The following is a 60,948-nucleotide window of genomic DNA, read 5'->3' as shown; positions in this document are numbered from 1 at the left end:
TCTCTCTCTCTCTCTCTCTCTCTCTCTCTCTCTCTTGCAAGCGTGCCAAACATACCCTGCTCATTGGCGAATGATGATCCACGCATTTCTAGACCACTTATTGCTCGAGTGACATTGGTGTTTAAAAATTCAAGCTTGTACAAAAACTTGGCCAGGTGTAGGTGAGTTAATGATTGACATGGTCAATTTTTCATTAACTAGAAGAGGTTTCAATTGATCTAAATGGGATTAAAATATGAAAATTCTCAAGCTTGTACTAAAAACATTTATGAGAATCACTAGGCAGACCGTAGCGTTGGGATCAATGGTGACGATCAATTCTATGATCCCACAAGTGATATTTATGTGCAATCAAGACCATTGATCTTGCAGAACAGAACATCACGAGGCGACCTACATGATCTTGGTCCTATGAAAACCCCATGTGTAAGGTAAAGAAATGCAAAAATCAACAGTTTAAGGAACTAGGATAATCCAATCAAAGTATTTTCAATGGCATTTGGATGGACCTGTGGCCAAATTTGATCACATAGATGTGGCACAAGCAGGGCACATAGAGTAGGATAGAAATGAGACTAACAAGTACCATCGTTTTTCCAATTTTAAACAACTATCCATACGTTGTTTGTCAAGTGGCTCGTATGGGAAGTGGATCAAGACGGTCCTAAATCATGTCACCAAAAGAAATGTTAGTTTTATCAGTGTGCATATACCATTGGACAAGAAAACCGTCTGTAGAGACTTTGCTGGATTTTGAATCCAAATTGAAGTTTCAAATAATTAGGGGCTGATGGATTGAACGGAATGTACAACCACTAACACCCAATCTGGATTCATAAATACCTACATCCAAACGATTACAAAGGGACCCACTCCACTCATAAAAGGGGTAATTATGTGAAGAAACAGGAATTAATTTCTCTTCTTTCTCCCATTGAAGAAGATATACAAGAGAATTCTTTCCGCACCCAGGAGATCTCTTCTTTCCTCTTTCACCAGCTTGGTTCTACTGGAGAGAAAGATGGTCAAAGGTCTTTGTTGACACTATGACCTTCTTTCTCCACTATTCACCACTTCTACGAGAAAATTCAATTCAAACCTTGGTAACCTCGTTCCATTTCTTATCATCTTGTTGGTTTATTACTTGGTGGTGCAAGAATCTGACTTGATTGTCAAAGTGGTCGTCCGAGACCAAACCCGCAGGGGCTGAGGGACATATAGCATGTGGGGGGTATCCCCTATGCCTTGGAAGAAAGATCCCCCTGTTAATTCAGATAAGACAGAACTTGGTCACTTTCAGTGCGTGGAGGATCTCTCACATTTGGAGAGAGGGAAATGCGACCTCCTATCCAAAAGAAGTTATCCTTGGAAAGGATATCACATCCTTATTCTCCTTGCCCACGCATCCTTGCTCCAGGCTATCCAGGATGATAGAGATGGCATCTCATTTCAAAGGCAATAACCTGTCTCCTTGTGTTCATTCTATTGTATCTCTCATGTAGTTCCTTTTTTCTGTTTTCGGTTTGATCCTTTGGGGAGCATGTTTCCCTTTGGCTGGCCCTCATGCCCCCTTCGTGTTGTTAAAGTGCTTTTTTCTTTAATGGATTCTGGTAGGGGTCCTGCCTAACCCCAGCTTACCCATCAATATATATATATATATATATATATATATATATATATATATATATATATATATAGAGAGAGAGAGAGAGAGAGAGAGAGAGAGAGGAAAGTGTCTCTAGTCTCTCCCCTAGATAAGCTTATCTACTCCTCCCTTTAAAAAAACACAGTGGGCCCATGCTATTTGGATGATCCAAAGCATTCATTTGATAGGTCCTAACATAGATAGGGTGTGCCCAAAAAATCAGCACCAAAGGGTCATCCTAGAACTTCGTTTTGTGGGGCCTTGTGGTACCCAGAATGGACACATATAAACGTCCACGTTTATATGCGTCCATTTTGGACACGATGTGCCCCACAAAATGAAGTTCTAGGATGACCATTTGGTGCTGATTTTTTGGGCACACCCTATCTATGTTAGGACCTATCAAATGAATGCTTTGGATCATCCAAACAGCGTGGGCCCACTGTGTTTTTTTAAAGGGAGGAGTAGATAAGCTTATCTAGGGGAGAGACTAGAGACACTTTCCTCATATATATATATATATATATATATATATATATATATATGAGGAATAAGATTGTGCAGTCGACCGCACAAGGGCCCCAAACTTATGTGGGCCCACATTGTTAGGATGATCCAAAGCATTCATTTGAAAGGCCCTTACATAGATAGGGTGTGTACAAAAAATCAGCTCCATAGGATCATTATAACCCATCCAAAAGTGGAGGGCAAAATGGACAGACACCGTTTGCCACAAATCTGCCCATTTTTGGGCCCCACTTTTGGAGGGGTTAGGATGATCCAATGGAGCTGATTTTTTGTACACACCCTATCTATGATGGGGCCTTGCAAATGAATGGTTTTGATAAGCACAAAAAATGTGGGACCCATGTGTTTGGGCCCTCGACCGCACCTATGCGTAGGTGCGCTCGACTGCACACTCCTTATAGAGAGAGAGAGAGAGAGAGAGAGAGAGAGAGAGAGAGAGGTTCCTACGCACATGTGCAGATAAGTCATCTACACACTAGCTTAAAATACAGTGGAGGCCCACATTGTTTGGGTGATCCAAACCATTCATTTGATTGGCCCTCATATAGATAGGGTGTCCACAAAAAATCAGCTCCATAGGATCATCCTAACCCTTCGAACGGTAGAGGCAAAACATGGACAGATTTGTGAAGGTTTATACACGTCCATTTTACCTCCACAAATCGTAGGGTTGGGATTATCCTATGGAGCTGATTTTTTGTGGACACCCTATCTATGTGAGGACCAATCAAATGGATGGTTTGGATCACCCAAACAATATGCCCTCTACTGTATTCTAAGCTAGTGCGTAGATAACTTATCTACACATATGTGTAGGAAAACGGTTCCTACACATATGTGTAGATAAGTTATCTACACACTAGCTTAGATAGGGTGTCCACAAAAAATCAGATCCATAGGATCATCCTAACCATTCGAACTGTGGAGGCAAAAAATGGACTAATTTGTGAAGGTTTAAAGACATCCATTTTACCTCCACAAATCGTAGGGTTGGGCCCCCACTGTATTTTAAGCTAGTGTGTAAAGAACTCTCTACACATATGTGTAGGAACCATTTTCTATATATATATATATATATATATATATATATATATATATATATATATATATATATGAGAACATTTCCTACACACTTGTGTAGGTAAGTTACCTAAGTTACCTACACACTAGCTTAAAATACAGTGGGGGCCCACATTGTTTGGGTGATCCAAACCATTCATTTGAATGATCCTCACATAGATAGGGTGTCCACAAAAAATCAGATCCATAGGATCATCCTAACCATTCAAACGATGGAGGCAAAAAATGGACTAATTTGTGAAGGTTTATACACGTCCATTTTACCTCCACAAATCGTAGGGTTGGGATGATCCTATGGATCTGATTTTTTGTGGACATCCTATCTATGTGAGGACCATTCAAATGAATTGTTTGGATCACCCAAACAATGTGGGCCCCCACTGTATTTTAAGCTAGTGTGTAGGTAACTTACTTACACAAGTGTGTAGAAAATGTTCTCTCTCTCTCTCTCTCTCTCTCTCTATATATATATATATATATATATATATATATATATATATATATATATATATAACCATGGCCCCCATGACTTGCATAATTCATTTTATATTGCATGCATGCTTTATGAAGTTTAGTGGCCATGCCGTTTGGATACGCGAATTTTAGAATCCGGGTTTTTAGTTTGAAAATAGTGTGAAAGAGGGTTAGAGACAAGAGAAGAAGAGGACCAGCCGTCGTTTTGACTCATTTTTTACTTCTCTCCCTTCTTCCCATAGCAAGAGAGTAGCAGATCCTCCCATATTTCCAGGTTTTAGAAATCATAGGATGTATGAGAGATTTTTAAAACCTGATTTTCTTGCTTAAAATCAAAGAAACACTGCCAGGACAGCATCCGGCAGCTTTATTCACACCCTCTTTTGCACTGTTTTCAAACTAAAAATCTGGATTCTAAAATCTGCGTATCCAAACGGCCCCTTAGAGTTCAAAGAATACGAAACCCAGCTTAAAAGTCTCAGCCCAATCCTCTATTTGGAACTTCAATTTGGATTCAAAATCCAAAAGACTTTACCAACTACACATCTAGCAGCGGCTTTATAACCGTCGGTAATCCATGGTACAACCAGTACGAATGGTATATGTAATTCTAATGGCAGTTTTGACAGCTAGTAAAAACCAACCTTTTTGTGGTGTGGGGTTCTTCTTAACAACACTATTTTAGAGATATGATCTATCTACACAGTAACGTAGCTTGTAATTACGAGGATAAAGTCATTTTAGGAATAGCCAAGGTTTTAAATTTCGGACCGAAATTGGTTTCGTTGGAGACAAAAACAGAAATTGGGTAAAGTCGAAACGTTACAAAATTTCGATCGAAATTTCTTAACGTCTCCAAAAAAATAAATTCTTTATTCATTTTTTAATATTATCTCGAAATTTCGGGGATTTCGTCGAAATTTGATAAAGGATAAAATATTAATTTATTTAATTTCGATTGATTTCGCCAACCGAAACGCATGCCGAAACCGAAATTTAAAACCTTGGGAATAGCTTACCCCACTCCCAATGTTTAGATTACTGAAAAATTGTTAACAATGGGAGGGGTGTTGGGGAGCAAATAAAGTGGGTGCAGATATTAGTTCTCCACGATTTAAGATATGCTCTATCCATACAATCGCTGTATCTCATTCATCAACTTTACTTCTCACCGCCCTCCTTCAATTAAAAAAAAGAAAAAACGTTTAAGTATGCTTAAGATGTCAATTAACTACATGTCACGGTGCAATTGGACTTACTTTTCTACTCTTAAAGTAATAAGAATATCATATATTGACTTAATAAAAATTAAATAAAATCACCATCATGTATGTGTGTGGGGGACTTTTGTAACTTGTTTGTTCCTTCTTGTCTTAGACAAATAGACAATGACCCAACGAAAATGAAACATAAAATAAAAATTCTAAACAAAATAACAAAGGTAAAAGAAGAATAATCCTAGATAGGAACCAAAATATCTAGGGCGCTGATATTTCCCACCCCCCCCCCCCCCCCCCCCCCCCCCCCATGTAGGCTATCCCCACCTCTTCACGGCTGGCTAACGTTAAACGTTAGGATTTAACGTATATGTCACTTTCCCACCATTTGATCGGGGTTTCTCTCTTTCTCTCTCTCTCTCTCTCTCCACACACACAACAGCAACAGTTGGTGGGCACAACATAGGATGATCCAATCCGTCCATGGTTTGGATAATCCTATGGAGTTGGTCGTACAGTAACATTAAGGCCCAATCGTAGGCCCCACCGATATTTTTTCAAATTGAAGCGTACCGTCCACAACATAGGATGATCCAAGCCGTCCATGGTTTGGATCATCCTATGGTGTGGTTCGTACCAATTTTTGAAAATGCAGTGTACCGTCCGGACCATAGGATGATCCGAGCCGTCCATTTGATGGGCCACAATATAAATAGTTTGTGCCCCAAAAATCATTTCCGTAGGATGATCACAACCCTACAATCTATAGAGGTTGCATAAGATGTAGTTTCTATTTAGATTGGAGGGCTAGGATCAGCCTATGGAAATAATATTTTGGGACGCAACCTATTTACGTTTATGGCCTATCAAATGGACGGTTTGGATTATCCTATGGTGTGGTCGTTGTTCAAAAATGGGCCCACCATTCCACCAACGGTTTCTGTTGGACCCACCAACTGTTCCTGTTGTGTGTGTGTGTGGAGAGAGAGAGAGAGAGAGAGGTCAAATGGTGGGAAAAAGTTAGCCAGCCGTCGGGGGGGGGGGGGGGGGGGGGGGGTGAATATCAGCGCCCAATATCCTATTATTAAAAGGGATTTGCTAGAGTCCATCGCAAGAGGCCCAGTCAAGGGCGCTTCATTGGTTCCACGTCACACCTACTGCATTTATCATTATTTTAATTTTGCATTTTTCAGTGCCGTTAGAAATGCAGTTGTGTGATGTGGATCCAACAAGGCACACTTGCAGCTGGGTCTTTTGCAAGGGCCCTTCAATTTAGCATTCCTAGTATAAATAAATAAGGAAAGTGATATATTCTCCGCTATAGTATATTAACTACTCTTTTACACCAGACGGGGTGGGGGCTGTCCCAGGTAAAAAAAAGGTAGGCGCGAGGGGGACTATAAGGGGTTACACCATATAAAATCTTAAAGTAGAGTCAGTCAATTTTTTAACTTTTATTTATGTTACTTTAGATTGACGACTAAGATTAGTTGCTTAGGTCTTCAATTAGTGATTATGATTTCTTTTTTCTTATAAATAGATGTTATCATAAAGTATTGATGGACTTCTTTGAATCATTGAATGAAAATTGACCTCTAGGCATTTGGGTTGCTATAATTAGCCCTTGCATAAGTATTTTCCGGTTTCACTTTGGGAAACTCGACTATTTGAGAAGCACCTTTCCTTTGGGAATGCAGTCATTTTCTTTGTAGAATTTTTTTCCTCTCAAGGACTTTTGTTCACCGCACCTCACATTCATATCCATTTACACAGACTCTCCAAATCATCCCAACCGTCTAATCTATGGACTCCACTGTGGAATTTGTTAACAGTCCAAAAGCAAGCTATTGATCATTCAAGTGGTGGTTTATTAAGGTGATGCGGATGAGAAAGATCAAGAACATACAACGTGGAAAAAGTCTCATATTCATCCACTTCTATTTTCGTCATTTTATTTGTAGTCTTCTTTTCAGGCATCAAATCTTGTTTGATTGGCCTCAATTTGGTAAAATTAGGAAGGTTTTTCGATTACCTATCTAACAAGCACAAGATCATGCGATTTGGATGTGATTTTAATAAGTTATGGCTGATTTACGTGCATGGTATGTGTCTATTATGGAAATTTTATTTTATTGTTATTTTATTTAAGTTTTTTGTTTTTATTAAAGTAACGTTAGATGGACAATTAAGATTAGTTGCTTAGGTCTTAAGTTATCTTTTATGGTTTCATTTACTTATAAATATATGTTATTAAAGCATTGTAAGGGACTTTTTGAATTATTGAATAAAACTTGGCCTTTAGGCTTCTAAGTTCCTTGAGAACTTTTTAACTTTTTCCAGTTTCACTATGAGAAACTCGACTTTGACGGGACCGAAGTAAATTCCATCCTTTTCGACGGTGATCGGAGTATCTATTCCCTACGACGGATATCGAAAGGCCCCTTTATTGTTTACTTAATCTTTCGCTTTGCTGCATGTATCATAAGGGCTCACTTTTTTTCAAGGGATTTCTTAGATGAATGATGAACTACGAGAATTGATATTGACACCTACAAATTTAGGCACTTCGCACCCAGTCAGTCTGCCATATTTGGTTTGGCTTTACTCTTCTTCTTTTTTTTGTTTGTTGAAACAGCGATTTGTATAAAACAAAAAGGAAGCACCCGAGAAGGGCCAGCCCAGAGAACAAAAACAGGAAGAAGAGACAGGAAAGAAGAAAAAAGGCAACAAAAATTACAACATCATACTTAGGGGCCGGGGAAGATGATCGAACCAGAGAATGCTCTCCCCACCTACACCCTGCTTGGCTAACACGTCCATCTCTTCGTTTTCCGACCTCCAAACATGTTTAAAGACAATAGCAGATCCCGCTACAAAATCCTCAATTTCATCAAATAAAGCCAAAAATCTCCAAGGAGGAATTGCTCCGCCCTTCAACCACCATATCACATTCAATGAATCCCCTTCAACAATAATATGGTCCAATACTTCCCTACTCAACTTCTTGATCCCATAATAAGCCGCTTTGACTTCCACCTCCGAAGAATCACACACACACCAATAGGGCCAGAAAAAGCCCATAATACCTCACCAAACTCATCACGACAAAGGCCCCCCACCCCCGCCAGACTCGGGTTTCCAAAACAAGCACCGTCAAAGTTGATTTTCAACATTCCTAGCATAGGGCTCCCATCTTTGGACTATGTTAATTGGCCTCTCACTACTAGAACACACTTCCCTCCAACCTTCCCAAAGATCAAAATCCGATCAAAACGAAAGGATGGAAGACATCTAACCCACGATATGACCAAGGCTATAATCCGTATATACAAATAATAAGGTGATTTGGCCATACCCTCAAATACCCTAGTGTTTCTTTCCTTCCAAGCCACCCACCATGTAGCTAGCAAACACACATTCCACAACAATCTCCCTTTCTTTTTCCACAGCACAAAACCCCATAGTTGCAATAGACTCTGAATAGTTCTAGGGAAGACCCGAGTGAACCCAAACCTCAGAAAGATACATCTCCATATGATCCTAGCGAAAGAGCAGTGTATGAAAAAATGATCCACAGAAAGAGAGCAGTGATCAATTAGCCACATCCCACGGTTTCTCAAGAAGTTAATACTTTGTATCCTTACTAACTCGAGGTGGGTAATGAAATTTCCATACCTTTGCTGAAAATGCAGGAACAGAAGGGGGCATCAGACCATTATAGAAGGATTTGACAAAAAAAATTCCGGATGATTCCACTGTCAATATTCTTTTGTCCTCACCCCCACTTTTTACATAGCACTTATTAAAGAGACGTCGAAGCCGAGATTCATCCTCTCGTTCCCAATAAAAAAAGATTCTTCTAAAGGCAGTACACCATATCAACTTACCACCGCCACTATCAAAACATTCATAAACTAAGACTTCTTTATTAACAGCCACCGTATACAGCCTAGGCAACAAAATCCTTAACTGCTCCTCTTCACTCGGGGTGTTCATTCGGTTTAAACCGAACCGAAATCACCGAAAATAACCGAACTGAATTATTTCGGTTAATGAAAAAAGATAACCGGAACCGAACCGAATTATTTGATAACTGAACTTGAACCAAAACCGAAAAATGAATTCGATTGTTCGGTTAGTTTGGTTATAACCGAATTATATGAGTGTAAAACTATCGATTTTAAAATGGAAGTAGATGTGGGGAAAATAGGTTGCAGATGACTGATTTGGGTAAGAAATACAGGTTATATAGACTCACTGGAAATAGGGGTGTCATCTTTGTGGTGGTTTCTCTCCACCGGTGCCTTTATGGACGATGGTTTGGACTCACCGGCATGACTTCCGGCATCCTCGGATCGGGTGGGAGGTGTGCGAATAGTGGCACCTTCATTGGTTTTTCATAAGTAAAACAATCATACCTAACCCTCCCTTCCTGGTTTTTCGTAAGGAAGAAGACAGTGGGAGATTAGATAAGAAGAGGGAAAAGTTTAGATGGGTTTGCAGAGAGCATTTAATATCTCTCTGTCATACCTACTCTAAGTGGTCTTTTCTCTTTCTTGAAAATAGCAAAAGGTCAAATATCATTCCTTTATGTCATGTCAGGTCTTTTCCCTTTACTTGTGTTGGGAGGAGTACACCCCTAAGGGACCAACTAGATAACATTATAATATTGTATTATTATACTATTTTAGGGGTGAAAACGAAAGGCCAAACAGCCCAAACCAATGAGTTTTGGTATTACTTTTACACTATGTTCGGTTAACTTAATTAGTTTGAACTAAAAACCGAACTAGAAACCAATATCCGAAATTTCTATGATCCCATAACCGAAACCGAACCGTTTTATATATTAACCGACCGAATTCGGTTCGGTCAGTTACTTCGGTTTAAACCGATTAATGAATAGCCCTACTCTTCACACCACACATCACTCCAAAACTTAATTCTATTGCCACCATAGACCCTGAACCTCACCTTTTGATTGAAGGAGCAAGCTAGTTTCAAGATGTCTCTCCACGCAGTCAACCCATTTTTCTTATATTGATCATTTGATTCCCACCCACTCGGAATACAGCCATACTTACTACAAATCTCCTTTGCCCATAAATTGGACTGCTCTTCCCCAAATCTCCACAACCATTTCCTCAATAAAGCATGGGTAAACTCCCTAAACCTCGTAATGCCCAAACCTCCAATCTTTATAGGCACACATACATCCATCCAGTTTACCAAAGAGATGCCTTTCTCTCCTCATTCCCACCCGACAAAAATGTACGCTGGATCTTTTCAATACGCAAGGCAACACTAACCCGGACACATGAAAAGAGACATAAATAATATAGGCAAATTGGCCAATACTGCCTTAATCAATACCTCCCCTAGACACAATATTTCTCTTCCAAGTATCCAACCTTTTCTCAATCTTCTCAATGATCGGTTCCCAAAAAGTTTTATCAGGTTTACTAACTCCCAAAGGCAAACCAAAATAAGAAGCGGGAAGATAATCAAGATCACGCCTAAAATTTCGGCTATCTCTAAAGCCACAATCGAGGGAATGTTTAGGGCATACATTCTAGACTTATGAAAGTTGATCTTTGACCAGAGATAAGTTCGTAACATCTTAGAGTAGCTTTCAAATTGAGCACTTGATCCTTGTTAGCTTCACAAAATAGAAGGGTGTCATCCGCAAATTGTAAGTGAGACACCTCCACATTTTCACCCCCTATTTTAAAACCCTTAAACATCTCCAGGCTACTACCTTTAGCCTACAATCTACTAAGAATTTCTACCATAATTACAAACAAGAAAGGGGATAACGGATCCCCTTGCCTGAGACCACGGGAGGATTTGAAAAAACCTTTGGGAGACCCGTTGATCAGAACCGAGAGCCACGCCGAAGATATACACACCCAAATCCATTGGCGCCATCTTCCCCCAAACCCCATCTTAGCGAGTAGCAGATCTAAACACTCTCACTCCACCCTATCATATGCTTTTTCCATGTCCAATTTACACAGGATCCGTTAACTCTTTCAATGAAAAATGAATGCAACTCCAGTGGGCAGTTTATATTTATATATATTGTTTGATTCTGATATGAGGAATTAATTAGTAGCCTTAACCTTGTATTCGTAAAGCTTTGACTTCAATGGAAAAGCAAAGAGAAAAATATATATAGTATTTCCTTCTCCTTGTTGAAACAAATTAAAGCAACTAATATACACATCATCCGGAAAAATATGCATTAAATACATATATAGAAGTTCTCAAGCTCATTCGACATAAGGGTCACACCACCATGATAAACCAGTTATGATCAAACCTAAAATTGAACACTCAATCTTCCATTGTTTACAAAATCATTGCTCGGAGACAGCTCAAAATGGTTCATTTTTCGGTGATCATATCTGTTTGACAAGAAGAAACTTTCATAGGCTTTTGTATTTCTTAAGGTGATCATATCTGTTTGACAAGAAGAAACTTTCATAGGCTTTTGAATTTCTTAAGGCGTCGACCTCGGCGGTAAAAATTGCATGAACGGGTCTATGATCAGATAGTCTAGATTCGCCTCGACTGTATTGATTTTGCTTTAACCCCTTTCCGTTCCAAATAATGCGATCGCACCTGCAAAACCCGTCCTCCTTGGTAAATTATAACCATAAAATGTCTTAGGTTTTTTAATTTTATTTTATTTTTTATGTACACCTAGATTTCAATTTGACCCTTTTTAGATTGCAATGCGCGAATTGTACTTAATCTAAAGAGACCCAGATTGAAATTTGTGTACATGGAAACTCATCCTTAAGAAATTACAGCTAACAATAACTTACCATGCGGGAGCACGCTTCTTTTCGCCCTTTCTACCTTGATCACACCCATAATACTTGTCTAACTTTGGATAATATTTATATGTGGGAGCGAATTCTATGATCCCCTCCTGCCATCCCTCGAATACTCGCCCCTCCGAGATCTCGGTTTTGAGCTTCATTTTCATGGAGATTCAGGATCAAGTAGGGAATAAAATCATCACAAGAAAAAGCTGAACTCTTTTACCTGATCATTTTCTAATAAGGTGTTCCAATCCTTTTTATCTACTAGGAATCGGGTCATGGCCTCTGGCATGGAGATTCGGTAGTTCAAGTCGCCTAGCCAAATTATCCGACTGCATGGGGTCAGACATAGTTAATTAGCAAGATCTACAAAGATGTTTAGAGTTTATAAAATGTTATTAAATATAGAACCCATGATTCAGATTTGAGATTAGTTTAGTGGTTGACATGATTATTTGGTCATTGATCTAAAGGTATTTTCAATTACCATAATACAAGCTTTGGGTGGTTTATACATTTGATAATCTAGAGTTTAGTTGGTTAACGTAGAAGGTATTCTTTTTAAAGTGGTTCAACTGCCCACTAATCATGGTCTTTGACATGTTGATGCTAATCACTAATCAATTTTATGATTAAATAATAAAAAGGGATTTGCTAGGCAATTTTGGGGAAAACTATTCTGCGGCTTACTTTTACAGGAGAAAAAAAGCCACACTGAATCATTTTTTAGCAGATTTTGTTTTATTCATTTAATTCACCTAAGATTCTGATGTGGCTGCCGTCTGCTCCAAAAGTGAGCCCCAAAATGGCTTTCCGACAAAATTGCCTAGCAAATCCCTAATAAAAATGTTTATGATTTTAAAATAGTCCATGAGAGGGAGAATGATTTTGGGTGGGTTCTATTTTCAATTACCACCCAATTTTGAGAGAGAGAGAGAGATTTCGGGTGCGTTCAATTTTCAATTAATAAATGATATACTAGCTCATGATCTAGAAAATAAAAGAATTATTTTTAATATTATTAATTCTTTAAATAACACATACTAAGGTCATTAGCAGTACACCTGAATCAATTATCTTGGGTGATATGAAATTAATAAATGATATACTAGCCAAGGTTTAAAATTTCGGTTTCGGTACTGGTTTCGGGCCTTGAAATTTCGAAATTTCGGTCGAAATCTGGTACAAAAGCCGAAAACAATATTTTATTCATTATTAAATTTCGGCCGAAATTACCGAAATTTTGGTGAAATATTAAATTAATATTAAAAAAAACAGAGTTTTTGTGTCCAATTTTGGAAAAACCGAAATTTCGACCGAAATAAATGACCATTTCGGTTTTGGGTTGGTTTCGGTATCGGTTCGGATTTCGGTTGAAATTTAAAACCATGATACTAGCTCATGATCTAGAAAATAAAAGCATTATTTTTAATATTATTAATTCATTAAATAACAAATAAACCCAGCTCTTAGGGGTCATGTCAAAGAAAAAGAGACAATAATAAATGAATAATTTGAACCAATCTAATTTACATACTCATGATCTAGAATCTTTCGCGGGAAATGAAGAGAAGGGCCACGAGGGAAGCTGGTCCTAGACAATATTTCCTCAACATCTGAATTTCTATGCATCTCATCCCCTTCTTTCCCTCCCGAAGCTAAATGACAACATACAAAGCAGAAGCTCGTTCCATGCAAGCAAAATCTAATGGATACCGAACCCTGCATGGAAAAAATTCCCATAGAAATTAATAAAAAAATAATTTCATAACATGGATCAACTAAGCCCTATCCTGTGGTTGTTTAAGAATACGAAAGAGGAATCTCATGAAAGTACCATGGAATATGGAATAAGGTTTGATCCTAATTATGGGGTTTTCATAAATATCCCATTCCAAAATCGAAAGTTTGAAACAACTGAGCCTTTTTCAGAGATCGGAATGTGTGTAGGGAAATGATATCAGCACTGCCATGTTTTGATATTTCAGCAAAAGTTTCTTGTCTTTCAGTACTTAAAGGGGATGTCAAAAGGTTATTACAGTTGCCAAAAAGCTCTCACTATCCAATTCAGAAGAAAAGAAAAGCTAGGACATGCAACTATAAAAACATGGTTGTGCTAATATCATTTCCATATATATATATATATATATATATATATATATATATATATATATATATATATATAGAGAGAGAGAGAGAGAGAGAGAGAGAGAAGGGTTCCCTAACGTTAGCAGCTAGCGGGGGAGAGAGAGAGAGAGAGGAGAGGGTTCCCTGCTAACGTTAGCAGGAACCCTTTCCTCATATATATAATTCTTTTCTACTAAGCTTTTTAAGGCAAAAATGTGACACACCTTATTTCCTAGGCAACCCATGATCCCAGAACCAACACAAGAGACATTTTGATTCCGAATGTATGGAAAAAGGTCGGCTCGCGCCCAAACGGAGATGAAAATTCCAACCATCTGCTTACTGATGATGCATTTGAATGGGATGCTGTCCCTTGAATCACTATCTTTGACTGGATAAACCTTCTGTCTTTCTCTTTCTCCTACCTTGAGTTCTTGGTTCTTCTTTGAGTTGAGTATGGTCCTGTTTAGAGCTGCTCTAATCAACGAATTCCATTTCATGGAAATTCTAGTACTTTCTGGGCCTAGAACATTTCTCGCGCTAAGCGGTACCGTCTCTTGGAACCTTAATCCAAAATAAAAGTATGGATTATCTTAGAAAATTTGTTTTAGATATTTAAAACCTTATAATCCAAAATAAAAGTATGGATCATATATATTAGAAAACTTGTTTAAGATATATAATTTTATATATTTTTTTGGCTTTATGAAGTGAAATAATTACCCAAGAACATAGAAATCACAAGGGTTCTCGCATGGGTCAGGCCAATCTTCAATCTTCAAATCATCTGTTGGTGCAATGCCTCCCACATTCCATGTTCTAACAAATAACCTTACCACAGAAAAAATCAAAACCAAAACCCCAAAGTGAGAAATTGAGCATATCTCATCAACTTTTTTGTTCTTAGGATGCAATAAGATTTAAAAGTTCAAAAATCTAATGGAGACCCAAATCTTAGAAATGGGTTTTGAAGAAGAAAAAAATGCAACATAGATTATGTTTAGAAACTCACTTGTATTTGAGGGTGTCTTTTTTATAATTGCAAGCCTGAGGAACTTGAGTCAAGATTTCGGTGCTTCCACAGTTAGCTGCCCATCGATAGCTTCCCAAACTCTTTCCAAGCTTATTAGCTACTAACTTAGGCCATTTGATCTTCAAATAATATAAACTTGTGTTAGTCATTTATTCTTATCAACAAGATTTAAACCAATCTAGCAACAAAACCCAAAGTTTTCAAGAAAGAAAAGTGGTGTTTTTCTTTGTTTGGTTGATGAAAGACATCATGGAAGCAAGACTCTTCCCTGGGAGCCTTCGATTCCCGCTTCGATTCCCATTTCGATTCCCGCTCTGGCAACCTTGAGTAAGATTTTTTCCTGGGAGCCTTCGATTCCCGTTTTGATTCCCGCTTTCGATTCCCGATCTGGCAACCTTGGATGAAACTAAGCAATAATAAGGAGAATTTAAGCATTAGAGAGAGGAAGAGGGGTGCTTACTTCTCCATGCTTTCCTTGCATGGTGCTTGGAGAAAGTTTTGGAGAGTTGTTTTTGGTAGGAGAAGAAAGGTGGAAATACAAGCCAAAAAAAATATATGAAATGGGATGAAGAGAGGGTTTTGTGAGGGACAAAATATATGGTTTGGCAACTTGCAGGAAGAGAAGCTCTAAACGTGACGTTGAGGATGATGCATTGGCTACTCAATTGGTGGGGGTTATTTTCAAAGAAAAATAATTGGCCAGGGAAAGACTCAAAGACAGAGAACTAGAAACAGAGCTACAGTCTAGAACGTTCCCTCTAGGATTTTTATTTTCATGGCTGAACATTTATTTAAGGTGTAAAGCAGGTGGGTGGGCCCGACCCTGAAAAGCATGTAACAAGTGTCCATGCAAGTTGCATTTTAAGAATTCTCTTTGTTGAGTTTGGGTTGTAGAAATCAAACCACAAAGACAAGAAGACTGTCAATACAAGGGCCTTTGAATTTACACCATGATTGAGTGTATAGCCGGCCAATTATACGAGTATATGTAGGAATCTAGCAAACATAACATCACATCTGATGGCAAAGTGTTGAATAAATTCTGTCATGGATTACTAAGCACATGTTGAGAAAGGGCAGTTCCTACTATTTTGTGTTGTGACACTTCTTGAGATGCTACTTCTTAGGGTATATTTCAGCTGAATCATAGGCAAAACATGAATGATTAATAGTTGTGGATACCCAGATTGAAAAGGAAATGATTTTCCACTAATCTTAAGCAGTTCAAATTAATCATAGCCAGTGCTTATAGCCTTATATAAAGCAATTGAAGAAAAACACAGAGAAAGGTAACCCTAATCTATCTTAACTACCTAGTTGCATAATCCAACACCTTAATTTCCAGACAGTCAGATCTGATATATTCAACACAGCTGACAAAGATCAAGTCCATCATTCCGAAATACGGTAATTGAATCTATACTAGACCATACCGCAACAATGGATTGCTCTATCGACATCATCCAACATCAGATCGATGGACGATATTATTCATTCATTTTAGATCAAGCTGGGTCATCTGATCAAGTCTAACACAATAGTCAAATCGGAACTATTATATCGAAATGTAGAATAGTGAAATCTCTCTGGATTTGGTTCATGAGATTTGTAGAAATCTGAGAAATACCTTCTTAAATAGGATCAAACACAATTTGCAGTAAACACCAAAAAGAATGTGAGAAACACAATCACACAATGCAAGGAGACAAGAATTACGTGGTTCGGCAGTGTGCCTATGTCCACGGGAGAAGGATTTCACTATTTTGGTTTATGGTTACAGAATTATCCTTCTTCTTGGTCAAGGAAACTCAAAGGAAACCTCTCACCCATGACTCTAATATGTGGCTTATATATCAATGCCACTACATCAAGAAAATTATTGAAATACCCTTTAGCGCAAAACCGTAAATTAAATTTTCCTTCCGAGGCATTGCTCCATGCAACCCCAACGAGCTGACTGTGCAACTTAACCTGTTGTACGTCGCGCATATTAGCCCGTCAAGGTCCTGTATAATGCCAGACTACAAGGCCATCTACATTGCAAAATTAAGTGTTTAAATAATATTACTTTCTGTATTCTCCATATTTCCTAAAAAATGGTACGAGAGTAACATTGGACCATATCGACTCATATAAAAATTTAGAAGGTATTTTCCTTATATTTTTTGTATGTAAGGGACTTTGATTTAAAAAAAAAGTGGCATTTCAACGGATTAAAGGAAGTTGAGTGGTGAAGATCTTTGGCTTTGAATCATTATTATGTTCAATAGTCAAATAAGGTGTGTTAACCGCTAAATATTTGAATATCCTTCACTTTGAAGGAATATTAGGCTTCCTAATAGTAGATTATTTTGTTATTAGTAAATCTAACGGTAATGGTTTGTAGTTATGATTAACAACAAAAAAGAACACAAGCGAATAAAATAAAAAGATTCCTACAAGAATATGACATATTATTAAATAATATTGCTGTCGATTAAAATTAATTAGCAGCATGGGATGTGGGGTTAATGACAAGATGGTAATGCCAAAGTTTATTGTATATGGCAAAACCGAAGTATTAAGTATTAAGAGTTTTTACACGGTGCCCGACCGTGAAATCACATGAGGGTGGTACCGCCCTTGATATTTGATCCAACAGCAGCCCGGCCAGTCTTTAAGAGGCTGCTGTTGAATCAAACATCAGTGTTGACATACCGCCCACACAGGACTTGACGGTCGGGGCACCATATAATTTCTTCGACTATTGACTCTGACATAATGATTATACTTCAACACTGACCGTCATGTGCCCCCCTCTTTTTGGGTTGTCCGTACACATGGATTTTTAGTATCAATGAGTTGCTGGGTTTTGAATCCAGGACCTGTCATGAGGCAATAGCTCTATAACATATGAAACAACCAATTTGAAGCTTAAACGGTTAGAGTTGGTGTAATTTAATCATTTATACTTCAACAATATTAACCATTTTTCAGGCATTTCCATACATTTGTTTGTCTTTTCCTAAAATTAACTTCAAGTTCAGAAAATGGAAACGAAAAGAATGAAAATGTAGTCATATTTAGGAAAAGACAAACAAAAGAGGAGGGAATTTGGAGTGCAACTCGGGTCAATTTTGGGGAATTCGGGTTGAGCTTTTACCTTAAAAGAGTGGAAATATCATTTCCATTGCATATACGATTATTTTCAAGTAAGATTATAGCCATACAACATTATATGCAAATAATTTGTGAAGGTAAAGACATTGAGTTAGTGATTGATGATAAAATGGCTTTAGGGTGTGTTAGAGTAAGAAAGATCTCACCATTGGATTATTTGCTAAATTGGGAAGGTATGTTAGATTAGGCAACTAGGTTTTCATTGGGCATAATAAGATCATATCTTCCAAGATTTGTTTTGGATTTATTCGGGCAGCTTCTTAAATCGTATCATTTATCTCTTGCATGTTTATCTCTTAAGTGCTTTATAGATGAACCCACCGTGTTTAATCGTAATCAAGAAAAGATTAGTGGATTCCCTTGATTTTATCATGGTATCACAGCAGGTCGTTTGGATCTCTCACTGATCACAATACAAGTGATCTCGTTCAGCGGCGTCGACCCGGCAAGTGACTCTTTTTTTTGTTCTCACTTTTTTATTCTCAGCCGTTGTTGTCGACTATCATCACCATATGAACCTCCCTTGCAAAGATAACAGAGAGCTCTTTGAAGCTTTTCATCAAGCTTTGAAGTGGCAATAGAGAACTATGCCGGCCACCATTGATCTCAAATCCTCATTTCTAAGAGGTTAAGTATCCAAAACTGACCTAAAGACTCGCCCATTTAGGCTTGAATCCAATCCATATCATTGAAGCACTTCACGGCTCATTTTTTAATGCGACACATTCATCAACAATAGGTGGCAATCATCTACAGCAATATCGGCAACATACATCAATGGGACAATGTGCATTGAAATTGGCAAATTTTTACATTCCTTTTTGGGATATATATTGCAATCAAATGTGTATCGACTTCCAATCCATATACGTTTGAGGGGGCATGTTAGAATATGATAGATCCAACCGATGGATTGGGTGTAGCTCTCTCACCATTGGATCATCTTGGTGGTAGATTGGGCAAGTAGATTAGAAGAGGTAACCCATAGAGATTAGGAAAATACATTGGATTAGGAGTGTTTCCTTAATTATCTCTTTCCATGTTTATCATAAGGGAGATGATAAATGTGCCCCTTTTCATTACTTGAGACACCCAGCTATGGTGATCTATGACTGCAAAGGGGCTGATGTACTTCACATTTGAAGGAGTGAACATACCTGATTGCCACGTACAATGCAGCTGGGTGTCCCAAGTGATGAAAATGGGCGCATTTATCATTTCCCTTTTCATAACCGTCTTTCTATGTTTATCACGTAAGTGCTCTATATAAGCATTGATTAATTATCTTAGTGTAAACAAAAATTTATCATGGTGGAAACAAGGGGCATTAGGATTTTAAATTTACCAACAGAAGTTTAATCTGTCCAACTCAGTCTACATACAAACCATCCACTTGACCTTTTAATATTGCTCTACTCATGGGAAACTAGCTTTTAATTTTTCATTGATGACCTCTCATTTGCATCCATTGAAAGAGCCAAGGACAAGGATTGGAAGCAATAGATTTCATTTTCTTAATGGTAAGCAGGTAATATAAAACGTAATTACTATAATACTAAACCAAATTTAGTATTTTCCTAGTGTTTACATTTTATAAGTCTTTGCAAAGCCCGGATGATGCAGTGCCAACATGGCAGCCATATCATGCCTAGGTGGTTTTGGTGGAGTTCCAAGGTGCAGTCCCTCATTAATGTTGCTGGCCCGTTTTGAACCTGATTTTTGAACTTGTAAATAGAAGAATTATGGAAAGTGGTAAACTACAAAGTTGTAGGTCTCTTTGAGATCTTTCCAACAAGTATTTTTGCTTGAAAATTGGACAAGAGGGTAAAAAGTTATGGTAGTTTTTGTGGACTATGTCTGTGGGTTCCCAAAACAGTCAAAGTTAGTGAGTTCCAATGCAATTAATGTTATCTTAGTCCCTAAGCTAGCTAGTGGAGGAGCTTGAACGAAGTTGCTTTGGTTTTCTTTTATTTAAAGAGTTAGAAACCATCTTTAGGGGGGATTTTTTATGTTGATAAACTTATGTAATTGATGAAATATCAATTGGGTTGAGCATTGCTCCCATTTTCTTCTTCTTCTCTTGTTGTGTTCTTGATTTCTAATTTCTCTTCTTCTTCCCTCTTAAACACCCGCATTATCTGGTATCAGAGCCAACGTTACTCTCTTGGGCTAGCTTCGATTTGATTTTCATGGCGGCACGAAGAGGTAGAGGAAAGCGTGGTAACCAAATGATGGAAGATTTGAGAGATGAAATAGATGATGAACTTCAAGCACTTCGAAGTCGAGAAACTTACCATGCGACTTGAACGCCAAGAGACTCGTAGTGAGCATGGTGGATCAAGCCGTGGAGGTTCTAGTGATGAATCCGATGTGAATCCCTTCGCCAATACTCGTGAAGATGCTAGGTTGGGAAGGTTCTATCGTGATTTCGACACCGTCAAGATTGACTTGCCGGAGTTCCATGGTCGTCTACAACCCGAAGAGTTTCTTGAATGGCTTAGTGCCATTGAGAAGTTCTTTGATTACAAGGAGACACCCGAAAGCCAATGTGTGAAGCTTGTGGCTACAGGCTTCGTGAGTACGCTTCAACATGGTGGGATAAGGTTCAAGAGATGAGAGTCCGTAAAGGAAAGCGTAAGATCTTTTCTTGGGAGAAAATGAAGTCAAGGCTTACGGAGAAATTTCTTCCATTGGATTTTTCCCAAATTATCTTTTCTCAATTCAACAACCTACGCCAAAAATTCAAGAGTGTGTTGGACTACACCGAAGAATTCTACAAACTCATGGCTCGTAATGATATTCAAGAGGGTGAAGATCAACTTATGGCAATGTATGTTGATGGTTTGAAGTTTTCCAGTGATGAGGTGGAAATGCATCGATCATTGAGCGTCAATGATGCTTATCAACTAGCCTTGAAGGTGGAGGCTAAGCTTTCTCGTCGTGGTGCTAAAAAGTATGTGGATGTTCGTAGTTTCTATCCTTCTTCTAAAGGTGAATCTTCACATGGTGGAGGTACAAAGTCAAGGTCTGAATATTTCAACAAAAATTCTACAAAATCAGCCTCTACACATCAAGTTGGAAATCAGCACAATCGTCTCAATAATTCAAATGCTTGTTTCAAGTGTGGTCAAGTTGGCCATCTTTTCAAAGATTGTCCAAAGAGGCAAGTAGTTGCCTTCGGTGATGAAGAAAATGATGATAATTTTGTTGATGATTCAAATCAGCCCATATATGATGAGGATCTTATTGACTATTCAAATCAGCCCATATATGATGAGGATCTTATTGACTATTCAAATCAACCCATATATGATGAGGAAGATGGCATACAAAATGAAGAAATCGAACCCGAAGGAGAAAGTTTGGTGATCCAAAGAGCACTTGCTACACCAAAGGTTGAATCAGATGATGATTGGCTTCGTTCCGATATTTTCAAGACTCGATGCGAATCTCATGACAAGGTTTGCTCAATTGTGATCGATGGTGGGAGTTGTGAGAACATCGCATCTCATAAAATGGTGAACAAGCACAAGCTCAAAACCGAACAACATCCAAAGCTGTATCGGATTGCATGGTTCAAGAAAGGATATGCGAGTAACTTTTTTATTTCCAAGAACGAATTTAATCAATTGACCAATAATAATGGTAAATTCAATGCTCTACTTGTTGTTGAAACTAACGAGGAGTACAAGGAACTTCAACGGAAATTCAATGAATTCATCAGCAAAGAAATTGGATCCGATTATATATTAGGTGAACCGATGGATATTGAAGTGATGGGTGAAGGGAAAAATATTATATCGATTTTTTCATCCAATTACATTGATCAATTTTTATTTGATCTTACATTGAAGCTCACAGTTTATATTTATATATTCAAACATGTTCAAAATCTAGACAAATTATCACTTCTTCATGGAGATTATGAAGCGGAGTTTGATCTTGGGAAGTTTCAATTGATGATCATTCTTCGATACTTCAAGGTTCGAGAGCGAGTTTTCTTGAACCAAAGAAGTTTATCAAATTTCAAGATCGTGTGGATGCCCCTTTTCAAGTGCTTAAGAAAATTGGGGATAATGCATTCAAGGTTGAGCTCCCTCCAAATATCAATACTCACCCAACTTTAATGTTAAATACTTGACAACTTATCATGGAGAGCTTGATGAGAACTCGTGGGCGAGTTTTTTCTCACCCGGAGTTAATGATGCAGTGCCAACATGGTAGCCATGTCATGCCTAGGTGGTTTTGGTGGAGTTTCAAGGGGCAGTCCCTCATTAATGTTGCTCGCCCGTTTTGAACCTGATTTTTGAGCTTGTAAATGGAAGAATTATGGAAAGTGGTAAACTACAAAGTTGTAGGTCTCTTTGAGAACTTTTCAACAAGTATTTGTGCTTGAAAATTGGACAAGAGAGTAAAAAGTTATGGCAGTTTTTGTAGACTGTGTCTGTGGGTTCCCAAAACAGTCAAAGTTAGTGAGTTCCAATGCAATTAATGTTATGTTAGTCCCTAAGCTAGCTAGTGGAAGAGCTTGAACGAATTTGCTTTGGTTTTCTTTTATTTAAAGAGTTAGAAATCATCTTTAGGGGGGATTTTTGATGTTGATAAACTTATGTAATTGATGAAATATCAATTAGGTTGAGCATTGCTCCCATTTTCTTCTTCTTCTCTTGTTGTGTTCTTGATTTCTACTTTTTTCTACTTCTTCCCTCTTAAGCACCTGCATTACCGGATACCACTTGTCTAGAAAATCCCGTTTATCCCTGCATTATAAATTCGTGAATAATTCACATATATTCCATATACATAAGCAATTATCAAGATCTTTATGTTCTTGATTCTGCAGTTGTTAAAACTGGGGATCACGAGTTAAAAGAAGGATCGGATTTTGGATCCACAAACCTAAGCCGGTGACAGTCCCCACATGTGATGACTATGAGTCTATGATATTGGATTGGAACAGTTGCAAACTATATTTAGGCCTTGTTCGTTTCAGATTATGTAATGGGTCCGCCGTTACAGAGTTCATAGAACATGGAGAGGGCATAGTTGGTTGTGGTTCACCGCCAGAAAACACTCGAGTTATGACTACAGATTGTTCGCCCTAAACCTTGGACTAAAATTTAAATGTAATTTTGAATCCAATAATAGGTTTTGGGCTTACAATCAGTTGTCATAATCTGAAACGAACAAGGCCTTAGATTACTAAAGCCTTGTTCATTTTAGATTGTGACAAGTGATTGTGTGCCCCAGTTTAATTTTGAGTCCAATAATCGGTTTGGGGCCCACAATCAGTTGTTACAATCTAAAACAGGGCCTTAGGCTTTGTTCAATTTGGATTTTGAGAATCAATTTTGAGTCCAAAACTGATTACTGGACCCAAAATATAAACAAAATTTATAACCACTCTTCTAAACTAGAGCTATATGCAGTTATTTTCAGGAAAAGACAAACAAAAGGAGGTAGAAATGCTAGAAGAAACATAAAGATACGTGTGAATGGATATGATTTAGAAGAGAGACCATGAACTTGGAAAAGCATCCAAGCTGCCCAAAGCTTTCTCATATCTTCATCTTTCTACTTTTCATACATTGCAAACGTATGCCTCTACTTATTTTAGTTTTTCTCTTGCAAATGGATTCAAAAATCTCAGATATCAATAAGAACCACAAAAGCAAAACAGATATCTCTGATTGATAGTGACCCTATCAGCAACTTGGATTACTAAATAAAACTAGTGGCTATATGCATGTATCTCTATTATAAAGCCGAATGCTCTCTCTCTCTCTCAGTTGAATGTCCTTTATCAAATGTGTTGAAGTATAAATGATTAAATAACACCAACTCTAACAGCTTAAGCTTTTGGATTAACTGGTTGTTTCACAAAATGATCTCCTAAAAATTTCTCAATCTCTTAATTGAAGTTAACATACATAAAAGTTCTCACACATTTTTACCAAAATCATGCATATTCAGCATTTAAATTTAACTTAACACTCCTACCATTCAAAATATTCACGTAAAAATGGATCATTTTTACTCAAAATTCTCAATCCAAAAGCATGAGAATACTGCGAAATTGAAGAAGATTAATATTTCTGGTTCGAGCAATAAGAAGGGAATACATTTTCTTTCTTGCACTTACCAAGCAAGTCGATCTCACATCATAACATGTAGCTAGGAGCATGTTTCTTTGAAAACTGATTTTAGAAATTCAATGGCCCGATAAGAATAGGCAACATTGTCATGGGAAATTTTTGTGTGTGCATAGGGGTGTAAACGAGCCGAGCTTGGCCAGGCTCGGCTCGGCTCGTTAAGCTCAAAAGCTCGGCTCGGTCAGGCTCGCGAGCCTTACCGAGCTGGGGTTATATTATGTTCACACCCATCATCTTCCCTGGACAGCCCTATCTAGTGTAATTTGACTACTTTTTTTACACTATGGGGGATGGTCCAAGTAACAAATGGGGTTCCAAAAATGAAGTGACATATTTTGCCTCCCCCCTTTCACTCCCTGGACAACCCTTTTAGTGTATATATTAATATATAATATATATATTTAAATATATTAAATTCTTAACGAGCCGAGCCTGGCGAGCCGGCTCGGCTCGGCTCTTTAAGGATTCGAGCCGAGCTCGAGCGAGCTTCCGAGCCCGAGCCAAAATTGACACCCTTATGTGTGCATATGCCACTAGGCAAAAGACAAATTGCATGGATTTTTTTCTTCTTTTGGAGCATGAATAAGGACAAAAACATGCACAAATTTGTAGTAGATGTCGGCATTTCTATGGCATTATTCTAAATAATACTAGTGCCATGAAGAAGGAACTTTTTGTGTTACTCTAGAGTAATCTACATTTTTTAGGTTAATCATCCCATAATCAAATGCATATTGAGTATAAAAAGATGGTTTAAGTGAGTGCTTTCTAACTTAATATATGTTCTTGAAAGGGCTTAAAAATCTTTTAAAATAAACCTCTACGTAGTACATTTTTCGCAAGCGTTGAATCTATGTCCTTTCACACTCAACCCACTTGTATAGATTATGATGATGAAACTGGGAGTAAAACAATCTCTACCTTCCAATCAGCACATACACCTGTTCAATCCAGACCATCCAATCTATTTGGGTCATCTCTTAAATGGGCCCTAGCATAGAAAATAAATTTGTTTTTTACACCAACTTACGGTGTATATTATAAGTTGCTACCAGACTAAGGGTCTACAGCTTAGGCCCCACATTTCCACCATTTTTCTTTTTAGAGAACTTTTGATATGGGCACCTTACAATTAAGACAATGAATGCCTTTTATGCTCAGGTTAAACCAAAAAAAAAAAAAACATTGTGCTGGTGTGTTCAGTGATTTCAGGCAGCATGTCGCACATATATGTTTCTTGTGTGTAGATGTCCCATTCCTCTGTTTATTTTATGCATGAAACCAAGAAAATTATAGGAAGGACGGTATCTTCTTCTGGTTTAACACATAAAATCTGATATTATTCTGTCATCAAAGAAGAAATTAGTGTTGCATTACAGTAATCTATGCTATTTAAAAGCTTAATCTATTTTATAATCAAGTTGGTTTGTTCCCAACAAATGAGACATGTCTCAATCAATCATCCTAACATATAAATAATGTTCAGGAAGATTTTTATATGTGAGGATTGATAATTGAATATCATTGAAAAAGTAAGGTCAGAGTAATTTTGAACATAGTTTAATGGTAAAAAATGAGTTCCCTATAAATATGTTTGCATATAAGATTATTTATCATTATTTGCGAATGATATAATATCTTCTTTGAGAGGAAATAATCTCATTAGCAATAATGGTTCTAATGGCTTTATATGGTATAGTTAATGCCCTCCAAAGAGGCCTCAATGTCCCATTCATGGTTTAAAATTTCGGTTTCGGTACCGGTTTCGGACCTTGGAATTTCAAATTTTCGGTCGACATTTGGTACCACAAACAAAATGGTATTTTACTCAATATTAAAATTACCGAAATTTCGGTAAAATATTAAAATAATATTAATAAAGGTTTTTTTGGTTTAAATTTCAGGCAAAATCGAAATTTCGGCCGAAATAAATTACCATTTCGGTGTCGGTCTCCACCGAAATAATAACAGATTTCTATCATAGCAAAGAGTTAGAAAAACTAAAAATGTACTGATTTACCAAATTAGTCCAATCTTGCAAGTAAAAATGAAGATTTTTCAGAGGTAAAACTTTTGTAAAAAGTAGTTCCAGAGGAGCTCCTCCCCTTCACAAACTCACTTGACACCATCAAACCATGGATCATAAATTAATTAACCATATATTTCCATGTAAATGTCTTCCAGACAGGCTCCATGTTACAATAAGAAAGTCACCGCAAATTTTCGCACCACAATGGGAAATAACAGCAATAAATTGAGTTCTACAACATTCGCCGATGACTTCGGCAAGCAATTGTCAATTGGCAATCGAGGCTAAAATGCTCGAGCAACTTTCAAAAGGCGATCCAGACTAAATTGCTTGGAGCCATTTTTATGACGAAGTTAAAATAGCTACCTTAGAATTCAACCAGTCAATTATGTCTTTTGCAATGGCTTCCCGCTCTGGTTCAAAGAGGAGATCATGTAAGAATCCTTCGTACAATTTGATGGATTTGTCTGTGGATGATGCTTCTTTGTACAACTTTTGAGTAGCTTCAGGGTCAGTTACAGTATCAGAAGTGCCATGAAGAACTAGAAATGGAATGCTTATTTTACTGAGGTTTTGTTGCAAGTAGGACGAAACACGTAAAATCTCAGAGCCCGTCCTGATTCTAATTGAACCGGTGTAGACGAGAGGATCCGAATACTTGGCCACAAGTGCATCCGGGTCACGAGAAACAGGCAATCCTTGCTTATTTGCTGCACTGAATTGGTATTTTGGTAATAAAAAGGAGAAGATTGGTGCGAGTACCTGCCGATCAAAGTGAATAACAGAACAAAACAATAAGAGTCAAGGTCGTCTAACAAAAAAATGCTAAGAATATGTCATTTCTAACAGCATTTATAAAACTTTCCATGCATTGAATGACTGAAAGTACATTTGAACTAAAAAATAGAAACCTAAAAACAAATGACAGATATAATGTTGAAAGTTTCCTTCTTAATGCTAGTGATGAGATTTTTCCTTCATTGTTGACACTTGATCAACAGAAGTTGTCTTTTCTGCTATTCTTATCACAGCCACCAAATCATATGTTGAGATTTTGGAGAAAAAAGAAAAGAAAATCCATGGAAGGGTATGGTTGTTGCATGGACATAGTGGCCATTTTGGAGAAATATTTATATATTTGCCATGTGTAACACATGACATTCTGTATATTGATATAAATTTGAAATAATGTTCTATAAGGGATTAGTGTCCTTACCCCAAAGATTGGATGAGATGGCTGAACTCGAATTGCAGGCGATGTCAATACCATGCCTTGTATAAGGGCTTTGATTTTCTGGTCCAGTACTGCCTTCAAATATACATGAAAAAAGAGAAAACTTCGAATAAATGCTTGGGTTGCAAGAAGGATGCTGATTTTAGTTGCAGACTAGCATAAAATACGTCCAGGAGGTTACCTTCAAAATAATAGCTCCACCGGTGGAGTGTCCAAAGAAAAAACATGGAAACCCAGGATTTTCTTCTAACACCTTCTCAAGAAATGCTTTCTGTTAATAAGATAACAAAAAGTAAGGAGAGAGGATTTGGTTGATGACTGTGGATTCTCGACATTTACATACTTTATGTGAAAGAACATACCGTATCACTGACAGCATCATCAAGAGAAGGAACATAGGCATGCAGCCCATCACTTCCGCCATGTCCTGAGAGAAAAAACTATCTTACAAAATAAGGTAAAGAACAAAATCAAAAGAAAACATGCATAATCTAGATCTTAAAACTGAAAAGATGGGATGCTACTAATCATTTGAAACTTTAACATGACACATTTAATTTATGTAATTCAACTACATAAAAATAAAAAATAAAATCAGCCAGATGGAAACATAAACTATTGCTGCAAATCAAGCTATATATTTTTGTCCTATACAAGAAGTAATTAGAAAATTCTATCAGGTACTTGAACCAGAACTAGAAAATTCAGATCATAGTACGCCTTTTAATCCTGAAAAACCTAGGATAAACTGAAATAACCTTTTTTTGGTTGGTAAAATAATGGTAATAAGTAGAGTTGGGAAAAAAAAATTACTCTTGAGGATTAACTGAAGCAATGCATATCGTGAGCAGGACAACTAACAGAAGTTATTTATTGGATACACGATCCCTATAACTTCATTTACCGTCTTTAATCTCAGCTGCTAGAAATAGCATATAAATTCAATTTTGCAAAGAAATTTGGTTATCTGTGCAAGCTTTTTTGTTTTTTGTTTCGTTACACACTACATAGAGAGAATATCCTTTCCACGTGGAAGGGTGAAAACCATCAATTTACACCATTTCATGGCTCAAACTTTCTCTTCAATCTTGGATTACATGCCATGGTTTTGTTTCTGCTTCCCCAGCATATCTCAACAGTATTCACCAAAATAACAAAGAATACCATCAATTTGCACCATTACATGATTCAACTTCTCTTCAATCTTGGATTACACGCCATAATTACATACCAGACATGGAGGACACCAAGGAAATGAGACATGAAGAAAAAAAACAATAATAACAAAATTTTCACTGAGAAACAATTAATCATATGTAAAAAGTTCTGATTAACATATTCAGGCAAGCCAACCAAGGGACAACTCACAGCCCATCATAAGAGGCCAGGCTGTGGTGCTTTAAAGTTGCTGAGAACTTACCAATCCAATCCATTCCGTACACTTTATACCCATTAGCATTTAATTGCTTTGCAAAATGATCATATCTCCCACTGTAGCACATAAAACAAATATTTTAGGCTATACTTCACGTTTTACGAACTCAACCTGAATGATATAATAAATTATATATCTACCTGTGCTCATTAAGGCCATGTAAAAGAACCACAAGTCCCCTGCACAATATAGGCAAAACAAATTGTAAGTAACCATAACTTTCCAATGAGAAATATGACAAAATTGATGAACAAGTAGAGGGGAAGATGATGAGGATCCAATTCCAATCTCCTTTGCTCCGGGCTGGGTTGCTGAAAGGAGCTATGCTTGTTCAGGTTTTATACCATAGTATAGATAAATATAGATAAATACACATATAAATATAGGATTTGCTAGGTAATTTTGTGGAAAGCGATTTTGCGGCTGACTTTTGCAGGAGAGAACAGCCAACTCAGATGAATTAAATGAATAAGACAAAATCTTCCAAAAAGCGAGCCTGTATGGCTGTTCTCTCATGCAAAAGTCAGCCGCAAAAAGGCTTTCTGTGAAATTTCCAAGAAAATCCCTATATATACAGAAGAAATTAGTTCATCAACCAAATACAGTTGCATTGGCATGAGGAAGGAGACCCGCCAAATAATAACAAATACAACTCAACAAAGAAGCCTAATCTGAACAAGAGCTCCCAAGCCTAACTCTTAAGACTAGAATTATGAAGTGCGCTCTTAGTTGCACATGTGGGAGCAGGTACAAGTTCTGATGCAGGAGTGATTAAATTTTTTTCAAAAAACCAGGTCTGAAGGAGTATTTTAACTTGTAAGTTCAAAAAGCCAGGTCTGCCTTGGAAACATCCGTGTGTATACATATTAAGGAATTTAAAATTAACATCTATGTTTATTAGGAACAATAAACTTATATAAGTAAAATTCATAAAATGACAAAAAAACTGGTTATACTGATATTTTAGCAGGAAAAGGAGGTTGACGACACGAACGTGTGAATCCAGCATGGATAATATACTCCGACCAACTGAATACAGAGGGGAATGTTACAAACAGTTCATGAAATCTTCTTAGGTTTGCTGTAATTTCACCACATTCAACAGAATGATGATAATATCGTATTAATTAAAAGGTGCTTACTTATGGCACTGCGACCCCATTATGTTACAAATGCACAGCACGGGTACATCAAGGGTATTATCTATACCAGAAAAATAAAAAGTACCAGAAAATTCATCCCCATGTGTAACATAGGCTGCTGCCGTATGCTCATATCCGCTAAGGCATAGGGTTTAATCCCAGAAAGGTGCTAGTTTGAAAGTTCATCTGTTGTCAAAATTTATTTGAGCAAATGCATGTCAGAAAGAAATTAATTCTAGTTCATCTGTTGTCACAATTTATTTGAGCAAATGCATGCCAGAAAGTAATTAGTTCTGTATACGTGAGCAATTATCAATGTCAATAAAGATGCATCAACTAATGGAACAGAAATGAGAAGTGGCATGCTTCTAGAGTATAACTGAATGGAATAATGTTGACAGTTCACAGTCCCACACATCGACACTCGATAAGAAGATGAGAATTCTGATTGCTTTTGACAGCCTTGTTGAACTGAAGGATAGAGGTGAAATTTACTCTCCAGTGTTCACAAGACCAAAAGACCTGGTGCTTCTCAATGACATCAATTTTATCACCTGTTTATATGACTTCAGATATAAATTTCTCAAAAGTGAAAACTATCATTTTCAATAGGTGTACTTAGTGCATTCCTTAGTCTTCTAAAACACACAGTCAAAGGAAATCATGATTCATGAACAATTTTTATTTTTTTTTGAGTTGTAATTCATTCATAAACAATGTGAAGATTGCAAACTGAAAGATGTTGTTATGGATGGATTTGCCAGGATTTTTTTTTATTTTTTTTTGGAGGGGGGGGGGGTAGGTAAGCTGGGATCGAACCTGCGACAGACCAACCCAGATTTTCCTAGAAATTTGATACGTGTTAAGAGTGTATTTTGGTCCATCTAGAAGAACTAATGAGGGAATTTGGCTTCAACATAATGTTATAGTTTCTTATCTCATACACAGCAAGTTCAATTCTTATTGATGAATACATTTGGGTTATTTCTGATTACCAGATCCATTGTCTCATGATCTCTCCAGATTAGCAGATTTTTTTTTTGAATGCCTCTCCAGATTAGTAGGTGAGGCATTGCTATTAAACATGATCTAGGATTTATGTTATTTTTTTGCCTGATTAACATGATTTTTGTTTCCGAAGACAGTAACTAAACTCTGTCAATTTGTTAAGTGTGAAGGAAAAGAACAAGCAGGTTATGGTTCACATGAAAAGGTGTTGTTATCGTTAGAGAACCGATAGGAACAATGAACTAACTTGGAAGCACCTATGACCATTCTGAATATGCACCACAGAAAAAAATGAGATCTCTATCTAACTCTTCAAATCAACTTCTAGAAAATCTATTAGATGTCTCAAAATCTATTAGATGTCTCAAAATCTATTAGATGTTTCTTCTTTTCTTTTTCTTTTTTTGAAACGGTATTAGATGTCTCTTCTCGAAGGCGCTAATCACCTCAAAGAGCATCAATGCTGTGATATTTAAATTCAAACAATCTCCTGCGATAATGCTTTGCCATAATCTAAAAGGCTATGATTGGTGGACACGGACACGAGTGTCTCCTGTCGACACGGACACGGAGTGTCGGACACGGCGTGTCGGACACGGCAAATCCCCAAACTTTAGAAATGGGGACACGGCTAAAATAGGAAGTACATGTAATCATGATTAGTGGATATGGATTCGTGTGTCTAGTTTCGACATGGATACGAGTTGTCTAAATGAGGTAAACACAATATTCAATAAAAAAGCAGAATGTCACACTCAAAAACATGTCCACACACCCACATTAAGTCTAACAATTCCAGGAATACAAGTAAAAGTGTCCAAAGGAGTGTCGACACGTGTGGACACGCGTGTCGTGTCGGACACGGCAGGACACGTGAGTCGGCAATAAATTAGAAGTGTCGGCCAAATCATAGCTAAAAGGCAATTCAATTCTTCTCTCTCATCATCCAAATGAAGAGCCTCGGTATAGACAGCTAGGTACAACTCCAGCTCCTAAAAGCTCACCCAGTCATCGATCAACCAGCACTTCACGATATAGTCGATTCTCAATCTAGTGAGTCCACTCTCTCGTAGTAGCTTCCAAGCCACTGCATTAGTAACATACATTACATAACCTGTTAAGAATGGCACATGCCATCCACATATGGGAGGGCGACGAACTTCACATAAGACAAGACCACAGACCACGAACTTCCCCTAAGATGAGTCCGAACTTCTCCTAAGATGAGTTCACTGACCACCATTCGAGTAATGAGTTCTAGAAGTAGAGAAGTCCAACCAGCCTCAATCTCCCAAAGTCAGCTTACGCACATCACTATACACCGATCAGCTATTCCAGTTTGCATGTTCTTCTTAACCCTCTTTTCTTCATCTCATATGAACTTCCCAATGTGTGGTGGGATTCCATGATTACAATACCTGAAACAGGTCGATTCAGTGTTAAGTTAGACGGAAGTGGTAAGGTGCAAGTCTTCGTGGTTGTGAACCCGCTGTATCAGGCCTCGGTACAGCCTCTACATGATCGGGTCATGGAGGTCCTGTCTAGTTTTCAGACTCATGGCAGGAATTGGGGGCGTGTTCAAAGATAACAACGGTGTCATCCTTCTTGTGTTCTCAGGTTCGATTGGTTTAACAGATTCCACGGAGGCCGAGGTTCGGGCTATCCACCTTGGCATGCGCATATTTAGGGAACAAATGAAAGGTAAAATAGACGTGGAAAGCGACTGGTCTAATGTTATTTCTTGGGTTCAAGGTAGGAGTGTAGGTCCTTGGAGATTAGCTAGGTTTTTGGATAAAATTTCAACAATGTATGAAGATGGATTTATTTCTTTTGTCTATATTCCTAGAAGTGCCAACGATCTTGCAGATCGATTGGCCAAATCAGGGGCCTTGCGGGATTCCTTGTATGTTGGGCTCTTTGCCCGTTGACGTGCACTTGTAATTTCCTGTCTCTAATAATTTAGTTATCTTTTGCTCAAAAAAAAAAAAAAAGAGACTTCAGAATCATGGAACTTTCGATCAGATGGCTTCTCTTGAAAGATTCAGAGGGAAGGCTGATCTCTTCTCCTTTGAACTTAAAGCTGCGATTGAAACTCTGCCCGCACGAGCCTGTGCTAATTAGGTAGGGGAGGGGATGCTGGGATTCTGCGGACTTCGGCTCACCATGCTTTTTGTTTAGGTTTACCATTGTATTACTCACGCGCCGGGGGGGGGGGAGGGGGGGTTGTGTTCATTCAAATAGATTTCGAAGGCCTTTTTCCTTTAAGGTTTTCAACTGCCAAAGGGGATATATCAGATCTTATTGCATTCCCCTGTGACAATCCTTCTATACCTTGGGGATTGATATATAAGGGGAAAACCCCAATTATAGAAGCATTCAGTAGTATATACCTTGTCTGGTTGTCTGGGATACATTCTATCATATGGATTTATGTTTAAGCATCCATGACCAAAAGATAATGATGGATGCTCTTTGCAGCTACCAAGACATTGGCTTATTGTACTCCTATTGCTGTATGTTGTCATTGTGTGGAAATTTATGCCAAATGGATGAGAAAAAAAAAAAGATGCCTCCCCACACTGACCATCACGATGTAGTCCCCATGAAACGACTATCTGGATGTCCATGCAGCATCCTTCTCATCATATGGCCCCAAACAACTATCTTATGCTCATGTCAGCAAATAAAGGGTGCAAGGTCTTTTGCTCCTGCCATCCATGTACTTTCTTGTTATAAAGGGTGCAAGGTCTCCCCATGATATAGCCTCAACTCAATAAAAGTATGACTTAATATTATAGAACAATGCTCACAAGTTTTTTTTTTTTTTTTTAAACAACAATGCTCACAAATATTTAAAATATTTAATGATATAGACTCACCTCAACAAAAGTATGATTTAATGTTACAGAACAATGCTCACAAATATTTTAAAAAAAAATCTTCATTTTAAGCAGACCATAATGATGTGTTATAGGGAATATACTCCAAGAATCTACTCTGAGATCCAACTTCTCATCAGGGACTTGGTGCTCGAATCCATTTTTCTCATTCTAGACCAAATATCCCTTGTGATATTCATTTTGTTAGGTCAACCATGGATAGTCATAGACACTGATCTCCATTAGGGTATATCCTGATATGTAATTGCATGGATCCACTAGGTGTAATCTTATTTCATCTTCCATTATGCAAAACTTTCTTTTAGGACACAAGTTTTTGATTAATGGCGATCATAATGACTTCAGCAAGATTAATGACAGCGATAAATTCTCGTTAGAAGTACTGCTATCATGGCCAGTTAATTTGAAAGCAAAAGAAGATTAAACGAAAGGAAATGAATTTTGATAATCTTTTCCCTTCAAGGGCATGATTTATTCATCCTATATAGGTAACAATTGCTCAAATAACATCAAGCTCCTAAAGCTACAGAGGATTTCATTTCAGCAGACAAATAGCCCATTAGAAGTTTGTGAATGCAAATCTATTGATATCTAACAGCTTTATAGTTCATCCTCCATCAGAATAAATCGCAATGGCACATGATGTGGCTAGGAAGCGGTTCCAGCTCTTTTTAGACAGAGTTCTGAAAGAGATTGTAGAAACACTAAGATACGGCACTGTAATCTTCAAATAGACTTCAAGAAGAATAAAAATCTAGATTAATTCCAGAAATTAGAAACCATTGCTAGTCAATAGACAAGAGATTGGATACAGGGACGAGCACGCACCCAATCGACATATTCTCTCCCCCAGTGGTCAATAATATCATCGACACTACCTTAATTTTAATGCCATAAGACCACCCTCTGGTCCCTTGTCAGTGGGTGCAGGGCATTGGTTACCTAGAGTCGTGTACCTATTGCAAGGTGTATCAATAATATATTATAATATTACAGGAATGAATGAAAAGCATCTTTGCAATGAATATACAATGACTGGCATGTAGTCTCTCTCAGATGGGTTCAGAACATTGATTTCCTAAAGCTGTGTGCCGATTGGAAGGTGTGCCAGTATATTGTTGTTCTATTAAGAGAATTAACAGAAGATTATTCTCTGCAGTATACTGCACTATTATAAGAATGCACAAGAAGGGCATCCCTGTACTATATTGTTATACTGTGAGAATTCAAGGAAGGGAGATTCTACAATATAGTGTACCATTACGAAAATTCACAGAGACGTGTCTGCAGTATATTGTGCTATTAAGAGAGTAACAGAAGGTTATCTCTTCATTACATGAACTGTCAGGAGAATCAACTAAAGGGTATCTTTGCAATCATATGCTGTAAATCCAAGATAATGACAACGCAGGTAAATTAAGAGATGGTGGGTTGGTCATGGTAATTCCTTCGGGGACAAACCCACTATAGAACACAACGATGGCGACTGGAAAGGCGTGATACATTTGAAAATTGGCAATGATATCATAAAAAACAAAAAAAAAAGTATAAGCTATGTACAGGAAAAAAGACATGTCAATGCAGAAACAGAGATTTAGAGAATATGCTTCCTACGACCCACAAGAATGAAAACATTACCCATCGAACATCTGTTTCATTTACATTGAGAAAAGCAACGGCGATTCCTTCTAGACAAAATATGCTAGCGTTCTTCCATTTTAATTAAGAACTAAGAAGCCATTATCATATTAATACAAACCCAAATAAGTTAATTTACAAATACGATGAAAACAAGAAGAACCAAGACAATCAACATCATTTTGCGAATTCTTAATACAACCAAAAATCGTAAAAATGAACAGAATATTTCATAATTCACTAAGAAGAGAACCTGATTAAGGAAGGGGAAAACACCTAATTTTCCCACCAAATTAAATCAATTAGTCAAAAACCGCTTACCTGACCTTAACAGAGACAGGAGTCCACGACTGCGTGAAGAGCGTATCCCCTCTAGTAGTCACAAACAACGAAATCTCTCTAACTGAATTCCCATCCTCATCCTCTTTCACCCTCTTAATCGCCAATTCTCTCCTCGTCACCACATCCTGATCGCCCAATACCATCGCATTACTCCTCTTCGAAACCCTAACGGCCGGAACCCTCAACACCGGCCCCACCTTCCGGTGACTAATTTCAATCTTTTCATCCTTAGATTTCTCCATCACAGGTGAAGAAACACGTCTTTTACGTAGACGAAAAGGCAAAATCAAAAGCATGAGAATTCCATTGAGAATCATCACAAGACTCTTCAGAGCTCTCCGTGAGAGAAGAACGTTTACACGTCCAGTTGCACCGGATGTTAGGATTAACGAAGGAGATACATCTGAAATCTTAGCCGTTGATTCCATCCTCGTTGAGATTTTTGACGGTTGAGATTGACGGATCTGGAGCGTGCTAAATGATGATTTCTGTTTCTTCTTCTCATGAAATCGCTTCTGTAGAGCGATTGAAACTTGATTTCCGTTCGTTGCCAGAATCGGTTTAAAGCAGAGCATAAAAATGTTGAGAAATAGACGATAATTAAAAGAAAATTTGATTTTCCGGATTTTGAGGTCTCTGTAATGGAAAAATGGAGTGGAATTGTTTTGAATCGTGTGAAAATTTTGATATTTCTGGACGGATTTAGAGTTTTCTTGAGAGAATTGGACGGAGAAATTCTCTGTAATTCGAGAAAAAGAAATTCTAAAGATTTCTTAGAATCGGATGAAAATTCCGATATTTCTGAAGGATCTAGAGTTTTCTTGAGAGGATTTGACGGAGAAATTCTCTGTAATTCGAGAAAAAGACAATAACAAAAAGAAATTTTAATTTTTCTGAATTTAGAGGTCTCTGCAATGGAAAAACTGGTGTGGAATTGCCTAGAATCGAGTGAAAAATCTGATATTTCTGAAAAAATCTGGAGTTTTGTTGAGAGAGTTTTGACGGAGAAATTAATTCTCTGTAATTTCAATGGAGGAAAGAGAAGGAGATCTGGCAAAAACCCTAAAGAAGAAAAAAGTGAAGAAGAAAGTGGCTAGGGTTTCGGAGGAAGGGGGCTGAATTTGAAGATAGAGGGTGTTCTTTTTTTTTGCGGAGGGAATTCCAATTTGGTTCGAAAACTTTATAGATGAGACGATGATATCACGAAAAGGGCGATGTCACGACTCACGAGAAGGATCGATCTTCTTTTTCTGCCATTTAATTGACGGTTAGGAATTTGCCAGGTGGCAGACACGTTGGACAAGAGAACACGTGGCAGTTATGTGGCGACCAGGCGTCTGGGATTTTTGGCTTTGGAAAAGGTCGTGGGGGACTTGTTTTCTTCAAATTTTCGGGGTCTTTTATTGGAGGACACGTAAGCATTTTGGAGAGATCAGGTTCATAGGATTTTGACACGTGGAAAGGAGATGACGTAGCTTCTTCAGAGGCAGACAGTACTCACGTGTTTTATGCGCTGGGGTGAGTGATTGACGATGATTGATGTTGTTGTGTCCAAAACTCAAATCCAAATCCAAAAGGGAAATGTTATCAGCACTACTCTATTTTGATGAGGGCACTCTCACTTTATTAAAAGTAAGGTATGGCCCACATCATAGGATGATCTAAACCGTCCGTTAGATGGGCCACAGCCTAAATAGGCTGTGCCCCAAAAATCATTTCCACAGGTTGATCCTAAACCTCCATTCTGAATGTTAGAGGGTTAATCATAACCCTCTATAGATCGGAGGGTTAGGATCAACCTACGGAAATAATTTTTAGGTCACAACCTATTTAGGCTGTGGCCCATCTAATGGATGGTTTGGATCATCCTATGGTGGGCTCATACCGTACTTTTAATAAAGTGAGTAGTGCCCACATCAAAATACAGTAGTGCTGATAACATTTCCCATCCAAAAACATGAGGTATCCAAACATGGCCTTGGCGTATTTCATTCTTTGCGTAGCAGAGCAACCAGGGTTGGTTGTTGTTGGTGGCTAAGCCCGCAACTATACCCAGAAGAAGCAAGTCACCTCTACTGCTAACACTGCTGCTCCATGGTCATACTGTTGTCATTTGCCTTTTGAGTTGAAAGAAAGGTTTTAAATTTCGGTTTCGGTCCTAATTTCGGCCATGGCCAAAACTGAAATTTCAGTCGAAATCCGGTAATAGAAAAAGAAGAAGTAATATTCGATTATATCCGAAATTCAATAAACCCGAAATTTTGGCCCAAATTTCAATGAGATTTCGGTTTCAACCATGGTTTTAAATTTCGGTTTTGGCTAAAATTTTGGTTTAGCCGAAATCCCAAAATTTCTGGCGAAATGGTATCGGCGCATGAAATCCCTGATTTTTGGGATGAAATTTCGATCGAAATTACCAAAATTCATTCGAAATTTTTTGACGGAATAAAATTTTATTATTTTAATATAAATTTCGACGAAATTCCCAAAATTTCATATGAAATTTAGTAATTTTTCGGGAATTTCGGTCAAAATTTAAAACCATGGTTTCAACTAAGATACGAAATTTTGGATTTCGGCCGAAATTTAAAATCATCGTTGGAAGGCAGGGATCTACCTCGCTCTGATAACATGGAAGGATATATATCTAATACAATAAGATGAGATGAAAAGAGAAGAGTTTTTTCGATTTTTTTGAAAATTACGTGAGAATCGCACCTCACATTTTTTGACTTTTTTGAACAAATGCACCCATTCAACTCTAATTTCAATCCTACCCCCCCCCCTCCCTCCTTTATGCTTTTAACAAAGGCACCCATTGAATCATATAATTGCAATCCTACCCTTCTTTTATGCTTTTAACAAAGGCACCCATTAGAGCCGTATAATTTCGATCTTACCCCCCTCCTTTATGGTTTTTTAATTAAAAAACTATAGGGTGATCTTAACCATCCGATTTAAGATAAGAGGAATTATGGAAACATCTATAGATTGGAGGGCTAGGATCAGCCTATGGAAATGATTTTTGGGGCACAACCTATGTATGTTGTGTTCCATCACATGGACGGTTTGGATCAACCTATGACGTGGTCCGTACCGTTCTTTGTCGGCCCGTGCATCGCACGGGTTTTTTACTAGTATATATATATAGCAGAAGTGAAATTAGAGAATTTTTTGAATTTCTTCCTAAATTCTGTGAATTAAACAAGTCAAGGTGGTTGTGTTTTTACCGTTTACGTCTCTTCCCATATATCCATCCATGCATTTCGTGGGGGTAGTTTTGCCCTTTCAGTAGCCTTACCCTTAAGGAGAAAAAGACTGAATTAATGTAATGTAACACGTCAAGTTGGTTCCAGAGATATTTTTGATTTTTTTAGTCAACGTGTCAAATCGTTCCAGAGATATTTTTCCTTCTTTGTCTCTATTGAGTATTGACAAAAGAAAAGAAAGTGGCATTCATTTGTTCCAGAGATATTTTACCTTCTAGCAACACAAGAAAAAAAAACAGAGGCCTTCATTTCTCCTCTCGCTCACGAGGGCACGAATAGGGAAGTGGATTTGATCCAAATTTCTAATTGGTTTGATGATGCATTCTGTGAGAAGATCAGCATGGTAGCATTGGGTGAGACTATTTTACCATACTTTGGGTGCAGTTCCATAAATGTTCATACTTGTGGGCATGTTTTAGCTAAACTGAAATAATTCTCCTGAGTAATGAGTGCTCTTGCATCTCATTGTCAGCCCCTTATCCTACAAATTTGGAGAATATGAATGCTTCAACTATGTCACATGCAGAAAGCTTTTGGAAAAGTTTGGGAAAGAAAAATTACATTCCTCCACAGTATTACACATGAAAAAGGTAACTTGAACCACTGAGTTCAAGATTTAATTTAAATTTTTTGTTTTTTGAACAATTTTTTTTAAAAAAAATTATTGCCATTTGTACACTTTCATTTATTTGAGATTTTCATTATTGTTTTCCCTTTGCACCCTGTTTAGATTGTAGAAATTTTCTGCAAAAGTTTCAAAAATAATAGCTTCTCCAAAGTAGCCTGATTTTCCATTGTTTTATTAGACATGAAAAAACAACTTATACCATATATAGTTTATGCAAACAAGTGAACACATGCCATTATCTAATGCATTAGGAAACACAACTAAGCTTCGGCCCAATTCGGAATGCAAGAAAAACATTTCTAAAGAATTTTTCAAGACTTTTTTAAAAATGTTTTTCTTAAAATTTCTTAAATTTTTTACTTTTCACAATTTAGAGGGAAATGATATGTTTATGGTTAATTTAAAGGGATATTATCATTAATTGAAGGCCCCTCTAAATAAAAATTGAATAGGGTTGGTGTAAGTCTTCTTTTTTCATGTGTAAGAAAGGTAGGAACTTTTACAAATATTTTCATTTCCAAACTTTACGAGAAAATTCCTGCAATCCAAACAATCCAAGCAGGGCCTTGATGAGTTTGTGGATTTAAATTTGTTATGTTGGACCATCGTCCCGTTAATTATGGTTTGCGAGCATTTTCTAACCATGTTTCTTGGTAGATTCATTTCTTTTTTCATTTCATGAATATTCTTTGAGTAATGTATTCAAAAGCCTATAATTTTTCCATGAAATGATTACTTCCTTCATTTCATTTGTAAATAATTAATATCTATATTTTGAGAGTCCTGTGCCTTTTTCATTGTCTATTGTTTATATTATGACTCAATTTATAAATTCATAGTGTTATGGGAATATGGCGGAAATCCAGGCTATATTTGCCCATATAGTTTTATTCCATTGAACCACGTTACTTTTTATTAGTTTTGATTTTTTTAGTTGATAATGGTTTCTTGGATTTTAATTTATCCTGCAAGACAGAATTAAGTAATAAAAAATCTATAGGGTGATCTTAACCATCCGATTTAAGAGGAACAACATATTATGGAAATCTCTAAAGATTGGAGGGCTAGGATCAGCCTATGGAAATGATTGGACGGTTTGGATCAACCTCCATGTGTATATTTACACATCCTCAACAATTAAATGTCAAATCACTTGATTGGTTGTTAAAGCCTATTGCTACGCCCCCTCCTCCCCTCGTCACACCACTGGATATGTGGCGACTTCTTTCCCTTTTGTGACAACCGAGGGCCCGAGGCCATGTGGCCATGGCCATAACAAAAGCAGGGTTTATTTGGATTTCAAGAAAAATATTTCTAAAGAAAACTTTTTTCTTTCTTTCAATGATTTAGAGGGAAATGATGTGATTATGGTTAATTTATTGGGATATTATCATAATTGCACGAAGTCGTGTATTTGAAGAGTGAAGAGGATGGTGTGGTAGGTCTACTGAATGCATAGAAATGGATAAACATGCTTACTTCAAAGTCAACAAAACAAAACAAAATTGGGTTTTGCCAACATTACATGAAACAGCATTTCCAACCTTAAGAAAAAGGCTAATATTGGCACTACCATGTTATAATAATTGCACGAACTCAGATTGTCTTTTCATTTTTAATTGACTTCGAGCTTTTTGGGAACTATACTAACCTTTGTCAGCTTTAAATAAGGATATTGATATTGGTAATACCATGTTTTAATAATTGCACAAACTCAGCTTGTATTTTCTTTTAAAATACTTTTCTTTTAAAATATATATATATACTAGTAAAAAACCCCGTGCGATGCACGGGCCGACAAAGAACTGTACGGACCACGTCATAGGTTGATCCAAACCGTCCATGTCATGGAACACAACATAAATAGGTTGTGCCCCAAAAATCATTTCCATAGGCCGATCCTAGCCCTCCAATTTATAGATGTTTCCATAATTCCTCTTATCTTAAATCCGATGGTCAAGATCACCGTATAGTTTTTTAATTAAAAAACTATAAAGGAGGGGGTAAGATCGAAATTATATGGCTTTAATGGGTGCCTTTGTTAAAAGCATCAGGGTAGGATTGAAATTTTCTCAGTGAAAAGATGATGGCAACTGTTGCTAGAAAATTTAAAAAAAAAGTAATCATTACAAATAAAAGATCCTTGTGCAAGATGCGCATGGCAAATGATGGCAAATGTGATGGCAAATGTTGGTAGAAAAAAAAAAGGTAATCATTACAAAAAAAAAAAGAAAAGTAAATAAGCTAGAGTTATAAAGTTTTCAATGAAAAATTAGGTTACAAAGTTTTTTAATTACCAAAAAATTACGAACAACATGTAGTAATATATGACAATTACAGGAAAAAAGTCAAACATCTCTGACATAACTATACACAGAAATACACTGTATATCTTTCTCTTTAAAAGGAAGTATACACAGAAGTTGCATGTATATGGGGTAAATTGAGGGGACGTATGCATTTCTATACACAGAAATACAGTGTATATCTTTCTCTTTAACAGGAGGTATACACAGAAGCTGCATGTATATGGGGTAAGATTGAAATTATATAGTTGAATGGGTGCATTTGTTCAAAAAAGTCAAAAACTGTGGCGTGTAAATCTCACAGAATTTTGGAAATATTCAAAAAATTCTCTAATTTCTCTTCTGCTATAATATATATATATATATATATATATATATATATATATATATATATATATATATATATATATATATATCTTCAAAGTGCTATTTAGGAAACTGTAACTACTTTTGACAAGATGAGTTTGTGCCATTATAAAAACATGGTAGTGCCAATCCAGTAGACTTATTTAAACAGCTGTCAAAGGTTATTAGTATTACAGTTGGCAAAAACTCCCAGAATCCAATTAAAAAAAGAAAAGACAAGACGAGTTCGTACAATTATTAAAACATGGAAGTGCCAATATCAGTGGCCTTAAATAATTAAAGACAAGATGAGTTAGTTCAAGCAATTATCAAAACATGGTTGTCCAGCCCAATATCTATCAGTTTTTTTAATTCAGTAGGAGGGACAAAGCTGCATGTTATTTTCTTTGAAATAGCATTTTAAGGATTGAGAGAGAGAGAGAGAGAGAGAGAGAGAGAGAGTAATGTCTAGTCTGAGCGTATCTCCCGTGCCTACTTCGCCTCGCCAAGATGCCACCGATCTTTACAATGCTTTCAAAGGTATATGGGTCTTTCATTTTTTTTCTTTCCTAGACCTCTCTCTTTCTTTCTGTCCCTTGTTCATGTCTGAATTTGTATTTTTATCTGTCATTAATTTTTCTGTTCCTAGAAAGGACTATGATAAATTCGCACTGCCTGTAGAATAATTCGCACCCCTTTACCGTGAATTGACGTCAAAAAACATTAAGACTGCGTCTGCCACATGCCCTCCTTTAAGGGTGCGAATTATCCTACATGGGGATGTGAATTTACCCTTCTAGAAATTCATACAAAATCTTTGCCTATTTTTGTTTGGGGTTGGTTGGGCGTATTAAAGTCTTGGAACATATTTAAAATACTATCTTTGTATTTTTAATTTTGTAAGATCTCACATTGGAAAGGGAGAGAAAGTTCATGGGCTATATACGTGAACTCTCCTCCCTGTGTAGAGGTGTTTGCAACATCCCCAAGGGGCGGGCCCTGCAGGGTGGGTCAGGCATGTCAGTGCTTACTCATAAGTCGTAACTGGAGAATATTTACACAATCTTTAAGATGTGTGTGTTCTCACATGATTTTTTTCATCGAGAATCATGAGTCATAACAATTGTAGAAAGACATGAAAAATATTTTCAGTGTAATTGTCACTACATGATTTTGTCCAAGGAAGCAGGATTCTTCCTTGGGAGCCTTCGATTCCCGCTTTTGATTCCCGCTCTGGCAATCTTGAGCAGGATTCTTCCCTGGGAACCTTCGATTCCCGCTTTGGCAACCTTGATTTTTTCATTGTGAATCAGATGAATCATAACAATTGTAGAATGACATGAAAAATATAGAAATCTGTTCTATTGGGCTGTCCCACCTCGGGCTTCCCTTTCCAATCTAATATGATTCACCATTTCAAAAAAAAAAAAAGACATGAAAAATATTTTACTTTGCAGTTTCTTTTATGCCCTGTTTCGATCTCAAGAAAAACACTTCTAAAGGAAAAATGTTTTATTAGGATTTTTTTTGTTTCCATGATTTAGTGGGACGGATATTATTTATGTCCATCTAAGTAAAATTTGAATAGGGTTTCTTCCAATTATCTTTTTCGTGATTAAAAAATTAGGAAATTTTAGAAATACTTTTCCTTTCAAAACATTCCCAGTAAACTCTTGCCATCCAAACAGTAACAATGGGTATGATTAAATAACACCAACACTAATAGCTTAAGCTTTTGGAGTAGTAGGTTGTTTCACACAATGACATGCCATTTTGGGGCCTTGTAGCTTTGGCAGTTTCTGCAAAAAACCAATTCTCCAATTGTAACTAGAATGCCTGGCCTGAGGCATTTTGCTGTGATACTGAATGAGGAACAGGTTCATTTACAGTTTCCCATTCTTCTTCTTTTGTGTGTGGGTGGGGGGTGGTTTTGTGTGTGGGTGTGGGTGGGGGGTGTCCATTTTCTAAATGCAATCTTGATTTCTCAAAGTGCTGCTTCTCCATTATTAGAATCAGATCCTAGAATGAAAATTTGCAGGAGTCTCTTGTCAGCAAAAGATGCCAACGTAGAAATTTGTTAGGCTTTGTTTCTTCCTATGTAAAATGGCCTATTTTACACCCATTTTTTCAATTTAAAAATGGGAATAAAATGTGTTTTCCGCCCATTTTACGTCTCCCTTGAGCTGTAAGAACTAAGAACTACATCATGATTCCCTGAAAATCCTAAACCAGAAGGTCAAATTTCTTCCCATATATGCGGACAGAGTTACAGAAAATCAATAGTGGAGTGCTCCCTTGACCTTTAAGAACTAAGAACTACTGAACTATATCATGATTCCCTTAAAATTCCTAAACTAGAAGGTCATGTTTCTTCAGATAATAGGGGTGTAGGAGTTACCTAAGCTTTGGTTATGTTAAAAAACCATTTCAACTCCACAGAACATAAAAAAACAAAAACAAAACAAAACTTCTGGGAACTCCGTTTGTTTTCTTGACAAATTTTTGGTTAGTGTATAAGTAGGGTCCATTTTATTTTATTTTTTTATCGAGGATATTGGCAATTTATAAAACTGCTCCATTCTTTCTATGCAATGGTTAAGGATAAGAATACATGCAGTTAAGAGAAATACCACCTCTCGAAGGTACAGCCAAATCCATCATTTCATAAAATGTGGAGAAAACATGGAGCATGGAGTCGTTCTTCTGTATGTCTCAATAGTGGGAGGGCGATGATATTGTCACCCCCCCTAAATTACGCATTCGCTCCCCTTTTGGCTTGATTTGACGTCAAAAAGCATTAATAAGGGGGGCGAATGCGTACGCAGGGGGGGTGACAATATCATCGCCCTAGTGGGATCATATATGTATTCATGTTATTCTATGATATGCAACCTCTTTATTTGCCAATTCTATTTCTAAACTTTCAACATGTTTGTTTCCTGAAAGTTATGATTGTTTTGTTAATTGGGCTTTGGAGAAGTTAAGGAGGTCTCTGGGCTTTTGAAAGATAACGATCCGCCCCGGGGTCGTTATCTTTCCGGGTTCAAAAAAAAAAGAAAAAAGAAAAAAAAGAAGGGCTTTGGAGAAGTTAAGGAGGTCTCTGGGCTTTTGAAAGATAACGGGGGCGGATCATTATCTTTCCGGGTTAAAAAAAAAAGAAAAAAAAGAAGAGGTCTCTCGACTTTTTCAGAAAAAAACTCCTCTGTGTGCCCTTTGGTTGCCCCAAAAATCAGCTTCTATCGTTGCAACTCCAGGATTGCACTGTCTCATTTTCTGAAGAACTTGATATTTTTTATAACTTTCTGCTGCCAAAAGTTTGAGAGAAATTGTATTCCACCCACAAGTTTTGGTAAAAGAGATGGGTGGTAATTACTAGAAGTTTTGAGTGGCAATATGAGTTCCCAAAATATATGTTTTCCACAAATGTTTGTACCAACTGCATTATGATGGTTTCTGTTCAGGATTTGGCTGCGACACTGCAGAGGTTGTCAGAATTCTTGCTCATCGTGATGTAACACAACATGCTCTCATCCAACAAGAATACAAATCCATGTGTTCTTATGAGCTCACCAAACATCTCGATTCAGAGCGTAGTGGAAACCTTAAGGTATGAATATATCCTTTTATCACACGCACAATGGGCAGCTAAAGAAAATTGTAAAATCCAAATTTCTAAACTAAAAATGGTTGATATTTAACTTTTCATACATTTAATTTATCTGTTCTCTGTCTTAGAAAGCAGTTCTGCTCTGGATGCATGACCCGGCAGGACGTGATGCAACCATAGTGAGGCAGGCATTACATGGGGGTGCTATTGATCTGAAAGCTGCTACTGAAGTTATATGTTCGCGGACCCCATCCCAGATACAAGTATTTAAACAAGCATATTATTCAAAATTTGGTGATCACCTCGAGCATGATATCAATTATCAAGCTTCCAGCGATCACCAAAAGGTACTCTCTCTCTCTCTCTCTAAGTTATCTTTTTGTTAACATACACTAACCTTAAAATTTTCCGATTTTAGGAAGCGCCTCCTACTTACCTTTTGTCTGAAAATATCTGCACCAGGCACATACATGTTTTCCTTAATACTGGTTAACTGTAGGTTAATTGTCCTTTCCTTCACTAAAGGGAAACTATGCCAGTTATACTTGGATTTTCGATGAAGTCTTGTGTTGGTTCTTCAAAGGAGTTGATGTAACAAAATGGATGCATTAATGACCATTATATACATGATGATGATGAATTATCAAGGACATAGGACACACACAAGATTAATATTGGGTTTTCTGAGGAAGCGAGGGTAGAAATAAAAGCAGCTCTTATAGAGCTAGCAAGTGAGCAAACAAATCAAACTTCTCCAATACTTTCCTTTCAAATGTAGATGGTGTAGTCATGCTTTATCTAAGTTCACCACTGCCATAATCCTTGTTTTTTTATTGGAGTTTAAATACATGTGTCATATTTTGTCATTTAACTGTATACAAAATATGTTTATAAATTTCTGAGGTCATTCTGATGAATTTATTCTTGTCATGCAGTTGCTTCTCGAGTATGTAAGCACTATAAGTTATGAAGGCCCAGAGATTGATCCAATGATGGTAGAAAAGGATGCCATGGATCTTTTTAAAGCTGGGGAGAAAAAAATTGGGAACAGATGAGAAGACCTTCATTCACATCTTCAGCCAACGAAGCAGGCCACATTTAGCTGCTGTTTCTATTTCTTCTTATCATCATATGTATGGGAACTCACTAAAAAAGGTAATTTTTCAATTTAGGGTTTGAAACTTTAACAAGGAAACAAAAGGAGAAAGGGTTGTTGTTGGACCTATTTAGCTTTGATATCATGTAAGTTCTCAAAATTTCTTTACGAGATTTAAGAGACACATTACATTTTTTCAAATACTAAGAAGGCATAATAATTATAGTTCTACCCTTAAGGGACAAACGAGGAATGATCAACACTTAAAGGCAAATATGGAAATAACAACTAAATAATACAAAACAAGAAATCATCAAACATCACAATGCCTATTAGCGTAAAAATTAACTGCATAAACAGTTAACAAAGATGGGTTGCCCTGTCTCTGTCTTAATGGCCCACATGTCTATTTTTTTCTTCCTTAGTTTCACATTCTACTTTTTTTGTTGTTGATCCCTTGGGAGGAAAATGGTGTCTGTCTTTTGTTATATTTTTATGGGAGTATTTCTTAAACAAATTTGATGTTTTACAGGCAGTAAAGAGTGAAACATCTGGACATTTTGAGTATGCACTTCCCACAATCATAAGGTGTGCTGAGAATCCTGCTAACTACTTCGCTAAGGTATTGTTATACATTTTTCAGTTGAACTTGTTAACTTACCAACTTCTCCAGTAGCTTAAGCTGTTAGAGAAAGGCGTTATTTATCTTTTATACTTTAACACTGCACGTGTGGCCCACTTGGCAAACACGTGGCACATGTGGTCCCACTTTGGGCCGACCATCGCATGTGGATTTTTGCTATCTGGGAGGTTTGAAGTGGGACCACATGTGCCACGTGTTTGCCAAGTGGGCCACACGTGCGGGGGAGTGTTAAAGTATAAAAGATAAATAACGCCTTTCTCTAACAGCTTAAGCTATTGGAGAAGTTGGTAAGTTAACAAGTTCAACTGAAAAATGTATAACAATACCTTAGCAAAGTAGTTAGCAGGATTCTCAGCACACCTTATGATTGTGAGAAGTGCATACTCAAAATGTCCACATATTTCACTCTTTACTGCCTGTAAAACATCATATTTGTTTAAGAAATACTCCCATGAAAATATAACAAAAGACAGACACCATTTTCATTTTCTTTGAAAAGATAGATTTCTCTTGAATTTTTGTATGCAAAATTGACTTTTACCTCTGATTTCTGGTCACAATGTGAATTCTCTACCCCTTAAAAAACAACCTGCAACAATAATTATGGATGTTGAGCTCCCCCCACGATCTCAATGGTGGTTAGAGAACTGTTATATATTATTTTAACAATGATAAGTAGCTAAAATGGATTTGAGCTAGTGATAACAAGCTACCATGATGATCATGTTGTAAAAAATTCCTTTCAGAAGTTATAGGTTGAACCATGGAAGAACTGTTATTTATTATTTTTAGAAATGTAAATGCAACCACTTTTTTTAATGGCATATGTAAATGGGACCATTAGCAAATGGGTATTTTATATGTATTAAAAATCAATCATATTTTTTGGTTATTATGAAGCAATTGTGCATGAAACCCATCTACTCATTACTTAACATTATAATTTCTTTTCCATGTTGCACATATAAAATGGATCATGAGCTAGTAAAAAGCATCCACAATGGCAGTAGCAATGATGAGCTTTGAATATAAGGTCACTATTTTTGCAACTTAATATAGCATGTGGTTAACTCAGTTTTGAAAGGTTTTGATTTACAACTCTTTCATTTAGGGATGAAAACACCAGTATGTTGTCTCAAAGCTAAAATGTCCGTACATGGAGAAAGCTTGTGGAGGTACATTATCACTTTGTTTATGAAAAGGTAACAAGGTGTTTGAATTGCCATACAGTCCAACTAGTGACCAAGTATTTTATGTCTTCACCAAATCCCCAAGTCCAAGAGAAGTTTGAAATTTTCAGAACTTTTTGAGTAAAAGATGCTAGATTGAGCTAAGAACGGAAAGTTTTGAAAAGCATTGCTTACATTAGTTTGACTCCAAGTTGGGTCGTTGGTTGGTCAATGGATTTTCTTATGGGATAAGTTGTTAATTGTGTCATTAGTTCTAATCTGAGTTGATTTATGGAAGCTTCTAGATATATCTTTATAGTTATTACATTTTGGTTGAGAAAGAAATCTAGCTAGTGAGGTTTTGGTGAAATAAGGATATTTAACTTAGGGCAGTGATAAATCGACCCCCATATCTCTCTCTCTCTCTCTGTCTCTCTATCCCTCTCTCTGTCTCTAAGCACTGTCCTATATGGGGTCGATTTATCACTCCCCTTAACTTATTATCAAGTTGTAGCTGGTTAACTTTGCTTCTCTTTTTACACTTCCCATGGGTTTAACTAGTGGCACTAAGACTTAAACATTTGAATTCTAAACCAAAGTCCTCCAGTTTTCTGAAAGTGGTTTACTTAATTTGTTGATTACCATAATAGCTTAACTGCGAGTGTTGAACACATCTTTTTACAACCCATTATTTCGAATCCATACAATGGTTAACAATTGGGAAATGATATCGGGACAATCATGATTTGATATTGGCACTAACTCATCTTTTTTTACTTAAAGAGCTGTCCAAGGTTATTACAGTTTCCAAAAAGCTCTCATAAGCCAATTCAAAGAGAATAGACAAGTTGGGTTTGTGCAAATATTAAAACATGGTTGTGCTGATATAATTTCCCTATCAATTTTCCCATATAAGCAGAAACTCTTGAATGCTCATGTTAATCCCATTGCACCACAACTCTCCATCTTGTTAAGCATCTCAGGTGTTATACAAGGCAATGAAAGGCTTGGGAACTGATGACTCAACACTCATAAGGATAGTGGTGTCAAGGACTGAGATTGATATGCAGTGTATAAAGACAGAATACCAGAAGAAATATGGAAAGGCATTGGGAGATGCAATACACTCAGAAACATCCGGCCATTACCGAACCTTTCTTCTCTCCCTTGTGGGTCCCAAACATTAGGTAGATATGGATCTTCGTTAGTCCTGTAATCTTGTGTGTTAATCTTCTTTCAATCTTCTTCTCTTTTTTTTTTGATTCATGTTACAGTGATATGGATCTTCATCAGTCATGTAATCATGTTATTTTTTTTACATGCTATTTGTATGTAAGTTTTAAAATATGTATAATTTGAAATTTAGAATTTGCAAGCCATATTACGAGAGTAATACATTGTATGGTTCATGTTATAACAGTATTTTTTGGCCATCCTTGGCCAGTCTCCTCTCCATTGACATATCTATTTTGGTTAAGCAATTATCTTCCACTTGTAGACCAACACCATTTGGCCATTTTTTAAACTACGTTTTGGCCAGCAACACCTCAAGGAGTAGATTTTTTAGCTGTTTTTTTTTTTTTTTTGAATTAATCTGGCAGTCATCGACCTTTACTGCTGTCGCCAGTGTTCTTATTGTCGATGCTTAAAAATGTCGAAAAAATGTGCTATTTTTTTTTTTTTTTTGGGTTCAAACTCGCCCATAAAACCATCCAAACAGACCACAAAAAACCCATCTTTCCAAATTTTCGACAGTTTTTGTTGGAGATTTTCAAAAGTATTTTATTTTTTAAAATAGAAAAATGAGTTTATTCAAATAGACACTACTCTTTTGTGAAATGGTATTTCTATTCAAAAAATATTTTTATAGCGAAAAGACATTTTGATTATTCAAAAGAGTTTTGAAGGAAGCGACGCTTCATGTCATTTTTATCTTTTGTAAAAGAAGACTTAGGATCTCATTTTTCAACAAGATTCCTCTTTTTTGTCTAAAAGGGCATACTGGTGGCTTTGAGCTTGAGATGCAGCCCTTGTTGTTAGCACATTGTTCTTAGCACAGGAATTGTACCGTTGGGCCTTATATCCTAGTAGCTACCAGCATTAGTGGGGAAATTAAGAGAGCCTCTGCTTGTCCTACCCACCTCGCATTTTTCTAACACTCTTTCTATTTTCTCTTTGTGTCACTATTTGATCATTCATCGTACCAATATGTCCCAACAGTTTTCTCATCAATTTGACTGGCATTTTGTTGCCAGCAAAATCCTCCTAACTGGCCCATACATTTCAGCATATTCACATAGGATCCATCCCATAATACCACCAAATCCTGCCAGAACATGGCTGGTTTTCAGAATAAAATTTACCCAAAACTCCTCGTTTTGTGTTGGGAAAAATACGTTGGGGGATAATGAATCTCGATGGAGAGGTAGACGAAAACGATGCTTCAAAGCGCTTTACGATGCCGCTTTCCTTAAGAGGATATTCGCTCCCTGCCACTAGATTGATCTGCAATGGGGATCCGTGAGTTTGTCTCCAAGATACAATGAAGCGCAATAGGCAAGACCTTTTGATGTTTGTTGATGCTTTGCAAGAGCGGAAACAAACCCAAAACACTTTCGGATTTTGCAAGTGTTTGAGACTTTGAGATACTAGTTATTGTTTTCGCAAAAAACAAATAACTAGAGATAAAACAATTTAAAGGGAATAAAAAGAGTACTTAGAAAAACTCTAAGAGGGAGAAGAAGGCTTTTGGAAATCACTAGAATGTGATTCCCACAATGAAATCTCGGATTACAGCACAAATGGTGTGTTTCTGGTATATTAATAGACCTTTTGGTGTCTTTTCAAGTAGAAATACACCATTGCATAGCACCTTATCAACATGGGACCCTTAGATTCCGCCAAATTACGATTTTACGGTTTAGATCAGCTCTAGAGTGACTGTTGGGTTTGGTAAAACCTCATTCATCCCTCAATTACCATTAGATCGCGATCGATCGCCAATCTTTGATCGTTGGTATGCGACGGGTCACGGTCAAACGATCCAGATTGTCCCCATTCGAACACCGACCATTACTACATGGTCCTACGCTTCAGATCGTATCCGATCAAGCACTAACCACTTTTCTCATTTCCCAATGTGAGACTAAACTTTTTGTGTCCCACAAGCCTCTTTCTTCTCGCTTTCAAAACTCCCATTTTCCCAAAACAAAATCCTTTTATTTTAAAATCATTTTCAAAAATACTTTTTATTTTAAAAATCACCAACAGTTGAAGATTTTTCCAATGTCGCGTGGTCTGTCTCTGTTGTAACCGAAATAGAACTGAGAACTGTTTCTTCGTGATGTTTAAGATATTAGTGGCGAATCACCAAACCTCTTAAGTCCGTGATCCTCGGGTGCACTACTGTTAATACTTAATAATGCTCTTCTTTCTCTAGACACCACTGTTCTTTTGGCTCTGAAAACATCTCTTACTCAGTAGTATTTCATTAGTATTTTTTTAGTGAGCCAGGGAGGGAGCTTCTAGGGTGTCTTTGGAAATCTTAGATGGGTCTTGGTTTGGTTTTTTAGTTCAATTTTTTCGGTTATTTTTTTTTGTTCTGCTCGATCGTCGGGTTGCTTTCCAGCTTTCATTCTTTATTAACGTAATTCTTTGTCATTCAAAAAAGAAAACATCATGAGGCTTTTGCGGTCCAAGCAAGCCTTGCTTTTGTAGGGATTTACTAGCGTTCATCGACAAAAATTGTATTTTCCATCCATGGGCATGGTGGTCATTTTTCCTAGCTTGCACATGTATGAGCCACACATGTTTGCTACAACTTTTCCCACTACCTACCTATTTCAAATTCAAATCCTTACTTGGAACTCCAAACCCACCACTTCTCTAAGCATTAAAAACTCCACTTTCCCACACCCACTACCACTTACCTAAGCCATTCACTCTGTATTTTCCTTTGACTAAGCCTATTCTCTTTTACTTCACTTTTGTAGATATTCGCCACTACCTAGACTCCATTAAAGCTTCATTGAAGCTCTCTTGTGTGCAAGCTTGGGTTTGAAGCAAAGTGTCAACTTTCCCATATTTTCTCCAGAGTTTTGAAGCTTTCTTATTGAATCTTTATTCCCTCTTATTGTTCTTGTGTTTTGTATCTTTTGTTCTTCTCTCATATATTGAAGCACATCTCTTTTGGGCATTATTATTCTTCTAGTTTGGTTGTTGTTCTTGGGCTAGTGTAAACTTTGGTTGCACTGATATTCCGGTGTTGTGAAATCCGTCTTTCTCTACATATATTGCCTCTCGTGATTTGGAAATTAGAGAAACAGGGCGAGGCGGGTTGTGATTCCTGGACACAGTTCTTCGTTTTCATTTCTTGCTGAAGGGGAGAAGGTGAAAAATCCAGTCTTTGGAAGGTTGAAGAAGCAGCTTAAATAACAATTTTAGCAAGGGATTTGTTACGGACTTTGGCAGAAAGCCTCGGCTGGCTGTTTTGTGAGAGAGCAGCCAAAAAGAGAGAGAAAAACAGAACAATCTAATTTCACGGCTCACTTTTGCAAGAGAGAAAAACCACACGCGAGATTTTTTATTATGAGAAATTATATGATGAAAGGCCGTATGAACACATAAAGGTGGTACAATAAAGGTCCACCCTCGAGATTTGATCCAACAACAGCTCATCAAAATCCGCTCATTAGAGGGTTGACCCTAACCCTCTATAGATCGGATGGTTAGGATCAACCTATGGAAATAGCACAGCCTATTTAGGTTGTGTCCCATCTTATGGACGGTTTGGATCATCCTATGGTGTGGGCTGTACCGTACTTATTGAAAAATAATGGACTATAATGCCTTTCATCATATAAATACTTGATGGGTAAATTGCGGGCTAAAAAAGTGCTCACTTTTTAGCAGATTTTGTCTTATTCATTTAGTTCATTTGAGGTGGATGTTCTTTCTTGTGATTTGGAGGGCAATTACATTAAAACCGATTTCGCGGCTAACTTTTGAAGGAGAGAACAACTCACTTTTTAGTAGATTTTGTCTATTTCATTTTCCCGCTCACTCTGTTACTGTTAGGAGAGAACAGCTGCACATGCTCATTTTTACTAGATTTCGTCTTAATTCATTTAGGCCATGTTTGGATACTTCATGTTTTTGTATTTGTATTTGGATTTGAGTTTTGGATGCAAAATACATCAATCATCCTCATGCTCATGTTGCACGAGGGAGGGAGCGACACCTCGCTGCTGCAGCAAGGTCGAGGAGAGGGTAAAGGTAATTGCCACAAATATTGATTTCCAAATTTGGAAATCCAAGGATCTGATCCAGTTCCAAATCTCAACTGCAAATGTGAGAAATCCAAATATAAATCTTGTGGGTATCAAAAGGTGCCCTTAGTTCAGTTGAGGTGGTTGTTCACTCTTAGTGGGCAATTTGGCAGAAAGCCATTTCATAGCTAACTTTTGCAGGAGAGAACAGCCACACATGTTCAGTTTTTAGAAGATTTTGTCTTATTCATTTTATGCATCTGAGGTGGATGTTCTCTCTTGCAAAAGTAAGCTGCAATATGGCTTACAAATTTCCACTACATGTATTTCTGAGATTTTATGTGGTGTAAGCAAATGTTCCTGTATTTTTCTAAAAGTACTGTACTGACCACATCTTAGGATGATACAAACCTTCCATATGTGATGGAACACAATGTAAATAGGTTGTGCACTTGTGCCCGAAAAATCATGTCCATAGAGGTTTCCATAATATGCGATCGGAGGGTTAGGATCAAAATCATGTCCATAGAGTTTTCCATAATTTGCAATTACTCCATAGATTGGAGGGCTGGGATCATCCTGTAGAAATGATTTTTTGGGCATTGGCCCATCACATGGACGGTTTGGATCATCATATAGTGTGGACCGTACAGTACTTATAAAATATGATGACGCGAACCGGGTAGGGTCAGACGTCACCTTTTATTCCGGGCTAAACTCGAATCTTTTATCATTAATAAGAGAGATTTTTTGCAGCCATTCTAAAAATGGAAGGGTTTGCTAAGCAATATCGCGGAAATCCATTTCGCGGTTCACTTTTGCACGAGAGAACAACCACGTTGAAACGAAAAAGTGATAAATAGTCAACCCATGTGGCTGTTCTCTCGTGCAAAAGTGATCTGCGAAATTGGCTAGCAAATCCTTTTTTGCCCCTTTATATATCCTTCCAAGCTATCACCAAATCAACTGATAAATCTTTCATGGGTGTTTAGGGTTTGTGAATTTGACCCTCGTCCACTGTAAGTAAAAAAAAATTCATTTAATCCTCACGTCTCTATCACTGATTATTTTCCTTTTCCCACTCTTATTTTTTTGAATTTCTAGCCGTTTAGATCTACTTAGTTTCTTGTGCTTTCTCTTTTGCTTTATTCTTTTCGTTTCTATTTGATTTTCATCAAAATTAGGGTTTGGTAGAATTTCACTTCTTTTCTTTTTTTCATTTTTCAAGCTCTTGAAACTAGGGTTCTATTTAGGTTGTGTCCCATCTTATGGACAGTTTGGATCATCCTATGGTGTGGGCCGGTGTGGGCCGTACCGTACTTTGTGAAAAATAATGGACTATAAGGCCTTTCAGAATATAAAAACTCAATAGGTAAATTGCGGGTTAAAAAAAGTGCTTACTTTTTAGTAGATTTTGTCTGATTCATTTAGGGCCCGTTTGGATGCTGAGAAGATTTTGATTTTGATTTGTCACATTTGCAGCCCTTTTGTGTTGTGATTTGGATCCGGATCAAATCATTTGATTTCCAAATCAGTGACTGACAATGAAAAAAATCAGATTTCCAAATATGTTGTGGAAAAAAGTAATTGGAAATCCACAAATCTAACAGTTTACTTTACCCTCTTTACTTCTCAACCTCTCCCCTCCAGTAGGAAGTTCCCCTTCCCTCTCTGTCTCCCTCACCATGAGCTGGCGGATCTATTCATTTTGTATTCAAAACTCAATTCAAAATCCAAATGAAAAATATGTGGTATCCAAATGGGCCCCTCATTTGAGGTGGATTTTCTTTCTTGTGATTTGTCGGGCAATTACATTGCGAACAACTCACTTTTTAGTAGATTTTGTCTCATTCATTTTATCACTCATTTTGTCATGAGAGAACATCTACACGAGCTCATTTTTTACTAGATTTTGTATTCATTTAGGCCACGTTTGGATACCTCATGTTTTTGTATTTGGATTTGGATTTGAGTTTTGGACACAAAATACATCAATCATCCTCATGCTAATGTTGTATGAGGGAGGGAAGGAGGGACGTCTTGCTGTTGCTGCAGCAAGGTCGAGGATGATGAAGGTAATTGCCACAAATATGGATTTTCAAATAATGTCTGGTAGAGAAGATTTGAAAATTAGATTTTTTTTTTTCCACTGTTGTAGCTGATTTGGAAATAAAAGGATCCGATCCAGTTCCAAATCTCAACTGCAAATGTGAAAAATCCAAATCTAAATCTTGTGGGTATCCAAACATGGCCTTAGTTCACGGCTGGGCAATTTTGCGGAAAGCCATTTCATGGCTCACTTTTGCAGGAGAGTACAGCCACACATGTTCAGTTTTTAGAAGATTTTGTCTTATTCATTTTTATGGATCTGAGGTGGATGTTCTCTCTCGCAAAAGTGAGAAGCAATACGGCTTACCAATTTCCACTACATGTAAGATTTTATATGGTGCAAGATCTTATAGTCCCGCATTATAAAAGTACTGTGCGAACGAATCATAGGATGTTCCAAACCGTCCATACGGTAGAACACAACGTAAATAGGTTGTGACCGAAAAAAACATGTCCACAGGATGATCCTAGCCCTCCGATCTATAGAGATTTCCCTAATATGCAGTTCCTCTATAGATCGGAGGGTTGAGATCATCTTATAGAAATGATTTTTAGGGCACACCCTATTTACGTTGTCGTGGCCCATCACTATAGTGTGGTCCATATAGTACTTAAAAAAAGGAAAAATTGCCAATAGGGGACATCAAAATACGAGAATTGCCAACAAGGGACACACTTTTGAAAAATTGTTAAAGAGGGTTATAATAACCCCCTTTTTTGAGAGTTTGATAACCCCATTTACAGGTTGATAACCACCTTCCAGAGACTTGATAACTCCCATTTTGTCCCTCTCTAACAATTTTTAAAAGGTGTGTCCCCTGTTGGCAATTCTCGTATTTTGATGTCATCCATTGGCAATTTTTCCTTTAAAAATACAAGTTGATAAGTGAAACGTCACCTTTTTATTTCTTGGCTAAACTCGAATCTTTTGGTATTAATAAGAGAGATTTTGTTGCAGCCAGTCTAAAAAAAAAGGAAGGGATTGCTAGACAATTTCGCGGAAAGCCATTTTGCGCCTCACTTTTTAATAAAATGAATAAGACAAAAGATTGAAACGAAAAAGTGGTAAATAGTCAACCCATGTGGTTGTTCTCTCGTGCAAAAAAGGAGCCGCGAAATTGGCTAGCAAATTCCTTTTTTGCCCCTTTATATACATCCTTCCAAGCTATCACCAAATCTACTGATAAATCCTCCATGGGTTTTTAGGGTTTGTGAATTTGACCCTCGTCCACTGTAAGTAAAAAAAAAATCATTTCATCCTCATGTCTCTATCACTGATTATTTTCCTTTTCCTACTCTTATTTTTTTGAATTTCTAGCCGTTTAGATCTAACCTGGTTTCTTGTGCTTTCTCTTTTGCTTTATTCTTTTCATTTCTGTTCAAAATTAGGGTTTGGTAGTTCATTTTTCAAGCTTTTGAAACTAGGGTTCTATTTTGGATTATTTATTTCTAGAAACTAGGGTTCTAACTTGGGTTTTTTTTTATTTTTTTCTAATTTTTTAGGTTGCATGAGTGATTTGATTGAAGTGTATGCAGTTATTTTGTTGAGAAAATAATCAATTTTTAGTTATTTTTTATTTATTTTTATCATTCATTTTTTTTTAATCTTAGGGTTTGATGTTATTGCATTGGATTGTTCTATGTCAGGGTTTTCTTGGCATGAATGCTCTGAAAAATGGAGAGGATCTGTAAATATGTGTAGATAGTTAGATTTAGATTTAGATTTAGATTTTCCTTTGTTTCTAGCCATTCTACTGTAGAGTTGGGTATAGAGACCATGAATGAAACTAGGGTTTCGGGTTTGAAACGAAAACGAGCAGACCTTTATCTATCTAGCTCTGGCTCTGCTCGGGCTAAGTTCGCACGCATTGATGTGAAAAACCGAGAGTCTGTTGTGAAGAATTATGATAATTTTGTCAAGAGTGGATTGCCTCGACGCCTTATGTTTTATACCAATGGGGAATGGAGTGACTTTCCGGAGAATGTGACCCAATCATTGATTGAGGCATTTAGGGTTAGGAAATCAGCTGTTGAGGTGACCATGCAGGGTTGTGTTTATGTTGTTGATTTCCTCAATATGGTTCTAATTAATCTGAATTCTGGTGTTCAGCAGTCGATAGCTTGGATTGACGAGTCTGAAAAATGTTTCTCTCCTAATGTTTTAATTGATTGTGATGATGTGCCAAGTGATGGAAATAAGGTTGAGGTGAAACTTGAGGTTGAGATTAGTGGAGCAGATGCTTTGAAACCTGAAAAGTTAAAGAAAATTGAGGAGAGTGGGGAAGTTAAAGAAGTGATTGCAGAAAATGGTGTTCCGTGTTTGGCAAATGTAGGTTTTGGGTCTTTATGTGATAAACTAGTTACATTGGAAAGAGGTGGTAATGAATACCTTGGTGTGCAGAATGTTTTCCTAAGGGGTTTGAGTACCTTCATTCTACCGAGTAACGTTATTGGAATTTACCGTCATTCTCCAACGAGTGGCTCTGCACTGGCACGGTTTCAGTCATTTGAGAAACAAGTAGAGATCATTAAAAGGTATCGGGGAGATGCCAATGTTCGGCGTGCATGGCATGGTGCATCCAGAGAGGGTATAATTGACATTTTACTTCATGGTTTTGGGAGGAGCTCAAAGCCATCAGATGGAGTGGCTTATGGCACTGGCATTTATCTTGCTCCGGAGGATTGCTCTCATGTCAGGTGTCATTCGGTTTATTCTTTTGCTTTCATTTATCTTAATTAGTTTTTTTTTCTTTCAATTTGAGAAGTAATGCTCTCTCTTTTGATTCATGCAGTGCCAAGTACTGTGATATTGACGAAAATGGTATACAGCACATGTTATTGTGCCGAATAATTATGGGGAGCATGGAACGAGTCCAGCCTGGGTCTGAACAGTTCCACCCCATAAGTGATGATTTTGATAGCGGGGTAGATGATCTTCAAAGTCCAAAACATTATGTAATATGGAATAACCACATGAACACCCACATACTTCCAGAGTATATTGTCAGTTTTAAGCTACCTCTTTCTATCCGAGGTAATTTGGGAGTTCATAAAGCTGACAACTTAGTCGTTCCAGTGGAAAAAAAAACTTCATTATTCTTGTCATATTTCGAAGGCAGTGGCCTAACCCCATTCTGCTTTACTTATTGTTTGACAGAATACTTGGCTGGGCTAAAAGATATTCAATTCAAAGTTGATGAAGTAAGGCTACTTCTATTGTCATACTGTGAAATGATTTGAGTACTCATTTATTTTGTTAATTGTCTTGAGAAAGTGTGAATTTTGTTTCCTTAGTGAGGTGATAGCTCAACAAGTATAGCTAACAAGCCTATATTTGAGCAGTTGGTGGCCTAACAAGCAGGAGCTTTTCTTCGTAGAAGTTCAACTTTGCAGCTCAACTTTGCTTCCTTTGTTGATTTTTCCTGCTTTTATCTAATTGGGGGGAGCCTTGATCAGATCCATTAAATTAAGAAATTCGTAGTGCTTGTGTCCCACACCATCTTTTGAGTTTGAAACAACATCAAATTTGTTCTTATGTTTAAATTGTTAATATATAGGTAAGGGATGGTCAACATGATACTCCTACATTGAGGGCTGTGAACATGCCCACTTCAGCTTGGATGCCATTTACAATGTTGTTTGCTGCAATTAAAAACAGTATATCTCCTCTAGCCAAGGACTTACTTGATCTCCACTACAATGCTTTCAAGGTATTCTTGATAAAATAGTTAGATGATGCATTTGAATGTTGTAAAGGTCTTTTCTTTTCCTTGGGCTGTAGCATTTATACATAATTTGGATTTTGTGGCAGAGGAAAAAAATAACACGAGAAGTGTTAATTAAGAAGTTGAGATTGATTGTTGGAGACGAGTTGCTCAAATCTACCTTGCAGAGGCTTCATTTCAACGTAAGATGGCTTTGCCACCTATACACAAATAGTTATACATGACTTTTGCACTTTTAGACAAAGCCAAAGGCCTTGTTGAGAGATATTATATAATTGGTTTCCTTATTTATTTTCATTTTAACAGTTTTAGGATCACCATAAATTTAAGCTGTGGGTGCTTTTAGGTTGTGCATGTAATATTTTTGTGATTCCCTAAATTTTGGATGATTCGAACTCTTTTAGCTTTTATAGGCAGCAATTTGATCGCACAATGAGGAATAATTATGTCTTTTATTTTGTAGTTGAGCAGTGAGGATTTCAAATTCAGTTTTTTATTGTTTTTTGCCTCCGACTTTTCTTCACTTGTTAAATATTGTGATGTATGTTGATCCCACATTCCCACCATCAATTTTGTTAAATAAAATGTGTTTGAAAGCAACAATGAATACAAAAAATTCATTAATGTTCACTGATTAAACAATGAATAAGAAAAGCCCTTAATATCTACTGATTAAGTGTCCCATCTATATCTATCTTCTATAATATATACTAAGCATGTTTTTTTTCCACTGTCATTCGTCTTTTTTGCAGGAAAATTTTTTCCTAGAAAAGTTTTTCCCCTAAGATAAAGGTTTTGCCACTAATCATCG

General features: G+C 37.1%; 3 protein-coding genes and 1 pseudogene across 5 annotated transcripts in view; 2 read left to right on the top strand and 2 right to left on the bottom strand.

Annotated features, from left to right (window-relative positions):
- Positions 1–11,359: 11,359 nt before the first annotated feature.
- On the bottom strand, positions 11,360–15,415 carry LOC143864034 (type IV inositol polyphosphate 5-phosphatase 9-like). Its single transcript, XM_077374849.1, has 8 exons — positions 15,395–15,415; positions 14,914–15,053; positions 14,625–14,732; positions 14,126–14,465; positions 13,312–13,496; positions 11,998–12,106; positions 11,775–11,926; positions 11,360–11,568 (listed from the first exon to the last, which is right to left on the bottom strand). Exons 1-8 carry the CDS (start codon positions 15,413–15,415, stop codon positions 11,373–11,375), a joined length of 1,251 nt encoding a protein of 416 aa, XP_077230964.1. The 3' UTR covers positions 11,360–11,372.
- Positions 15,416–26,383: 10,968 nt separating this feature from the next.
- LOC143863222 (uncharacterized) lies at positions 26,384–37,160 on the bottom strand. Its single transcript, XM_077373888.1, has 7 exons — positions 35,953–37,160; positions 29,084–29,122; positions 28,929–28,999; positions 27,871–27,935; positions 27,690–27,779; positions 27,491–27,583; positions 26,384–27,036 (listed from the first exon to the last, which is right to left on the bottom strand). The coding sequence occupies exons 1-7, from the start codon at positions 36,546–36,548 to the stop codon at positions 26,617–26,619; spliced, it is 1,374 nt and encodes a 457-aa protein (XP_077230003.1). The 5' UTR covers positions 36,549–37,160; the 3' UTR covers positions 26,384–26,616.
- A 5,749-nt stretch (positions 37,161–42,909) lies between these two features.
- On the top strand, positions 42,910–50,483 carry LOC143863975 (annexin D5-like; annotated as a pseudogene). Its single transcript, XR_013241049.1, has 6 exons — positions 42,910–43,061; positions 45,983–46,128; positions 46,257–46,475; positions 47,064–47,283; positions 47,757–47,846; positions 50,020–50,483. The product of XR_013241049.1 is annotated as an annexin D5-like (transcript).
- A 7,016-nt stretch (positions 50,484–57,499) lies between these two features.
- The window catches only part of LOC143863514 (inactive poly [ADP-ribose] polymerase RCD1-like), a 7,672-nt gene continuing 4,223 nt past the window's right edge, over positions 57,500–60,948 (top strand). The window contains exons 1-6 of one of the 2 annotated variants that reach the window (XM_077374192.1): positions 57,500–57,645; positions 58,060–59,109; positions 59,205–59,446; positions 59,570–59,613; positions 59,970–60,122; positions 60,224–60,319. In XM_077374192.1, coding sequence (XP_077230307.1) covers positions 58,190–59,109; positions 59,205–59,446; positions 59,570–59,613; positions 59,970–60,122; positions 60,224–60,319 — 1,455 coding nt within the window. In that variant the 5' untranslated portion in view covers positions 57,500–57,645; positions 58,060–58,189. The other variant, XM_077374193.1, reaches the window with a different exon arrangement.

Source organism: Tasmannia lanceolata, unplaced genomic scaffold, assembly GCF_043159265.1.
Source record: "Tasmannia lanceolata isolate RefF3 unplaced genomic scaffold, GAP_Taslan_0.1 ptg000044l, whole genome shotgun sequence".
Lineage (NCBI taxonomy): Eukaryota > Viridiplantae > Streptophyta > Magnoliopsida > Canellales > Winteraceae > Tasmannia > Tasmannia lanceolata.
The sequence above is the reverse complement of the archived record's forward strand: the minus strand, read 5'-3'. Positions and strand labels throughout refer to the sequence as shown.

Excerpts from the sequence above, each read along its gene's own strand:
- LOC143864034 (XM_077374849.1), bottom strand. The coding sequence starts at position 15,415 with ATGCAAGGAAAGCATGGAGAA. Across the intron at positions 11,927-11,997 it reads CCTTATTAGAAAATGATCAG|CTCAAAACCGAGATCTCGGA; the intron begins GTAAAAGAGTTC and ends ATGAAAATGAAG. Across the intron at positions 11,569-11,774 it reads AAGAAGCGTGCTCCCGCATG|GTGCGATCGCATTATTTGGA; the intron begins GTAAGTTATTGT and ends CGGGTTTTGCAG.
- LOC143863222 (XM_077373888.1), bottom strand. The coding sequence starts at position 36,548 with ATGCTCTGCTTTAAACCGATTCTGGCAACGAACGGAAATCAAGTTTCA. Across the intron at positions 27,584-27,689 it reads GTGGAGCTATTATTTTGAAG|GCAGTACTGGACCAGAAAAT; the intron begins GTAACCTCCTGG and ends GTATATTTGAAG. Across the intron at positions 27,037-27,490 it reads CATCTCATCCAATCTTTGGG|GTACTCGCACCAATCTTCTC; the intron begins GTAAGGACACTA and ends TTTGATCGGCAG.